Here is a 65,000-nt window from a genome sequence, read left to right on the forward strand (position 1 = left end):
ATCTACATGGCTCAAAAGCGTCATGGTTTGTAAAATTCGAACCTGAACTTTCCTTGTGACTCATTTCGCACAGCTAATTCAGAATTCGAACTTTTTCGCACGACCATTATTCAGATGAAGGTCCCTCTGTGTAGGTAAAAGGAGACCCTTTTAAGACCTATCCCCATGCCTCCATTTTCTGTGATTAACGGTTTCTTCACCTGAATTTTCTAGCCTTATGCGTAGACTTCCCATCACAGCTGGGTAACACCTCTTTTTCACTTCCTTCAGCGACTTTTTCTTAAGCTTCCACATTTGTTTTCTTACCTATAAAAGGTTAATTTTCTCTTTTTTTTCTATGCGTTTCCTCAAGTACTTTAATTACATATTTATATATCGTTATCTTCCCTTTGCTTGTGAAACTGCAAAACTAACCTAGTATTCGGTATAGCTTTAACAAAGGTAATTCTATTGCTTATTACGTCGTAATATGCCATATTTTCGAAGCATCTCTACTCCTAAAACACTTGGAAATGGCAGCTTCTAACCTATCATTGTTCGGACCACAATTTATGTGTTTCCTTTGCTAAATTGTAGCAGTGTTATTTTTGAACAATAAGTCTATAGCCTGTACCTGTAGTAAGGCTGAATAAGGACCCAATTTGCTACTATCATGCCTAAAATTCTTCTGTTTCTACCAAAGTTTCATTGGTCCAGCTAGATTATTTTTCTGTGCGTATTACCTTTTATTTTATTATTTTGATTCGAGGTACAAATACTTAACCATTTAGTGACACATGGAACAACTGCATTACATGTATTAATAACATCAATAAAACTACTAATAATACACTTAATTCTACTTGCTAAATACTGAATACTGTTTTTTTCATTCTACAATTCTTGATTGAGCTTTTTTTTCCATTTTCTCTACTGTACCCAAATCTTTGAGGGGACACTAATCTATTTCTAATAGCCAAAGTTTGAGCAAAGCTACTCGAAGTTTTGCTAATTCGAGCGCCGCTAAAAGATAAGTCTATTTACTTTCCCCTTTTGACAAATCCATTTCTGTTTTAATATACAATTTTTATTTTGTCATCTCGACCCAGTTTTTCCAACTTCCACCAGTTGTGGTAACGTGTGTTTATTGTAATTAATGTGATGTTGTGGCATATGCCTTTATTCTCCCTTTATAGGGGATATACACTTTGGCCCTAAGGTATTTAAACTTTGGTAGCGTGCCTTAGGCTATGACCGGACTAATGAAGCGTACCAGCTTGGTATATTCGAGGGACTAAATGTAGATTGTAGAGAGGTTGGCTATAACACAATACTTTTATTCAGTTAACATATAATAATACCAGATATATATATTCTACTGGGACTGGCTGTCCCAAGTAGACCACAAGTCTCAGAAAACTACAATAATATATAATAAGATACTTAGACGCTTACAATTATCCGACAAAATTCCAAGGTATTTCTAAAACAACGGACCAGAGGTCAGTCTGGCATAAATTTAGTATCCGTCTATCCCTTCCCGTAAAATATATCTTTTATACATTTTTATCAACTACATATTCCTGCACCCAACCGACGCAATAGCTAGGAAGTGGTGATTTGTCAATTTCCCGTTAAGCAGAAACTTGGCAGGATATCTTCCTTTTCTTAATGAAAAGTGGTATTTCTTAACTTTTGTATTTGCGTCTTAATATTTGTACTAATTTCCAAATTGACTTGATTAGAAGGCTTCACCACAATTGTATGGAAAAGATACCTTATTAAATCATTAGGGAAACATTACACGAAGACTTATATGATTCCTTGACAATGTGAAATTTGGAAACAGCATTAAAACGTTGTGTTAGAACTTGGCATTTTAAATGCTACCAAGCATTACCTTACCCGTGATCAAATTTGAGCTGTCACAGTGCAAAATCAAAACACAATCCAACTATTTCCAAATAGATTTTCCTTTAAAACAGTAAGTAATGCCGGTGTATTGTGTTATTATAATATTCAAAATTATAAAATATAAAGATAGTCATGTATATTCTCAGAAGAAGTAATTTTAAACTCTTGCATTGAAATTGTCCACAGCACTATTGGGAATATTTTATTATCCTTTTTTAAATTTTAGTTCAATTTTGTTGAAAAAAATAAATTTTGTAATTTATCTACTTGGTGTCATACTGGCTAAGCATCTATATCATAATGGTTTATGTAAGTTCTGTAAGTATGATTGCACGTGGACTCTGAACTATGGGACTAAATGCAGTTGACTTAACTAAAGGCAAGCCAAACGTAGTTCTGACAAGGTTTGAAAGTCAATAGCTAACCTCTTTCTCAGTATGGCAAAACGTTTAAAAACTAAAAACATAGCCCATGTCTATAAAACCTGAATATATGCTAATTAGGATTCAATTCCACCCTGTCTCATGGGTCAAAGAACAACTGGATTTTTTTGCCATCATTGCTCGCTGATGCTTCAGAATATATATAAGAAATATATCTATAAAAAATTTACCTTTATTATCCTTCTCAATTGCCTTATAATTTTATACCAATTCTTAAAAAAATTTGTAGATATTCGACAAACCTTTTTAATACCCCTAAGACCGCCTCTGTCAAAACTCCAAAATCCATAAAATAAAGTCCTCATAACATTCGTAGGTCACTACGCACTGACTTTACTCAGTCTCAGGAGCTACAAAAAGTTGACTAGAGTTCAGGAATAAAAACAATCAGAGTAAATGTGGCTACGGAGATTGCAGTGTTTCAAATATTCTGTCGTTCAACTATAGCTTGAAAAAAGCTCAAGGTCCAAACGCAATCATTTTAAAATTTCTTCTGTTTCGTGGATTATTTTTAACCGACCAATCACAAAACATTTTAAAGAATTAAGTTCCTAAACACAAGCTCTGACACAGCAATGCCAAAATTAAACTACCAATTAACTTTCCTAAACTATCTAAAGCATAACTTACTTCTGGCACTGAATGTATTTTTGAAAAAAATATTAGAAATAAAAAACCTTTATTTCTTTAAAAAAAATTTCATTTTTATGAATGGATCGTAGCGAATGGTTAGGCGTTGCCTGAAAAAATTTAAATGTGTTCTAAAATCAAGCAGACAAACAAAAATTTAGATCTCAATTTTGTCTAATACATTGTCAAAATTTGTTCATCTCTAGCTAATCTTACCCAGAACCAATACTTTGATAAATTCGATAATTTCTTCTACTTAAATAGTATTCTGAGCTTTACCCTGATTTAGATATCTGACCAAATCAAATTCTATAGGGTAATTGACATTTTTGTCGGATTTACTCACACCCTCTGTCATTTTATCCATAGAAATTAGCACAACACGATAAATTACTTCAATACAGAAATAAAAGTCTGAAACATATTTTACACTTACTGGACTAAAGATAAACTAATAAAAGCCTCTTCTTAGTAATCTTCATTGATTGTATAACATTCGATATTGGCTCAGTTGGCGATTAAATTTATTCATTGGTAGTATTTTCTATTCGTTTTCAGTTTGAACTAGTATATTCTTTATTTTTGCTTGTCTATAGTTTTAAAGTTGCTCTTTAATTTTTGCTCAATGTTTTTTTTTAGAATGTTTCTTAAATTAATTTATATTCGTTTTAATTGAAAAAGTTTTATTTGTGGTTAATCTTATGGATATTTTTAAATTATTTTCAATGTTTCAACTTATGAATGAAAATGGTGAATTGTAGTTTAAATTCTGGACAAAAATTGAATTTTCAGTAAAAATTTTCGACCAGCAGTAGCTTCGTGAAATAAATTTTTATAGTTCGACTATAGTTTGACAAAAGGAGGAGGAGTGGGATTATTATTCGTATGGATTGAAAACCAGGGTAATTTTTAGTGTTTTGTATGGCTGAAGTTATACTTCACCTCATCCTGTCGATACCTTTGAATATACATGACCCTTAACCAATACTTTTGTTAAACGAATTATTTTATGTCACATTTTGTTGAAAATGTTTGTTTGCTTCTATAAATGCAGGCCAGATTCATTTTTTAAAAAGGGTTCTTTTATGTTTACTTCAAAAAATGACGTCACGAATCAAAATAACCAGGTTTGTTTTCTGAATTTTCAAGTTAATTGTAGTTCCCTTAGTCTTGGAGTTTTACTTCAGCTGTTTTACGTGGCCTGAAAATTCAAAACAAGTCAGAATAAGAAGATAGAATATTTTGAGTCAAAAATGGATATGATCACATTTTTTCCTTCGTTTCTCCTTAGTCTAGTTAACTTACCCTGAAAGTTTCATATCAATTAAAAGAAAACATTGTTTGGTCCATATTGGGGTCTCAAGAACAGATAATACGTGTTTTTTTTGGAAAAATAAATTTTCCTGCAAGGTTCGTCTGTACCAGTATACATGCCCAGGAATTATTAGTAACAGTATACAGAGAATTATAAGTCGATAGGACACGAAAAAAATTAGGGCCTATTTCGGGAATTACGAATCAGCTTAACGATTTTTTTCTTGTATTTTGTCTTTATTGAGGCTCCATTGTCTCTGTCTACATATCCCTTAGGTCTAAGTTATTCTGAGAAAGCGGGGATGTTGACCCAGCTTAAGACGTCACATATCGATGTCAGTAATATCCAAAACAATTTTTGTATTGAGGCCCACCTGGCCATGTCTATGAGCCTTTTAAGCTTTAAATGACTATCAGAGACAAAAGAAGCTTTTAGTTCATTGAGGGGCATCACAAACCATTGTGGCCAAAATTAGCTTCATATTTATTTTCTGGATAGCGTTCCACCTAACCCTGCCATTTTCAAGACGAATTGGGGGGGGGAGTCCCCAAGTTGTTCCTGAGATAGCCATGATGTATTATTTTGATATCTGGGTACGCGTGGCTCATTTCGACTGGGATCATTAAAACACAAAGAATAGACTTAAGTCAAGCTGGGGTCATAATGCCAAAAACTTTAAACAGATTGCCAACCAAAAACTTTAAATTTGGCATCTTTAAAACACAAAGAATAGACTTAAGTCAAGCAGGGGTCATAATGCCAAAAAACTTTAAACAGATTGCCGACCAAAAACTAAAAGTCCTTCCCATGGGCTCCCTGTCCAACAAAAGATTCAAGTTTCACTTAACCTTCCACAGTAATTCCTGAGAGGTTTTACCTCTAAAGCCGTTCAAGAAATATTACAGATAAGCAGCTTGGTCACGTGGCAACACATAGTTATTTGGGTTTACTTTGAAACTTAACCGTGAGTAAATCATAGTTTCGATATGGGTTTATAGTGCACAAATTATTGAGGTGGATTTGAGAAACAATTTCTAGCCCGAATTCTTCAAGCCAGAATTCGTGATTTTCTTGGTCCCCCTACACTCTCCGAAGGTTTCAACATAATACCTCATTTCATTCCAGTGTTATTACAGATTATCTAGTACTGGTGCTTTATAGCGTGATTTGGTTCACCTCACTACTTAGACGAGAAACATCCTCTATAAACAACTATAAATTTAGATAAGCTACGGCTCTTGCCCCACTGACTGCAGGGGTCATGTCAGTCCCGGAGGTAGGTTTTTTAACCTTTCGCTATTTTGAGCAAATAAATATATCATAATTTTGATCAGATGTCTTGGAGGGCTTCATAATATTAGGTACCTAATATGGGCATTGAGAAAAAGGGCGCGTTGACCTTAATCACTTTGAGCTCTTTAAAAGGGCACAAGAAGTTGAAATTTTCTATTGGTTGAGCTCTATAAACATCATGTTTGTATTAAGTGCGTGGTGAAAGGCTCTTTACGTATATAGCGCAACTTGTCATCATAGTACTGACTAGACTGTATAACATACTTTTTATTATGACCGTGCAAATGAAAGGCCCATCCTTTCAAGTGATCTTACTCATTGGATGATCCCAGAGAATCCTATAATAAAATTTCTTCCAAAAATTTCCCCCTCTCTCTCCCACCATGTTCCAAGCCCTGAACTTTGTCGTTTTTCTTGCACCTTTCCGTGCTGCAAATCATACCAAACTATTGATCGCAGTCAAAGAGGGTAATTAGTTCTCAGTACAGCATAAAAATAATAAATAAACTAAAGCTGCTAGACTGTTTAAGCTTACTTGTATTGGTACTTAGCCCAGATACTTTGGCCGATCAGACCTTTCAACTTCAACGAGTGCAGAACTGGAAATTCTTAGTCTCTTATTTGAGTTGAGTGACTATAGGCAAAAAGTTGTCTCATTATTTCTATATTTAGCAGCCTGGTCCTTTAATACAGCAAGACTAGGAAAATAAAAATAACACTGAATGATGCAAATTTAAAAGCCTAGAACTAACGAATAGGGAAACAAAGTGTCTGGTTCATTCCACAATTGAATTTAGAATGTAAGGAACGAATTGAAATAACTCTTTCTTAATGGAATTAACCCAATGTTTCAGCTATGCTTGTTTGGGTCAACAAAATCAACAGTAGCAATGGGTAATGATGAAAGTTATTTGAAACGCACCAGAGAAAGTTCATCCGTAGCAAGGACGGTATGATGTGTGAAAATGTGTGACCACTGCCTACAGCAATTGCAGAAAAAACGAATATTGCGCAAAAAGTTTGAAATCTGATTCTTGCTTGGAATTTATATCAGTAATCCTTGTGTAATAACAGAAGACATGCCTAAATACTACTGTGACTATTGCGATACCTACTTAACCCATGACTCGGTAAGACATAGCTGATGCATTTGTTTTCATTGGAGTCTTGATTACATTAACGAATTAGGCTACAAGAACTTTAGTAGGCTAGCCTATCCTTCTAGGCTATACCTTTGCAATTTGAAGAAGAACTATGTTTTTTTGTGGTAGGTGGCATACCAATATAAGTGTTATTGACAAGGTTTCTTAGAACACCAGGGTAACAGTAGAGCTTTTCTTCCCATCTGAAGTAGGCCTATATGGAGGGTAAAATGCTGGTAAATTTTTACCAAATCATATTATTGACTTAAGTGAATATACCGCTTGATGGTTTTTTGGTAAAGTTCTATGAAATCATATTATTGAGTTAGGACTAAAGTGAATACACCATTCATTGCCTTTTTTTATGCTGATTATGAATATAATAGCCTAAGCATTTCAGTCAATATCTACCAAATCATATTATTGAGTTGGACCAGTAGTAACCATCGATGCCTTTTATGATGATTATGAATATAATAAGCATTTATATCTGAAATGAATTTCCCCCCCCCCCTATATATATGCCAATTCAGGGTTAGGTTAGGTATAGCCTATATAGGGGGGGGGGGGTTAAAATTAATTTCTGATAGAAATGCTTATTATATTCGTAATCAGCATAAAAAAAAGGTCATTGAAGGGTGTATTAACTTTTTTCCTAACTCAATAATATGATTTGGTAGATATTGACCAGCATTTCTATTGAAATGAATTCAGCTAGTAAAGTTCTATTAAACATATTATTATTAATAGAATACACCATTTGATACCTTTTATGCTGATTATGAATATAATAAGCATTTCTATTTGAAATGAATTTAAGCTCCCCCTTGTATATGCCAATTCAGGGTTAGGTTAGGTATAGCCTATATAGAGGGGGGGGCTGAAATTCATTTCCGAATTAGAAATGCCTATTATATTTAGTAAGTCTTCAGAAACAACAGCATCAAATGGTGTATTCACTTTAGTCCTAACTCAATAATATGATTTTGTAGAACTTTACTTTCAGCCCCCCCCCCCCTATATATGCCAATTAAGGGTTAGGTTAGGTATATCCGATATAGGGGGGGGGGGCGGTAAATCATTTCCCAAAGAAACGCTTATTATATTTATAATCAGCATAAAAAAGGCATCAAATAGTGTATTCACTTTATTACTAACTCAATAATATGATTTTGTAGAACTTTACCAGTTTTTTTTATGCTCTTTACAATATAATAATCATTTTTGTCAGAAATGAATTTTAGCCCCCACCCCCCTAATGTGTAAATATAGCCTATACCCTGAATTGGTATAAATAGGGGTGGGGGTAAAATTCATTTCCAACAAAAATGATTATTATATTTGGAGAGAGCATAAAAAAAGGCATTCAGTGGTATGTTTACTTTATTTGTAAGTCAATAATATGATTTGGTAAAAATTTAGACCTACCAAAATGCCTAGTAGGCTAGTTGCACACCTAAACAGCTAAACTAGCCTACTGTAGAATATCTGGTAAATTTTGTGGCAATTTGATTAATTACATAGCCTAGGACAAATTGAACATGGTACTCAATGCCTTTTCTATACTCTTTCATTTAGACAGAGTTATTTTCACAACCAAAGAATCCAGTAAACCCATTTTGATAGAGAATAGCCTATAGCCTAATCTTTAAATTTACTGATTATTGAAATAGTAAGAAGTAGACCTAGGCTGCCTTTAGAATCAGTATTTCATCTTAAAGCCAGATATAACATTTATCTCTGTCACAAAATTAGTTAAATTTACAGTTTCCAGATATTTTTTTGGTAAAATTCTACTTTAGCTACTTTTAGCTATCTTGGAAAGCAGTTAGGTTATGAAAATGAAACTTTCAGGGATGGGTCTACAGACAAAAGTGTGTCATGGAAAGGTATTTTGAACTACCTACCTCCACTCCTTCTCTCTCTAGAGGGTCCTGAAATTTGCCTACATGACAGGTCTATATCCTATTGAAATTTTGACAAAAAAATATTTACCTTAATTTTTAGTCATAGTTTCTTTTATTCTGGCTCTAGTTCTGAAAATATATGTCTTGTTATTTGAGTATAATTTTAAGCCATATCAATGTTTTTTTTCAAAATTTAGGAAATGTATTTTCAAATCTTTAAAACCTTATAAGTTGGGATTGAACAAAGTTGTGAAGCTGAAAACAATTTTGTTGTACTATATTCAAGCAGAAGATATATTTTGCAAGGTTTCATTTTTATAAAACACAGATTCTTAAAGGCCAGGACCCTCTAGAGAGAGAAGGAGGGGGGGTAGGTACTTCAAAATACCTTCCTGGGACATACTTTATACTGTAGAACCCTCCTTGAATATTCTATTGCCACTACCTCAGTTTTCTCCAAGATAGCCAAAAGTAGCTAAAGTAGAATTTTACCTTTTTTTTTTCTAGGATGAAAGCAAATGCATAATTTGATGCCTTTTCTTATGCTCTTTCACAGTTCAATGATGATTTCTGGGAAAATCTCATATTGGGTCCTTAATGGGGCCCCAAAAGGTAAAAAAGTCCATAGTAACCAAAAGTTTACCCACACATTTCTGACAAAAACTGTCTGATGAGAAAAAATTGCCATTTGCAGATGGTTTTGTAATGGTAATTATTATATTTATTAGCCTTAATAGTAAAATGTTATTTTGAAAAATAGATAGCTGTAATTTTGAAAATGAGCCTGAAAACTCTCAAAAATGACATCATAGCAAAACTGGCATTGTTTTTAGAGGTTTCTAGCTCTTTTTAAAAATTCCTGCAATTTTATTCTCAAAATAACATTTTAGTGTTAAGACTAAAAAAAGTAACAAATACCTTTCCTGAATCAACTACAAATGGCAATTTTTTTCTCACTAATCTGTTTTTTTAGAACCATATTTTTAAACTTTTGGTTACTGTAAGATCTTTTTAGGTCTTTAAGGGATAACAATATTGTTTACCCTAAAACCAATTACGGAATTATGAAATAGTATCTTTGGTAGTATGAACCAACTGTTGATTAGAAATTGTTTTAAGGACAAAAGAAATATTGGAAATCCACATGATTATCAAACTTATGTATACATCTTGAGGTTATATCTGGCCCTATTAAGGGTGACTAGAATGCAATTGCAGTGGTAGTGAATATTACATTTAGAAAGAACATTGACTAGGGAATTGAATAGTATTTTTCTTTTTTCTCTCTGATTTCTGTCCTATGAAGTAAATTTACTGGACTCCCTGGAGACACCCCTAAGCTATTAATTTTTTTTCATATTGACTTTGTTTAGTAGTATTTACCAAATCGATAATGAGAAATAAGCACAGAAAATAATGCAAGCCCAAAACATCAGAAAATGTTGCATATTGCCTGGGGCCATAACAAGACATTAGAGGGAGCAGGCTGGGCCTCTTCAGTACTAAATAATATAAGGTAAAAACCCTTACTTCAATTGACGTGGGAAATTTCTATTAGTTTGAATTTCTTAGCTTCTTCCAGTTTAACTGCATCCTGGTGACTCTTGCCCTAAGGCTTGGATAATGCCTAAGCCCAGGCTGTTCACAAAAGCTTACTGATTCTGATGGTTTATATGTTGTTGTTTTTAACTCATTTCTCATAAACTGTTGATTCTGAAAGGTTATTTTCCAATTATACTTATTTATATAATAAAAAAAAATCCCAACAATATCAGCAGTTTCATTTATACCTTGTATCTATGTCCAAGTGTTTGGGAGGGGCCAGGCTATATCTGCTAAATATTTATGTCTTGGGCCACATAATCAAACAAGTTTTTCTACTGCATATTTCCTCCAGATGACTTGATTAATATTTTGATTTAAATTTTTTTGCTTTATCTCTTTTTTATTAAAGTGGAAATGATGCTATAGCCTTAAATCTGATCCTCAACTTTTATTTTTGGTAACTTATGTTTGTCTGACTTAGTTACTCATTGTAGAGCCCAAGATATCATTTGGACTATTACCAAAGAGTGCAAGCTTTATTATGATACAGAAAGCTGAACAGTGAAAGCTTTATTATGATACAGAAATTATACTAAATTTAAATGGGTGGATTAAAAGGAAAATATGTTAAAAGAAATTAGTGCTGTCATAAAATACTGAAACTAAATTGACTGTCACAAGGTTTTATATATTAAAATATTTTCCCCTTCAAGTTTGACTCATTTGAGAAGCATCTTGGTTTCTCTTTAATTAAAACAAAATATGTAGAAAAATTGTGCTTCTTATTATCAAAAAGAAGAATGCAAATTTAACTACATTGATAAACCAGCTTTAAAAAAAGAGTAATCAATATTTTGGGAATTCCACCTTTTGCCAAACAGATCATGGTAACAAACTGCAAGTAAGAAGCAACTCAGCCCAATAATAACCAAATGATAAAAAATGGGATTTTCATAACAAAAGATAGATAAAAACAATTGGCTTTTTAAGATGTTTAATGTTAACTGTTAAAAGCTACACGCCTGAGAAAATTTGCCTGATTTTTGAAAAGGGGGAAACAACCCAAAAAGTCAACAGATCTTAGTGAAAATCATATCATCCAGAAAAACATATAAGAGAACCCTACTGTCAAGGTTCGAAATTCCTACCAGCAATAATGTTGAATTCATCTATAATGTTTTTGCCAGAAGAAAGAGCACAGGTGGATGTTTATTTTTTGTTTGTTATTTTGTTTTTCCAAGGGGTGGGTGTATGGAGCCAATGGCCCTAGAAGATCAGGAGAGGGCACACTTTGATGGAAATCAAAGGCTCTAGTGCCCTTTTTAAGTGACTGAAACAAATGAAGGGCAACTAGCTCCTCTCCCACTCCCCCTTTTCCCCTAAAGACATGTGATCAACATTTTGGAGATAACAATTTGATTCAGCATAATTGAAAGTTCTAATAACTATGCCTTTGGGGATAACATGGGGAGTGCCCATGCTTCATAAAACACCATGGGTTTCGGCTATTCTACTTCTAGCATCTTCACTGCACCCACCATTTTTACTAGTAATACTACTGAGGTGAGTGAAGCTACCCACTTGATTGATCTTTCTTTTACCCAACATCACCCCTTCGCCTTGAGCCACTTGATATTCCTTGTCTTTCTGACTTAATCTTCTTGACAATTATTATCAAACCTATTCTTGTACCCTGAACAACCTTTATAAGTTCATTCATTTTGCTAACGTTTTCATCTAGGATGCTTAAACCATCAGCATAATATAAATCTGGGAGGGTTTTGCTTCCCCATTTGATTCCATGTTCTCCCATTGCCTTTGCTATACTCCTTAGAACAAAGTCCATAAAATGATCCATATGAATGAGAGTAGAATGCAACCATGTTTAACTCCTGATTTAATATGAAACCAGGTACTAACCTCATTTCCTACCTTAACTGCATCAATGTTTTTCTTGTACATTACACTAATCACTTTAATGTATTTATCTGGTATATTATACAAGGATAAGACCTTTGATAAGGCTCTTCTATCAGCTGAATAAAATGCTTGCTCACAATCTATAAAACTTATGACTTAAGGCATTTGATTACTCAGACACTTTTCAATTTAAGAGGGAAAATTTGGTAGATGCATCCTCTAACCTTCCTAAACTACACTGTTTCTCTCTTAAAACTTTATCTACAGCATCTCTAAGTCTAAAGAGTATTATCATACTAAGTAATCTGCTACCTCCAGAAACCTGGTTAATGTCTCTATAATTACCAAACTCAATCGTCTTCACCTTTCATATGGAGGGTTTAATTAGAGATTTTCTAAAATTATTAGCTACCTCCCCTTTTTCTGAAATCATATCCATAATCTTCAGTAACTTATTTCTAACCTCAAAACTACCATATTTCAAAAAGTCATTTACCACACTATCAGCACCTGGGTCCTTAAGTTTCAGATTTTAATTTTTTTTGTTCTGGAAAACCTACATAGTTTTGAATTGTATTTTGAACCTAATGCAATCTTAGATTGTATCAAATATTTGTGGTAACAAAGTGTAAGTAAAGAGTAATGTGGCTAGATAGTAACCAAAACTCTAAGAAACAGAGTCTTGATAACAGTAGATACATCAAAAGAATTGAATTTTGATGCTTGTTCAAAATATGAATTTCATCAAGTTTAATGTTACCCATCAAAAGTTACAAGCCTGAGAAAATTTGCCCAATTTTTGAAAAAGAAGGAAACCCCCCAAAACATCAATTGATCTTAATGAAAATCATGCCATCAGATTCATCATACTAGAGAACCCTGATGTAGAGGTTTTAAGATTCTATGTACAAAAATATGGACTTCTGCATTTTTTGCTAGATGAAAGGTCATAGATGTGTGTTTGTTTGTTTTTCCCAGGGATGATCATAGAAGATTGAGACAGGGCTAAGTTGATCAGAAATCTAGAAGTTCTAGTGCTGTTTTTAAGTGACCAAAAATATTGGAGGGCAGCTAATCCCCCTCCAATGCCCCTTTCCTCAAACCTGTCTCATCGAAATTTTGAGATAGCCATTTTGTTCAGCATAGTCAAAAGGTCCCCCCACAACCCCAGGGGGAAGGGCTGCAAGCTATGGACCGTGCATATTGTTTGCATATAGCATTGGCTTTTGGGAAGTTTACAGATATATTTTGGGGGGTTCTGTGGGGGAGGGATCTTTTTGAGAGGGAAAATTTTCTGGGGTTGGACTTTTTAGAGGGAATTTTACAACAGGGGGAATTTTGCCAGAATTTGTATACAAAATTTACTCATTTTCCACAGGAGAAAAATTCCTCTAGGGAATTATCACCAGGAAAAAACAAATAAAAAGAAAACAAACTTAATCAATAAAACAAATTACTTAAACTAAAATCATGAAATAAATTTTGAAAGTCTAAGCATCCTCATCTCACACAAGTTCAACCAAGACTGTTTATGCTGCTAGAACACTATCCAGGAGTTTGACTCAATGATGAAGGGAAAGGGTTTAGCAGTGAGAAAGCAATTTATGAGATAAAAAAAATAATTGGACAATAATATTGCCAGTGAAAATGAAAAACTATAGGCCTAATCGATCAAATTCCAGAGCAATGGTTCCATGTAGATTAATTTGCTGGAATACTAAATTCATGTTTTGCTTTTTGGAATGTAAATGATCTTTGCTGTGTCTTTGGTTCTATGATGAGTATGGATGCAACTAAGATTTCCTGAGTTTTCCTAATATAGTCTTAGTATCATTATCCGCTTACTTCACATGATTCAAAAAATTAGAGTTAGTAGTTAAGGCTATATACTACTACCACTACTACTATCAACAATTCACCACAGCACAAAGTTGCCTGAGGCCAACATAGCTATTTATGCTCCTCCTCCATCCCAATGAAAAGTATATAGGGCACTTAATATATTGAAAAATTGAATCTTGCAGATGAAATAAATGGATGATGTAAATTAAGTAAAAAATTATCCAGAAAATGGATCTTATGAAGAATTTTTGTCAAGTTTATGTGTCTATATGGAACAAAAACAGAAAACTTCTGAAAAAAGTAACTTGAAGCAAAACAGAATGAGCTGTAAAAAGAAATCCTCTGAAGGTTAGTCTAATTAGCTCCCTAAGGAAATTGGGCCTTTTTTTATCGAAGAAGCCATTTTCCAAAGAGTAAGACCGCAGATTTTTTGAACAAAAGGTTTCAATTCTTCTCTATACTAGTAAGTATGAATTAGTGAATGTTTACATTTTTCTTGGTTGTATATTCAAGTAGGATACAATTTTACAGATCTATTGTACAACTCTTTGGTCTAGCTTTCTTTTTTTTTCTTTGAAATAGAGGCTATTGTGTGTTAGCTCTTTTCTGTTCTCAACAAAATGTATGGATGTGCAAAAATCCCAAAGTGTAAGAAATTTAAGTTTCCAAACAAATATCTTGCTTCGAAAGTTAATTAGAAAAAATTTATACATATATATGAAATATTTTGTTGCAGCCATCTGTCAGGAAGACTCACTGCAGTGGAAGGAAACACAAAGAAAATGTAAAATTTTTCTATCAGAAGTGGATGGAAGACCAAGCTCAACAGCTTATTGATGCCACAAGTAAGTTTTAGGTATCTGTTGAGAATAAGCTAGTAATCTACCCACCAAGACTGTCATTTCTAATGTTCAAATAAATGCTACTAAATTATTTATTTGTTATTGACAGAAAAATGGCCAAATTTTGTGGGCTGGGTCAAGAGCATTCTGTTTCGAAGTTAAGCTCCCCGTACTAAATTTACTAAGAGCACTACATCTTATTTGAACATTATTGGCATTTCAAAGTAAACCAAGGTTTAGCAGTGTTGACAGTTTTTTCACATGATCTGGAATAGACTGATTTTCCAGATAAAGTAAAATCCCAGTTCTGTTAGTGCCTCAACAGTATATCAAATTACCCAAATGTTTTAAGCTTGGTCATTTATCTTCAATAAGCTTGATATATAGTATATATATATATATATATATATATATATATATATATATATATATATATATATATATATATATATATATATATAAATATATACATATATAATATATATATATATATATATATATATATATATATATATATATACATATATATACATATAGAAATATAGACATACATAGATATATATATATATATATACATAGATATATATAGAGATATATATATACATATATACACATATACATATATACGGATAGATATATATATATATATATATATATACGGATACACATATACACACATAGATATGCATATATACATATAGAGACATATAGATAGACATAGATATATAGATATATATATATACACATGTATATATATATATATATGTATATACACACATGTATGTACATATATATATAGATACAGATAGATATATATATATATATACAGATGCACATATAGATATATATACATATAGAGATATATATATATACATATATATATGTATATGCATGTATCTGCATGTATATAGAGATATGTATATATACTACATTCAAATGGTAGTACCAGGAGACAGTGGAGTGATTATGTCAAAATTTTGAGGGGGGGGGGCAAAATTGGAGCCAATTTTCCCAATTCAAGTGGATCTGAAAAATTAGCCATATAGTACCATAAAGGCAAAGGTTTACTAAAGAAAACTGATCTTTTTCTGTGGATGCTCAAAATAAGTAGGCCTAACTTAGTTGTGACAAGATTTAGTTGTGATAGGTTGTGACAAGGGGGGCAAACTATGTCCATGCCAGGGGACCAAGCATTGCTTGGTGAAAAGAAAGACAGTTTGTTAAATTTCTTTTGCACAACAACTTCTCTTTCATTTTATTTGGCAAATCTTTTATCTTTCTTTTGCTAACAAATTATTCTATACTAGCGACAATCAAGTCAAATTTTAATCCAAATTTCAAAAAGCACATTACAATTTAATTTATTGTCAATAGTATAGAACAATTTGTTGGTATAAATATGTGTTTTTTTTGTTTTGTTTTTTATTGAAAGTTTGTTTTGTCCCCTTCCCTCCTTGAAGAAATAGTTGAAAACTGGAGTCTTTAGTAACATGCTTGTTTTGCCACATCTTAAAAGCCTAAAATACACTCCTAGTTTGAAGAGGACCTCATTAATATTAATAGACAGAACCCATAGGCATTCTCTTCTTTTCCCTGTAAATTGTATCTCTTTTAACTAGTTTCTTTTTTGTTACTTTTCTCAGTATGTAGTGATTTATACACTCGCTTTTTTATAAGTTGTTTCTTATAACCATTCTTTTTGTTTTATCTGCTGCCTATAAAGCTGGAAAAATATCTTTGAAACCTGGTGCTGCAATACCACCACCCACTGGACTTGCTGGACGTAAGTTTAAACCTTCTTGGTTTTCTGTATATCATTGCACTAATTTATAATTCAATAGTGAGGCCTAAAATAACTACTGAAAAGAGCTACTGTACTGCTAGGCATTTTTCTAGATTTGATAAATCTGTTGATTCTGTGTTTAACTTAATTGGTGAATTAGTGTTCAAAAAGTAGACTGTACTTCTTTTTGAATATCACCAAATTTAAATAAAAGAATTCATCAAGAAAAAAACCGCTGTCGTGCAAGAGAAGTAGCCTATAGCATTGGGAGAAGAATTAAACTGACCACTTACTTCTTTCCCCTACTGGGTTTACTGGTCTAACCCCCTCCTCTCCACTTTTCAGACATTGCAACATAGGTAATGAAACAACTGACCATTACCTATTTGAAGGTAATATGTGGACGCGTGCACAGCTTATCTTTGAGAGTAAATCGTTAAAGTGCTTTGAACACCACAAAATTCCAACATCAGTCAATAGCCTGGCTGACTTATACTGCACAATGAGTACTAAATTCGAAATACATACCTTGATCATTTAGTTCGTGGGATCGAAAGAGCTACTGCAAGACAAATAATCCAAGCCAAGCCATCTCAAGACAAACGACTAGCAACCACCCTTAATAGTCCAACGCATATACTACTACTACTACTAATAACTCACCACATCACCCATCTGCCTGAGGCCAACACAGCTACGCACGCTCCTCCTTCATCCCAATATATTCAAAGCCTCCCTTTTTACACCCTCCCACGAAGTTCCCATTTCCTTTAAATCTTTCTTTATGACGTCTTCCCAACCCAGACGGGGACGACCTGCTTTCCTTTTAGCCCTAGACGGTTGGCCAAAAAGAACAATCTTCGGCAATCTGTCACCCTTCATCCGCACAACGTGCCCTAGCCACCTCAACCTTTCTTTCATTATAGCCATAGAGAGCGGTATTGAACCACATTTTTTCCTATTGTTTGAAATACAGTCAGTAAGCCGGGTACCCAGAAAAATCCTTAAGCAATTTCTCTGGGAAACATATAGCAAATCTTCGTCCGCTCTTAGGAGCGTCCATGCTTCAGAGCCATATTTGACCACTGTCATCACTGTAGCTTCTAATATTCTAATCTTGGTGTGCATAATTATCTTCCTATTCTTCCAGACTTTTTTATAACTGTGAAAAAAGACCATGAGCCTTGGCTATTCTACTTTTAACATCTTCACTGCTCCCAACATCTTTACTAATAATACTACCAAGGTAAGTGAAGCTGTCCATCCGATCAATCTTTTCATCACCCAACGTCACCTTTTCATCTTCACTTATTCCTAGCCTTAGTAACTTAGTCTTCTTAACATTAATTTTCAAACCTAGTCTAACACCCTGAACACGCAAAGCCTCTGAAAGTCGACTAATTTTGCTCAAAATTTCATCTAGAATACTTAAATCATCACCATAATCTAAGACCAGGAGACTTCTGCCTTCCCATTGGATTGCGTGGTCTCCCATTGTCTTTCCTGTGCTCCTTAAAACAAAGTCCATCAAAATAATCCATATAAAGGGGGATAGAACACAACCCTGCCTAACTCCTGATTCAATATAAAACCAGCTTCTAACCACACTGTCAATCTTAACCGCAGCAGTGTTATTCATGTACATAGCACTAAGCACTTTAATATATTTGTCTGGCATGCCATACAAAGATGAAACCTTTATTAAAGCTCTTCTATCAACAGAATCGAATGCTTGCTCATAATCTATAAAACTGAGGACCAAATGTGTTTGAAAACGCAGGCACTTCTCAATTATTAGCCTAAGAGTGAAAATTTGGTCGACACATCCTCTACCTTTTCTAAAACTGCACTGTTCTTCTCTTAAAACATTGTGTACGGCATCTCTCAGTCTAAAAAGTATCATATTACTAAGTAATTTACTACCTACAGAGACCAGACTAATGCCTTGGCCACACTCACTTTTATCACCTTTCTTATAAAGTGGCTTAATTAAGGTTTTCCTAAAATCGTTAGGTACTTCCCCTTTTTCAAAAATCATATTCATAATCTTTAGTAACTTATTTCTAACTTCAGAGCCATCGTATTTAAGAAACTCCTTGACCATACAATCAGCACCTGGAGCTTTATTATTTTTTAATCCTTTTAACTCTGTTGCTAATACTTCTTCATAAAAAAATCTTCCTACACATCCAAGATATCACAAACTTTTTCATTTCCCTGTATGTCTTTTCGCGCAACTATATCTCAGTTTAGAAAATTCTCAAACTGTCCGGCCCATTCCTCTTTAGTTTTTTCCTTATTACTAAGTGTGGCCCTATTTCTGTCTTTATCTGGGCCAGGTCGAGATTGACTAATCTCTCTCATTTTGCTGAAATATCAGTACAATATTTTACCATTATACCGTCTAGCTGCATCTTCCAGATCCTCGGCAATTTAATCCTTGGTCTCCACTTTGCACCTCCTTAGTCCATATTTTAATGCTTTCTCCGCTTTCTTTACATTCCTTTTGTTTTTGTATGATCTATCACTCAGATAATTCTTGTACAAGTCCTTTCTCCTTTCTATTAAACATAAAGCTTTGTCACTGATATGCTTAGGTGCAGTTCTAGCTTTTCTCCCTAATACACCTTCAGCGACATCACAAATTATTTTTCTAAAATTATTCCAACCATCTTCCACATTATCAAATTTTAAACTTTCAAGTTTAGTATTCAACTGTTCCTGGAAAGTTTCTCTCAAATTCTCATCCTGGAGTCTACCAACATCATAACTTCCTAGGAGGTAGTTACCCTTCCGATATTTCAGCTTTAAATTAACCTTTGACACTACTAGATGCTGATCTTTACTTGTAATATCAATAACGGCACTCCTATATACCCTAGTACCTTGTATTGATCCTGCCAGTCTTCGGTTTACTATAACATAATCAATAAGGTTTACTGTCTTACCATCACGTGAATACCATGTTAACTTATAAGCCATTTTATGACCAAACACCGTATTGATTATAACTAGATTGTTATACCTACAAAATTGCAAAAGTCTGTATCCATTACTGTTTTCTTTTCCTACACCAAATTTACCTACGCTAGGATACCATCATCCCTATTTCTACCGACCTGGGCGTTAAAATCTCCCAGTAACAACATCATATTTTTACCTGGGACCCTGTCTATATGCTCCTGTAACTGTAAGTAAAATTCATCTGAGTCACAAGTATCTGCGTCAGTTGGTTCTACAGGGGTGTATACTACTATAACTGATACCCTGAACTTTTTAGTCATAAAATGAACAATTAGTATTCTAGTATTAATACCTTCCCAGCCTAAACAAGACTTAGCAGCTTCCTTATTCATCATGAGACCTACTCCCTGTCTCTGTAACCCATCCTTCCTGCCTGAGTAAACAAATTCTATATCACCTAATTTCATGCTTCCTACCCCTGGGATATGAGTTTCTGAAACTCCTAATAAATCCAGTTCGAATCGTCTGAATTCGTCAGTCAAAATGTAGATACGATAGTCATTTTTTAAGGTCGTAACATTCATGTTCTTTAAATCATTGAAATTATTTTTGCCTCAGGAAAAGCAATGATCCCGGATACCAGTGCAGGACGGGGATCAAATATCTTCTCAAGTCTACACCGAAGTGCTTAAGTCGGCTTAGAACCGGACAGCAAGAAGTCCCTGGGACCTCCATGAATGGAGGCTTTGTGCAATCCTGGGCCCATGCTGGTCACAACATGGTTTTCAGCACTTGGCGATGCTCTTCTATCAACAAGAGTCGAAATCCTGCACAGACAATCTCAAGCCTATTACCTCCGACTCATTATATATTCATGCCTACAAATATTATGCTACTACGGGGAGGCAGCCCATAATAGATAAATTAGCTAGGAAGAAGTTTTTCAGCCCGAAGACGCCCGTCAAAACATACCAAGCCCAGAAAGATTGTTCATTAGTCAGAAACCCATGCGAATGCTGTGTCATTTACTAGGCTATAATTTCCTCGAGGGGTGCCACTCCTCAAGTGGGAATAGAGTTGACCGCAAGGTCCCCAGTCTTGCCGGTATCCCGAAAGGGTCCAGGCAGCCCTTTGCAGAGGCCGTTGTCCATAGATCTGATTCTTACGCCCCGCCGCAGTTGTCCTCCTATAGACAATTCTCCCGCGAGGGTGTTCTGCATCACCATGCAATTTAACCCATTACTGGTAGAAGCTTTGTAACTCATGGGACTTGTGGACAGACCAGTGGGCCCTTTTGAGTGTACATTTGAGGGGCCTTCTTCCTCCTCCGCCTGAATTTATGACCCCGGACGAGGGTGCCCCAGTTTCTATTATGGACCCCAGGGACAAGGTCCCCCCTTGGTCCTTCCCTCCTATGGTGGTAACCTACATATATCTAGGGCATTCCCCTGTCACCGCCCGGGAACACGCTGAAAGGCATTGGGGAGCTCAGGAACATTAGACTGAAATTAATTAAAAATATTGAGTTTCCTTTGAACATGGAGAATGATATATTTTTCTGTATGACTTTTAAAACATCAAATTATTATAGAGAAGTATGAATAAAGTTATGCCGAAGACTTTTTGATTTTTTTATGTAATATAACTCAACACTAGCTTGTAAAACTAATGTCTAGCCGAATTTATTGATTTAATTCAACATTAGCTTGTAAAACTAATGTAAAAATTAAGATAAAATTAATATCTAGCCTGTTTTATTGATTTACTTAAGCATTAGCCGGTAAAACTAACGTCTAGCCTAATTTATTCATTTAATTCAACATTTGCTAGCAAAACTAACGTCTAGCCTAGTCTATCGCTGAACTTCAAGATTAGCTTGTAAAACTAATGTCTAGCCTAATTTATTGATTCACTTCAACATTAGCTTGCAAAACTAATGTAAAACCAATATCTAGCTTAATTTATTGATTTACTTGAACATTAGCTTGTAAAACTAATGTAAAACTAATGTCTAGCCTAATTTATTGATTCACTTCAACATTAGCTTGCAAAATTAATGTCTAGCCTAATTTATTGATTTACTTCAATATTAGCTTGCAAAACTAATGTCTAACCTAATTTATTGATTTACTTCAATATTAGCCGGCTAAACTAACGTCTAGCCTAATTTTTTCATTTAATTCAACATTTGCTTCCAAAACTAACGTCTAGCCCAGTTTATGGATTTACTTCAAGATAAGCGTGCAAAACTAATATCTAGCCTAGTTTATTGATTTAATTTAACATTAGCTTGTGAAACTAATGTCTAGCCTAATTTACTGATTCACTTCAACATTAGCATGCAAAACTGATGTAAAACTAATATCTAGCCTAATTTATTGATTTATTTCAACATTAGCTTGTGAAACTAATGTCTAGCCTAATTAATTGATTTACTTCAACATTAGCTTGTAAAACCAATATCTAGCCTAATTTATTGATTCACTTCAACATTAGCTTGCAAAACTGATGTAAAACCAATATCTAGCTTAATTTATTGATTCACTTCAACTTTAGCTTGCAAAACTAATGTAAAACTAATATCTAGCCTGATTTATTGATTTACTTCAACATTAGCTTGCAAAACTAATGTAAAACTGATGTCTAGCCTTATTTATTGATTCATTTCAACATTTTCTTGCAAAACTAATGTAAAATTAATGTCTAGCCTAATTTATTGATTCACTTCAACATTAGCTTGCAAAACTGATGTAAAACTAATGTCTAGCCTAATTTATTGATTTACTTCAACATTAGCTTGTAAAACTAATGTAAAAAACTAAAGTAAAATTAATGTCTAGCCTAATTTATTGATTCACTTCAACATTAGCTTGCAAAACTAATGTAAAACTCATGTCTAGCCTAATTTATTGATTTACTTCAATATTAGCTTGTAAAACTGAAGTAAAATTAATGTCTAGCCTAATTTGTTGATTTACTTCAACATTAGCTTGAAAAACTAATGTAAAACTAATGTCTAGCCTAATTTATTGATTTACTTCAACATTAGCTTGTAAAACTAATGTAAAACTAATGTCTAGCCTAATTTGTTGATTTACTTCAACATTAGCTTGCAAAACTAATGTAAAACTAATGTCTAGCCTAATTTGTTGATTTACTTCAACATTAGCTTGCAAAACTAATGTAAAACTAATGTCTAGCCTAATTTGTTGATTTACTTCAACATTAGCTTGCAAAACTGATGTAAAACTAATGTCTAGCCTAATTTGTTGATTTACTTCAACATTAGCTTGCAAAACTAATGTAAAACTAATGTCTAGCCTAATTTGTTGATTTACTTCAACATTAGCTTGCAAAACTAATGTAAAACTAATGTCTATCGTGATTTATTGATTTACTTCAACACTAGCTTGTAAAACTAATGTAAAACTTATGTCTAGCCTAATTTATTGAATTATTTCAACATTAGCTTGTCAAACTAATGTCTAGCCTAATTTGTTGATTCACTTTAAAATTAGTTTGCAAAACTAATGTAAAACTAATATCTAGCCTAACTTATTAATTTACTACAACATTAGCTTGTAAAACTAATGTCTAGACTAATTTGTTGATTTACTTCAACATTAGCTTGCAAAACTAATGTAAAACTAATGTCTAGCCTAATTTGTTGATTTACTTCAACATTAGCTTGCAAAACTAATGTAAAACTAATGTCTAGCCTAATTTGTTGATTTACTTCAACATTAGCTTGCAAAACTAATGTAAAACTAATGTCTAGCCTAATTTGTTGATTTACTTCAACATTAGCTTGCAAAACTGATGTAAAACTAATGTCTAGCCTAATTTGTTGATTTACTTCAACATTAGCTTGCAAAACTAATGTAAAACTAATGTCTAGCCTAATTTGTTGATTTACTTCAACATTAGCTTGCAAAACTAATGTAAAACTAATGTCTATCGTGATTTATTGATTTACTTCAACACTAGCTTGTAAAACTAATGTAAAACTAATATCTAGCCTAATTTATTGATTTATTTGAATATTAGCTGGTCAAATGAATATCTAGCCTAATTTATTGATTTGCTACAACATTAGCTTGCAAAACTAATGCCTAGCCTTAATTACTGATTTATTTGAACATCTGCGTACAAAGCCAATATAAAATGAATGTCTAGCCTAATTTATTGATTCAATTGAGTATTAACTTACAAAACTAATGCAAAATGACTATCATTTCTAATGTATTGATTTACTTCAGTATTGGATGGTAAAATTAATGTCCATCCTTATCTATTGATTCATTTCAACATTAACTGGCAAAACTAATGTAAAACGAATGTCTATCCTTATTCACCTATTTACTTCAACATTGGTTTATATAGCCAATATAAAACTAATATCTAGCTTAGTTTATCAATCCACTTCAGTATAAAGTTACAAAACTAATGTAAAACTACTATCATGCATAATGTATTGATTTACTTCAGTATTGGATGGTAAAATTAATGTTTAGCCTAATTTGTTGATTTACTTAAACATTAGCTGGCAAAACTAATGTCTAGCCTAATTTATTGATTTACTTCAACATTAGCTTGCAAAACTAATGTCTAGCCTAATTTATTGATTTACTTCAACATTAGCTTGCAAAACTAATGTAAAACTAATGTCTAGCCTAATTTGTTGATTTACTTCAACATTAGCTTGCAAAGCTAATGTAAAACTAATTTCTAGCCTAATCTATTGATTCATTCCAGCATTAGCTTGCAAAACTAATATAAAACGAATTCCTAGCCTAAATTATTGATTTTCTTCAATATTAACTTGTATAACTAATATAAAACTAATGTCTAGCCTAATTTATTGATTTACTTCAACATTAGCTTGTAAAACTAATATAAAAGTAATATTTAGCCTAATTTATTGATTCACTTGAACATTAGCTTGCAAAACTAATGTAAAATGACTGTCAAGCCTTATTTATTGATTTACGTCAATATCAGCTTCTAAAACTAATGTCTAGCCTTACTTATCGATTTATTTGAATATTAACTTGCATAACTAATGTAAAACTAATGCCTATCGTGATTTATTGATTTACTCCAACATTAGCTTGCAAAGCTAAAATAAAATTCATGCCTAGCATTAACTATTTATTCACTCGAGTATCAAGTTACATATCTGCTATAAAACGACTATCAATACTTATGTATAGATTCAATTCAACATTATATGCCAAAATTAATGTCCAGACAAATTAGGCGATTCAATTCAATATTTGCATATATAACTGATATAAAACTGATGTCTAGTCTAATTTATTGATTCCCTTCAATATTAACTTGTATAACTAATGTAAAACTAATGTCTAGCCTAATTTCTTGATTTACTTCAACATTAGCTTGCAAAACTAATGTAAAACTAATGTCTAGCCTAATTTGTTGATTTACTTCAACATTAGCTTGCAAAACTGATGTAAAACTAATGTCTAGCCTAATTTGTTGATTTACTTCAACATTAGCTTGCAAAACTAATGTAAAACTAATGTCTAGCCTAATTTGTTGATTTACTTCAACATTAGCTTGCAAAACTAATGTAAAACTAATGTCTATCGTGATTTATTGATTTACTTCAACACTAGCTTGTAAAACTAATGTAAAACTCATGTCTAGCCTAATTTATTGATTCACTTCAACATTAGCTTGCAAAACTAAGTAAAACTTATGTCTCGCCTGATTTATTGATTTACTTCAACATTAGCTTGCAAAACTGATGTAAAACTTATGTCTCGCCTGATTTATTGATTTACTTCAACATTAGCTTGCAAAACTGATGTAAAACTAATGTCTAGCCTAATTTGTTGATTTACTTCAACATTAGCTTGCAAAACTAATGTAAAACTAATGTCTAGCCTAATTTGTTGATTTACTTCAACATTAGCTTGCAAAACTAATGTGAAACTAATGTCTAGCCTAATTTGTTGATTTACTTCAACATTAGCTTGCAAAACTAAGTTAAAACTAATGTCTAGCCTAATTTGTTGATTTACTTCAACATTAGCTTGCAAAACTGATGTAAAACTAATGTCTAGCCTAATTTGTTGATTTACTTCAACATTAGCTTGCAAAACTGATGTAAAACTAATGTCTAGCCTAATTTGTTGATTTACTTCAACATTAGCTTGCAAAACTGATGTAAAACTAATGTCTAGCCTAATTTGTTGATTTACTTCAACATTAGCTTGCAAAACTAATGTAAAATTCATGTCTAGCCTAATTTATTGATTCACTTCAACATTAGCTTGCAAAACTACTGTAAAACTAATATCTAGCCTAATTTATTGATTCACTTCAACATTAGCTTGCAAAACTAATGTGTAGCCTAATTTATTGATTTACTTCAACATTAGCTTGTAAAACTAATGTCTAGCCTAATTTATTGATTTACTTCAACATTAGCTTGTAAAACTAATGTCTCGTCTGATTTATTGATTTACTTCAACATTAGCTTGCAAAACTAATGTTAAAAAAAACAACCAATGTAATCTTTTTTTAATATACATTTACTATTATTATATTAGAGTCTATTTAATCTACTAATCTAATCTACATCTAATCTAATCTAATCACACTAATCTAATCTAATCTAACTGATGTAAAACTAATGTCTCGCCTGATTTATTGATTTACTTCAACATTAGCTTGCAAAACTAATGTAAAACTAATGTCTATCGTGATTTATTGATTTACTTCAACACTAGCTTGTAAAACTAATGTAAAACTCATGTCTAGCCTAATTTATTGATTTACTTCAACATTAGCTTGTAAAACTAATGTCTAGCCTAATTTGTTGATTTACTTCAACATTAGCTTGCAAAACTAATGTAAAACTAATGTCTAGCCTTATTTATTGATTCATTTCAACATTTTCTTGCAAAACTAATGTAAAATTAATGTCTAGCCTAATTTATTGATTCACTTCAACATTAGCTTGCAAAACTGATGTAAAACTAATGTCTAGCCTAATTTATTGATTTACTTCAACATTAGCTTGTAAAACTAATGTAAAAAACTAAAGTAAAATTAATGTCTAGCCTAATTTATTTATTCACTTCAACATTAGCTTGCAAAACTAAGTAAAACTTATGTCTCGCCTGATTTATTGATTTACTTCAACATTAGCTTGCAAAACTGATGTAAAACTAATGTCTAGCCTAATTTGTTGATTTACTTCAACATTAGCTTGCAAAACTAATGTAAAACTAATGTCTAGCCTAATTTGTTGATTTACTTCAACATTAGCTTGCAAAACTAATGTAAAACTAATGTCTAGCCTAATTTTTTGATTTACTTCAACATTAGCTTGCAAAACTAATGTAAAACTAATGTCTAGCCTAATTTGTTGATTTACTTCAACATTAGCTTGCAAAACTGATGTAAAACTAATGTCTAGCCTAATTTGTTGATTTACTTCAACATTAGCTTGCAAAACTGATGTAAAACTAATGTCTAGCCTAATTTGTTGATTCACTTCAACATTAGCTTGCAAAACTAATGTAAAATTAATGTCTAGCCTAATTTATTGATTTACTTCAACATTAGCTTGTAAAACTAAATTAAAATTAATATCTAGCATAATTTATTGATTTACTTCAGCATTAGCTTGTAAAATTAATTTCTAGCCAAATGTATTGATTTATTTAAGTATTAACTTGTAAAACTAACGTCTAGCCTAATTTTTTGTTTTACTTCAACATTAGCTTGTAAAACTCACGTCTAGCCTAATTTATGGATTTACTTCAACATAAGCTTGTAAAACTAATGTAAAAAAAAACAACCAATGTAATCTTTTTTTAATATACATTTACTATTATTATATTAGAGTCTATTTAATCTACTAATCTAATCTACATCTAATCTAATCTAATCACACTAATCTAATCTAATCTAACTGATGTAAAACTAATGTCTCGCCTGATTTATTGATTTACTTCAACATTAGCTTGCAAAACTAATGTAAAACTAATGTCTATCGTGATTTATTGATTCACTTCGACATTAGCTTGTAAAACTAATTTAAAACTAATATCTAGCCTAATTTATTAATTAACTTCAACATTAGCTTGTAAAACTAATTTGTAGCCTAATTTATTGACTTACTTCAACATTAGCTTGTAAAACTAGTGTGTAGCCTAATTTATTGATTTACTTCAACATTAGCCTGTAAAAATTATGTCTAGCCTAATTTATTGAATTATTTCAACATTAGCTTGTCAAACTAATGTCTAGCCTAATTTGTTGATTCACTTTAAAATTAGTTTGCAAAACTAATGTAAAACTAATGTCTATCGTGATTTATTGATTTACTTCAACACTAGCTTGTAAAACTAATGTAAAACTCATATCTAGCCTAATTTATTGATTCACTTCAACATTAGCTTGCAAAACTAACATCTAGCCTAATTTATTGATTTACTTCAGCATTAGCCTGTAAAACTAATTTCTAGCCAAATGTATTGATTTATTTCAGCATTAGCTTGTAAAACTAACGTCTAGCCTAATTTATTGTTTTACTTCAACATTAGCTTGTAAAACTAACGTCTAGCCTAATTTATTGATTTACTTCAACATTAGCTTGTAAAACTAATGTTAAAAAAAACAACCAATGTAATCTTTTTTTAATATACATTTACTATTATTATATTAGAGTCTATTTAATCTACTAATCTAATCTACATCTAATCTAATCTAATCACACTAATCTAATCTAATCTAACTGATGTAAAACTAATGTCTCGCCTGATTTATTGATTTACTTCAACATTAGCTTGTAAAACTGATGTAAAACTAATGTCTAGCCTGTTTTATTGATTCACTTCAACACCAGCTTGTAAAACTAATATAAAACTAATGTCAAGCCTTCTTTATTGATTCACTTCAGTATCAGCTTGTAAAACTAATGTCTAGCCTAATTTATTGATTAACTTCAACATTAGCTTATAAAAATAATGTTAAAAAAACAACCAATGTAATCTTTTTTTAATATACATTTACTATTATTATATTAGAGTCTATTTAATCTACTAATCTAATCTGCTTAATTAAATTAGTCTGAAAGATGGTTTACAACTAATTTGAAGTAGATTAACGCCCAAAAATGGCACGAATATTCCGTGAATGCCCTACGAATGGCATACCACAGTTGTTAATTTCCACCCAGTATACCTAGAGGAAACACTCCAATCTAAACACCCCGAGAGTAGCTCCTGTGACCTCATAGAGATTCAAAAGAAAAAGGGCTGGGTACTTGTATGATAAACCCCCTACCACCCAAGTTTTCATTGATGGATTATAGAACCGTTTTTTTCGTTTGTTTCTTTCAGCTTAGCCTGCGACAAGACAAAGAGAAGTGACGGAATAGGTGGGAAATATATAATTTGGGCTATATATTTGCACATTAGGGGGGGGGGGTAAAGTATTTGGAAAGTGAGAAGCTAGAAAACAATTCTTACTACATATAATGCATAATAATTGTACCTAATACATTAGGCATGCAGATCCGCTATATTTTACCCCCCCCCCTAATTTGGAAATATATTTGTCAATTTATATGCAAATATATTATATTCTTAGCTTACTTTGGTATATGCCATTAGGATTGAGCGTCAGAGAGACATATTTGAAGTATATTAGGTAGGGGGTAAATCATACAAGTACCATGGGCTGAATAGTTTTGACTGAAAAACCCACTTCACGCCAAACAGAAGAAGCTCCCTGTATGACCATTTCGTCAAGAAGTCCGGTAGAAACTCCTGGCTGAAAAACAGATATGTGGAAGGCCTGTCAGAAGTTAGGTTGCATCAATATTTTAGAGACTCATCCCTCAAAAAGGTTTGCTAGAGGGAAGTCAATCCCCAACTCTTTGGTACATTTCTAGTTGTCAGTGTTTTGACATAATCAACTTCGATTGATCAGGATTGATCTTAACCTTCCTTTGTTAATTCACATATGTGTTACATTTGAGAATCATTATTAACGCTCTGCCATATGATATTAGCTTATTTTGTTATTGTTTTTTTTATTTTTTATTTTTTTATTTCTTGGTTTTTTCTTTCTTTTCTTCTTTTATTTTTCTTACTTTAATATTTTTTATGATACTTTTTCCTATCCACAGTTTCACCATTCCCAAAGTCTGAGAGCATTCCCTTTTATGAGCCACTTCTTCGGGCAAGAGTTTATAAACGTATAAAAGTTCAAATTTATAAACGTGAAAGGTCAAACCTGTTTTTCCACGGATTTTGGGTGTTATCGATTAAAAAAAAGATTTATATTATTTAAGAAAGCTTTTGAATGTGCTTTCGTAGACTAAATTTAAAAAGTAAAAATGCCAAAAAGCTTGTTCTGTTTTTTTATGTAACAACTTTCAAATAGTATTTTTTTTTAATTGTTGCAGTTTCAAGGAAAATGCTTCAAAAAACTAATTAAAGAGCGTTAGGGAAAAAAGATTCTTATTGTATGTTTGATTTCGACATAAACAGTTCAATTAGAGGTACATATTCTGGCTTTTGAGCAAAAAAAGGAAAGGAATTTGTGTTTTAGCTTTAAAAAAAGGACTAATCATAATCAATAAATATTTAAAAAAAGGTAGCTAGTGCAGTTTTGTAATAGTATTTAAGTGGAGTTTAGTAGTACCCTTATTATTTGGGTAATTAGTGTTTTTGGATAACTCATTCTTAGCTATTTTAGCAATTGGTAGTGTTTTTTAATAGATTTTTGTTGTTTCAAACAAATTAAAAAAAAATCTGTGAGCTAAAGCAATGAGCACTAAAAATAATCTGACTGCAGTTTTTAGCTCAGCGCGTAAAACAGCACTAAAAAAAAATTAATCGCTAAAGTTTATTTTGAAAACAATTTCAGAGCACTCACATTTGGTGTCCCCAAGTCGACTGAGCCTAGCATAGCTGCGCATGTTCCTCCACCTCAATCTTCTCAAAGCTTCAGTCTTTAATTCCGTCTTAAATGTTGTATTTTCAAATAAAGATAAAGCCTGGATCACACCTTGTTGGAAAAGGCAGGTCCGGTTTGTCAGCTCTAAAATGTGTCGCGTATTGGGACTGTTGGATGCACCGCTTTTCTTTTGGTGCATATGACAGAAGTATCTGTTTTCGTTAGAAAATATATTATTGTGGCTTCAGGGTAATCCCTTTTTTCTAACATTTTATTCTTGATGCTTTCAAGTTAGCCCTTTTTTCTTTTTGATTCTGTTTGTTTTTTGTATTTTCTTAGTGTTAAATACACATAACTTATTTGTATATCCTCCCATGCTAGTGTTCTCTTTGAAAAAAAAAAAAAAACAATGGAAGAGAAGACTTAATAATTCCTCCTGGGTAGTTACCGAATAATGTTCTATTTTGCTTATTTTTCAAGCAGCATGCCTTTCTTTTTGTAGCAATCCCACCTCCAGCCCCAGCACCTCTTCCTGGACCCAATCCTGCAATGGTAAGACCAATGGGGCCGAATGGTATGGTCCCAGGACCAGTAATGGGACAAGTAGGTGGACCAATGGCACGTCCTATGGCACCAATGGCTCCTATGGCAGGAGTTCCAATGATGGGACCAGGTGGTCATATGCCTATGATGGGTAAGTAACATTGACACCAACACTGTGGGCATGATACCACATCACTGGGATGGGTAGGTTACCATAGACTGGTGATTTGTTTCAAAGAATTTGCTAGAAAGCCTTGAAAAGGGGTTGTTTTGATGCCAATGGATTAATTTTAGGACACATTTTCCATCACTTATTCTAACTTATTCTAATTCCATCACTTATCATAGTGTTCCTGAGAAAGTCCCTAGACGGTCATCAAGAAAGAGTAAGACAAGACCAATTGAGCAATGATAGAAAAAATATGAGAGACAAATGGTATGTATTGTACAGGACTTCCTGAAGAAATGCAATTTATTTCCAAGGTCGGAGAAGGGTTAAAACGGTTTAGGAACCCGCTTCCCTGGATGTAATTAACTGGTTCCTCTAATTAAGAATTGTACTATAATTTCGATGATTTACCAAGTTTGGTCAAGCAATAGACTAGGCCTGTAGATTGGAATTCTCTTCTTATATGACTGATGGTATTTGCTGCTTCATGGACAGTGTTTATGTTGTTTGCAGTATGCCTCCTAGTGTTCCTCTGTAAAGCTAAATTGTCGAGAAAACTAGAAAACAAGCTGTCTTATTGATCAGGATTCTTAGGTGATCCAGTTTGGCCAATTCCTGCCTTAGTAGGAGCAAGTCAATAAAAAAAACGAGTCAATATAAAGATGAAAGATGTGGAGTTCATTTAGATATCAGCGAGTCCTTCTGAACTCTCTGCTCAGAAATGAGTTGCCGAGAAAGTTTGGAGACAGACGGACGAGCTGAATCTCTGTCTCTACCGGTTCTTTTTCATAAGTTGTTGTGTCCAAAACGCCAGCTTTTGTGAAAAGCATCATATCGAACTTAGGTCGGGCTGAAAATATCTCCTGAACTGAACACCTAGTTGTCACTTAGTGCAGTTGATTGACTTAGCTATAACTTTAGTATGTTGAGTGTGGCAAAACAACTGCACTCCTTTGATCATCAGCACAACTGTACTTGATGAAACATGATTGTATCGCTACCTATAGCCGCTGGTTGTTCAGAAGCCTCAACGACAACTTTCAAGACGAACTGCTCATTGCTGTGAAGTTGGAGCTATCCGCTCTAAGCCTTATGAAGGCTTCGATCGAAGGAGTCACGCAGCGGCTCTTTTCGGGCACAGTAATTTTCTGTCGTGGTCAAAGTGCTGTTCGATTGAATATTCGTGTCTTTTATGATGGGAGGACTAATATTACACATCTTAAAGATTCAAAAAGATTGAGGGACTTTTCTGGGGATTGTGAGATTTCGTATTTTTACCAGGGCTGCTTCGAGCGTCAACATGTTACTAGAGAGGCCCTTTCTCTAGGTACTGAAATCTCACTATCGCTTTTAAGGTCTTGATCATATAATTCCGAGCTACTATCACCATCATTACTCCTGCCGTTAATCCAGTTTCTTCGACGTCATCATCTCGGATAATAAGATCAGGAAAGTATTCTCGTTCGGCTCTATCTACGTTGTCGTCAAATTGTGAAGTGAATCCCGAATCGTTTAGGTGGAAACTCTTCAAATCTCCCTGGTCTTTGTATTGTCATAGATTAAGGGCATTAGCAACCCCATTGGGGGCGAGAAATACGGGGAGTATGAATGGCACCGTCGTAAATTCTGTTCGTTATTGAGATTTTACAGTAAAGTTTAGCACTCCAAAAAACTTTGGAAAAATCTAACAAAATGGCGAAATTATAAGATTTATAATTTAATAAGTTTATCGGATTTGATCCTAATATATATCCGCGTGTGAAATATATAACTGCGAAAAATAAAATTTAGCGTTGATTTTAGGATTGAATGGTATTTTTTCACCTATTTCAACTAACAAAAAATAAGAAACAACTTTTCACTTTAAGGGTTCTTTTAATGTACATTAATTTTCATAGTGGCAAATCTTTTCTTCAGAACGCGCACAGACAGCGCTATTCGCTAAATAGCAGCCTCTGCTAGAATCGTTGCTAGACTGCGCTGTGATGCTATTCGCAATCAAAACTCATAACATGAGGGAAAACGAGTCGAAGAAGAACAGAAACAGTCAAAATGGCAATGGTAAAACCGAACAGTAACGGTACAGAAAAACGGCCTCCTCTTTCCAGTTTTTTTTTTCCCCGCCCTCACTTCCCTCCCAAAAACATAAACGAAAACGCTAGAAAAAAACAAACAGAAAGAAATACTTGAAAGAATGCAAGTACATCTCTTATTTTGAAAGAATAGTTTTGTGTTGTATTAGCTTTGTATGAATTTAAAATTAATTAATTTGTTTTTAACCTTGTCAAACTAAAACTACTTGTGCTACTCCCACAGATCCTGTTTTATTTTCTTATTTCTCTCTTACTTCCATTCCTACGTCTTCTTTTTTATGAATTGGAAGCAGTATAAATGCCAAACCATTTTTATCTTCATAAAATATTAGGCCTGTTTTGTCCAACTCAAGCTGCTGAAATTTCGCTTCTCTAGGACAAAAAAAGAAAAGTTGTTCAAATCCTTCAGTTTTCTGGCGGTTTTACTATCATTAAATATCTTTCTTTTGTGGTCAGAGAAGTAAAGAGTCTCCTCTTCTTTCTCTTTTCTTCTTCGTCATCTTGCTCCTTTATTTCTCGTCATTATTTCTTTCTTTCGGCCGCGTATCTTTTGCTTGGATAAGAAAAATGTTTTTGGGACTAATCTTTGAAGTATCTTTGTATTGATAACTAGGTATTTAAAAATTTAGTTTTTCATTAGCGGATTGTGTTCAAAAATTGGTTCCATCCGGGATCGAACCGGAGACCTTCTGCGTGTAAAGCAGACGTGATAACCACTACACTATGGAACCTTGTTAATATGAAGAATATAAGGGTTTGCTAGACAAAAATATGGAAAAATTTAATATTTCAAAATACAAACATGACACATCACCCCATATGTGTTGAGCCGACTTTAGTTTGGTATTTTAAGCAAACTTGAGTAACTATATTGGGCCAGCGCATATCAGTCCACAATTGCCTATAGAAATTGCCACATAAATACTGCTCTTGATCCTAGATCCTTCATGAAAACGTAGTCCACCCTTAGGTAAATTCGGTCCTGGTTGAAATACTAACCCGTTCCCATTGTTTATTCTGAAAAAAAAAAAAAAAATCAACGACTAAAGATAAAATATTTGGTGATGGTATATCACCCAATTTGGACAAATTTCACAAATTATCATGAATTTGGGATTTTCTACGATCTTTCTTTTGGTGGTTGTACAGCTGTTAGGATTTTTCCTATGCGTAAATTCCCTCTGTTGTTGCCACAGTTGAATCGGAAAAAGGGGCAAGCGAAATATTTTCTTGTTTAAAATCAAGCCCAACCAAGCGTTAGGTAACACCCAATATATCTGCAGCTGAACGTGGAGCAATGCAACGATCAACGGGGTCGTACAACCATTATGTTCAGTCGGGCTATTCAACAAGCACAGGCTTGTGGGAGAATAATTAAGTATTAGAAGTGATATTTTTAAATAAGAAAAAAGTAAGGATTCTATTGATATAAGAATAGTCAACTAAAGGAATAAATATATAACAGAATAGCATAGCTGAAATGGTCTTTCTAAAAACATGTTTATGTAGGTAAGTCAATTAACTAATAATTTGAAGTTTATGTAGATTATGGCAGTGTTAGTCTTTTGCTACAGCAATAAGCAAAGTTGCACTTTATAGCTCCATCATGATATATTCTATCGCTCATTTTATGCTGATTTTTTAAACACGCTTCTTGGCGCCCGCTATGTGTAGAACTACCCTACTGCATATGGAGTAGGTCTTTTAAAACAGTTCGTGATAACGAACTGTAATTAAGGAGCGACCCGACTCCATACTAACTGAAACTCTAAAAAACGGAATTTTGATACCAATAGATACATCAAAAGCATTGGATTTTTATGCTAATATCATATGTATAAGCTTCATCAAGTTTAGTCTTATCCATCAAAAGTTACGAGTCTGAAAAATTGCCTCATTTTCGAAAAAAGGGGGAAACGCCCACTAAAAGTGGTAGAATCTTAATGAAAATTAAACCATCAGAATGAAAATTGAACCATCAGATTCAGTGTAACTGTGGATGTTTCAAGCTCCTATCTACAAAAATATGGAATTTTGTATTTTTGCCGGAAGAAAGATCACGGATGCGAGTTTTTTTTTTCAGGGGTGATCGTATCGATCCAATAGTCCTAGAATATCGTGAGAGGGCTTATTCTAACTGAAATTAAAAGTAATTTTTAAGTAATTACTGGTGCCCATTTTAAGTGACCAACAAAATTGGAGGGCAACTTGGCCCCTTCCCACGCTCATTTTTTTCCCAAAGTCACCCAATTAAAATTTTGAAATATCCATTTTGTTTAGCATAGTAGAAAATCTAATGATGATGACTTAGTCCCCCACAATTACCGGAAATGCTTTCAAAAGAGCTATCTATTCTTATTAACGGCCTTTGGGATTCAGGAATTTGTGATTCGAACACAATTCGAACTTTAGCTTAAAAATCGAGGTATTGAATAGGGGGCGAACCCCTTCATATACGTAATAATTTCTGTTCGTTTTAAGTTTTATTATTGCTCCTTACTTTCAGTTGAAAAAAACTTGTTTTTTTTTTATTTAATTCACTAAAATTCGAGTTGCCGGGTTTTCCTAATTTCTTAAGACATATAAAGTTGTGTAAGTTTCCACTTAACCAAATTAAAGAGTCAAATTTAATTTTTAGTGTTCTTGGTATTTGAAGTGTTGTGGAGTGTTACTGTTTTTACAACCTATTCGCTTATGCCTTGACATCTTAACATGTATTTATTTTTGCTAGGTATGAGACCCATGATGAACCCCATGATGATGGGACAATTCCAGCAAAGACAGTGAACGAAATAACTAGACTTTTTTACAGCTATTATCCATTTTGTAAACTATACAATAAAATAGTCTTTTTTTCATGACGTGCCGAAAGTGTCTTCTTTGCGAATACTTTTAGGTCTATAGAAATGTTGCTGTCTTTCGTGAAACATTTTCTTTGGACTGAAAAAGAAAATGGACATTATTGGAAGTTGCCGGAACAGTTTATTTGCCAGATTTTGAGGGGGAATAGTTGATTCGAATTCAGGGAAGTATTTAAGCTAATCAGTCAATAATGTTACTTATAACTACTAGACAGATTCCATGAGAAAGCAGTCTTATGCCCTCACCCCCTACCAACCCAAACAAATATTCTTGGTTGAGAACCAGAGTACTGAACTCTCCGATTTCTATATAGTGAACATGCGACAACATCCTTGTTAAGCTTCTGTGTCCTGTCGCATTTTAAACATTATGTTCCAGACTCTTAAGATATCGAAAAAAAATTAAATGTTATTAAGTTTTCTTTAAGAAAAGTTTGCATATTTTTTTGAAAAAAAAACAAAAACAGGAGATTGAAATTATTTTTACTCCGACTGTTGAAGCATCTTCTAAATGTTCTGTTTATAAACCGAACAGAGCCAAAATTTTGACATTATTCTCTGTAATGGTAAGTTGAATAAGTAAAAATGGTAGCAAATGTCGAAAACTGAAAAAAAAAATAAAAAAGGAAAAATAAGTGAGTGAACTTGAAAAATTCATTTTACTGGCTATTTCAAGTTCCAAGGGTCCAGTTAGTTTTAGTAAACATAAAACATTTTCAAAAAGAAACATAAAGAAATAAGATACTACTTAAACTGTTTGATTGAACTTGATTTTAAATTAAAAAAAAAGTAAGGCTGAGCTTAAATATGACTACCTTAAGTATAATTATATATATAACTTAAATATGACTATAGCTTGAATATAACTTAAATATAAATATAACCAGAGCTGAAAGATAACTATATTATAATTATGATGGCCCCAAAACCGATTTCTAATACTACTTGATATTTATTGTGTGTTAAATTGGTTATTGTTATTATCAACCAGTTCGTGGTAACGAACTGTAAGTAAGGAATGATTTTTTTTTTTTTTTTTTTTTTTTTTTTTTTTTTTTGCCTGAAGAAAGACCACGGATGCGTGTTTATTTGTGTGTTTTTGTTGTTGTTTTTATCCAGGGGTGTTCGTATTGACCCAGTGGTCCTAGAGTATCGGGGGAGAGGGCTCAATCGAACGGAGATTAAAATATATAGTGCCATTTTTAAGCGACCAAAAAGATTGGAGGGCAAACAGGCCACCTCAAATGCCCATTTCCCCCCAAAATTGTCTGATCAAGATTTTGATATAGCCATTTTGTTCAACATAGTTGAAAGGCCTAACGACTATGCATTTGGAGATAGCATGACCCCCACACGGTCCCTAGGGAAAATTCTTAAAGTAATAAACTTTGCCCATTGTTTACGTATAGTATTTGTTATTGGGAAGTATGCACACATTTTTCGGGTGGGGGAGGGATGAATTTTCTGCTGGGCCGATGGTCCACAGGGAAAATTTTCCACGGAGAGGGAAGTTTCCAGGGGGTGAACTTTTCAGTGGAAATCTAACTCTGGGGGAATTTGCCAGGGTTACTATACAAAATTCTTTTTATATGTCATGATTTCTCTTTGCCGACTCAATTTTACGCGTTGAGACGTTAAGGATAATTGTCCGGGGTAAATTTTTACCAGCATTGAATTGTCTAGTGGATATTTCCATGGGGAAGAGGGATTTTTTCGTGGAGGTGGAGCCAGATTTCCTTGCATTATTTAAAAAACGGTCATAAATTAAAGGGAAAAAAATAAGTTTTTTCATCTGAAAGTAAGGAACAACATTAAAACTTAAAACAAACAGAAAATATTATGTATATGAGGGAGGTTGCACCCTCCTCAACACCTCGCTCCTCACACTAAAGTTTGAATTTGTCCCAATTCTTTAAGAATGACTTCTAAAACACAAGGGTCGTTTAACTAAGACAATAAGAAGCTTTTTTTTTAAGTACTAAAGACTAGTGTGAAGAACGAGGTGTTGAGGAGGGGGCAATCCCCCGCATTTACGAAATAATTTATGTTCGTTTTAACTTTTAATGTTACTCCTTACTTTCAGTTGAAAAAAACTTGTTTTTTTTTATGGTATTCAGATACTTTGTCAGTTTAGTGTAGTTTAATTAAAGAAAAACACAAAATTATTTGAATTAACAATAAAGAACAAGTACAACTTCAAAAATCCAAAAAACATGTATTTTAGTTCAGCTGCATCTCCCAACCTTCCACTGCCCTTGTTATGCATATCCTGTAATGATTCACCCGCTACTAAAAAAAGAAAAAAGATACAAAAAAACTAAAGATTAAAAAACAAGTATGTGATTCGACTCTTAAATATCATATATAAATTCATGCATAAATGGAAAGAATCGGGTGTAGAAAACGGGGTAATTGAATTCTCTTAATTTTAGCTTTTTTTCACATTATCAGTGTATTTTTTGTTTTGCTCTTTTGCTATTTCTGTTTTAGGATGAAAATAAAAACAGATATTTGCTTTTCCTGCTTAATAAAGGGCGTTCTTATTTTCCCCCCAAATATAGAGGGGGAAATGGCCCGTCCTGCTCCAAGGGATGACACCCCTAGTCAATAACCTTCAAAATGTGCCCATAGTTCCATACAGGCGATTATAACCGCAAAAAAAAGTAAAAGACGAACACGGCTCATAGTAACCAAAAAAACTTGAAAATCCCCAAGAGAGGCGTCGGATCGAAGCAAAAAATACAGTATTAGATTCGCCTTGGCTGAAAACTATCCAGGAAACTTACAGTCCCTTGGCTTGAAAAACAAGGAAAGTCTCTTTTTTTGCATGGGAAGCATTTTTTTCCCGCAGGGGCACGAAACATCGTAGAGTTGTTTAAGGGCTCATTTTAAAGGAAATTGCTACATATACTTGCTTTAGTAATTAACAAAAAATACTCTTTAAAATAAGATCAATTTTTGACAAAATTTCTAAAATAGAACCGTCAAGAAAAATGTATTTTGAAGAAATAAATGACCAAGGTTCTATCAAGGCTGGGAATCTGGAACAATGAAATACTCATGACTTGAGCTTTGAAAATTTGAGTGCATCAGTACCTGTCAATCAGGGATACCACCAGTTCAAGAAAAAAAAATCCATGGCAAGCGTAAGAAACAATCCATGGTAGCCTACCGCCAGGGTTGCCACCAGCGGAAGAAAATAATCCGTGACAAGCACTGTTGCCAAGAGTGCGAAAATATTTGCTGCTCGCGATGCGAGATGTGATAGTTCGTCGAAATCGCTGGAATATTTCAACGTATCTCGCAATCCAGCAAAATGTAGAATATTCCGACATTAGGGAGAAACCGTGAGATCACATCTGTGTGAACCAAAAGTAAAGCTAGGTTCTGACCAAAAGTAAATGACCGTAAAAGAAGTAGGAAACTGCCGTAAGCGCAATGCTGGTCTCAAACCAGGCTAGACCCTCGCGTCTGTTTTCTTCCGGCTGATTTCTTCGTACGAAAAGATTGGCGATTCGGCCGGAAGAAAACTTTTGCATGAAGAAACGTTGAAGGGTCTAGCCTGATTAGATGTGGTCGAATTTCCTTTATTCCAACTTTTCTTGACTTTCGAATGTATTCACTTTTGGTTCTGACAAAGCGGGATTCCGATTCGTGCCCCGACTCGACTGTTTTGCAACATGGAGATAAACGGCGTTCTGTTGCTAGGTGACGGGACTCTAAAACTGTTGTGATTTCCCTCTCTTCTGATAGAAGTACTACGGTACACAAGAAGGAAAAGCTGGCTGACCCTGTGCCTTGAACAGAACTTAATCGATGCGCAATATTTTGAAAATACATAACCTTGTCAATCCATATCATAATTTTGGAACAAATTTGGCAGAACATAGAGTCAAGATTTTCCATGACTTCGTGAAGAAACTTGACTCCCTTTTTGAAGGGCTCACGAGCCGGCCGTCAGCGGCAGAATTAATGCAGCTATCGGCAAATTCTCCCTAAAGCTTGACCGGACGACTAAGACTAAAAGTATCTGGAACAACTAGCTGTCTAGCTATAGAGTGTACCATAACAATGAGGCTTCTAGGATGCTTCAGTCTGTGTCAAAAGTAAGGAAAGGGGAGAACTAGGCGCGGTGATTCGAGCTTCTAGTTCAGCTGTTTGCATGAGTCTAAGGTTCTATATTAATTGAACCTCCAACTGCTGTCCACACTGACCTCCATAAGCCGTTGAAAAGGACTATCCGCAGAACGGTCAAAATACCCGCGTTTTGAAACATATCAGTCGTCAACTCTCCAAAACTTCAGTTACTCGCTTAATTTCATTGTCAACCGAAAAACTTCCATATTATATGAAAAATTTGTCTTCACATGTGAAAATATTGCAAAGTACAACTTCTGTTTGACTCTGAGATTTCAGCAGATTACGAAAGCCGACAATTAAAAAAAAATATTATTTCAAAATAAGAGTATAAAGAAAAAACGAAAACAAAAGAAAATTACGCGAACTTTGGGATTAAAGTACGAAAAATCTTTCGTTTTGAGTTTACGGTAAATTTGATAAGCAATAATGAGAGAAAACACGTCTCTGGGATTTTTGGGGACTGGAATTTAGGACTGGTCCTAAATTTATACCAAATAAATAATTGAAAGCTTGTTCCAGCTCTCAAGCTGTTTTCTGTTTTCTCTTAGTCGGCTCAAAGCACCCCTTCTCCATAAAAAACCTAGAAAAAGCAGAATCCAGAGAACGACACTTAGCCAGCATAGCTCTCCTGTACAGCCATTTCCAACTTAACTTGGTGGGGGGAAAAGCAGGGGCAGATTATAGTTTTCGGGCTTGGTTAACACTGATCAAAGCAAATCACATGCCAGAAGTTTTGAATTTCCGACACTTCTTCAGCATGTCAGCTGGAGCGCCATTCGTGGCCACAGAAGAAAGAGTAGTGGGACAGCTGGTCCGCTAACCCATTTTGGCTCGCCGTATAGATTGGCTTTCTGAGCGACACCAATTCGGTTCCATGTGAAAAAAAAAATCCATGTTTTCTATTTAAAAATCCATGGAAATACATGGCGTTTCGAAAATCCAAGGAAATACATGGCGTTTCGAAAATCCATGGCAGGGGTTGAAAAATCCATGTTTTCATGGATAAATTCATGCTGGTGGCAACCCTGCTGTCAATATTTATACTAAACAAGCTATGGGGTGTATTGACCGAACAGCCTGCTCAAGAAGACAATTCAGGGATAACCTTTTTGAATTCAGCTTCCGGCCCAATTCATCAAGATACAGGGGCGAATCCGGGCCTTTTTTTTAGGGTTTGGGGGCAAAATAGGTTGATCCGATAAACTCGCGTTAGGAGCAAATTTAGTTAACGCAAACATGCGTTAATTAAGTAAATTACACTTCTTTAGATGACGTCAGGGGGGAGCCCCCCTGAGTCCGCCACTGTCAAGATAGCTTTCAAATCGAACGTATTTATGAAAGGAGTACAAAAAGTCCACTTACTGAGAATTTCAGATGCGTATTAGACTCTTATTTATCCAAGCAAAACAGAAATATGCATATAACGGGTTGAAAGGTTTCTGAACTAGTTTATTGTGAACAACTGGCTCCAAGTGGCCTCCAGAAACAGCAGTATAGCCGCAATAATTCAGGAAGTAAGTTTTATCGATCCATGACTCAAAAATTGATCACCGATGGCAGAGCGACTAACACTAGTAACATATTAGCTATAGGACCCTGAAAAATTTACATTATAACTTTCAGATGTATAAAAGTGTCGAGTTACCCGGAAAAAATGGATTTCCAAGTACTTTTCCATAACCTTCCGAGATCTGGCAAAACTTAACAAGGCTTACAAAAGCATACGAGATCCAATATAGTCAGCCAGGAATGGATTCTATGCCATTTATAAACAGTGTCATGATGACAGAAATATAAGTGTTTCAGTCAGGTTTTTTGACATGGCCTGTCCAAACAAATCAAATGTGCCATCAACTGTCAACTCACAGTCTCAAAGGGCAAAACAGAAGAAACTAAAGATTAGCATAAAAGATGATTACAAAGATGAGATGCCTGTTAACAAACAGGATAATACAAAATTAGTTCCGTGTAAAAAAAGCTAGATTATCGCAGTCGAATTCCGGCTCTAAGAACAGATTGAAGAAGCAGAAATCTTCGAAGAAGCAGGAATCTGTGAAAGAGCAGAAAAACTTCTCAACACCTCTAGATGGAAGAAAAGGGAAGCAGGTAGAAGCCTCTAAGCATGAGGTAGACATCCTCTAGGGCCAAACGAAAAGGAGGTAATCCCTTACTGGGATGAGAGAAGTCCTTAAGAAGGATTTAACGAAAATTAGAACTTCTTGGGAGGGTATAAAGAGGCCTGGTAGAGTTTTCTCAAAGTTTAAAAAGCCAAGTTTTCTAGGTTCAGCAGCTGGAAGAGTACTTTGGAAAATGTCACTGCCAAGAAGACTACACAGTACCATCGCATGGGTACACTCTTTAAGGTGACCAGTACGCTTTCTTAAGATTCAAACCCATTCTCTATATAAATCCATCTGTATAAAATAATTTTGTATTATTTTGCCCCAAAACATAAAAACTAAATTTTACCCACTATCATATATTTTTATATTTTCATTATATTTATAAATGGAAAGAAGCTATTTAATAAAGATCCAGTACTTTCCTATTAATAGGAGGAAAAAGAATGTCAGAAATCACAATATTTATGTATTTAACAAAAAAATTTAATAATGAACATAAACAAATAATTATAAAAAAAATCGTTTTCAAGATGGCCTAAAAAGTAAAAAATTCTCGAGAATCTATGAATATAAGGAAAAACGAAGAGCAAGAGGGACTGGGATTTGCATAACATAGATGTCATACTGATTTAAGTTGTAAATGCATAAATGAAAGAAGGTCGTTGAGCTGAGGAAAGCGAGTTAAAAATATCTAATTATCAAGTTTTGTTTGTCTATTTCAAACAAACAAAAAAAGAAAAAAAAATGCAGAAAACGGGCTAGCAGGTTTTAGTTCACTTTCAAAAATGTCTGCTAAGCAAAAGAGTAATGAGACACATATTTACTCCCTTGCATGCACTCCCTCGTTGTAAGGTATCTTTCCTGTAAGCTTATGAATTTAAAAAAAGGCGTCTTATATAAGATCCAAACCTAAATTACTACAACCTAAGGCAAGTATTCTTACCACTGAGCTATCACGTCTTATCGAATAGTATATTTTTATAATTTTTGCTCTGCCAAATAACCCGTTTATGTTGTTTTATTTATGCAAGGCGGAGTAAACCAGTGGAGAGAATTTTTATCAGGCTAGGGTTTGATCAGGCTAGGAATAGGCCTACTGGGCCCTGGCCTTGGGGTGCTCAATGCCAGGGGTGTGCTACAAATTATCACTCAATGATTTTTTTTCTTAACAAAAAGTGGACTAATGTGTTTTATCGTCAAGCTTCGACGAATTTTACTATTTGTCAAAGTGCCATGCGCACTCCGCCGCCGCTCTGCCTATTCACAAAAAGTGATTTTAATACAACACAGGAATTCAATGGCCACTTATAAACTGTCAGGTGTCTCCCAAGAATGGCAGCTGAGAGTTTGGAATCGCCCCTCTCTTTCTCGCAAAAACGGAACGGCAAACACGCTTGGGCCTAGAAGTGTCAGAGCTTTGAATCCAGCCCTGATTATGATGTTGTGTTATTGCACTATCATTGGAAGTTCCTATACTGGTCCAATTTGGAAATAATTTTACATTCGAAAGTTGCTCACAAATTAATTTGACAAGCAAGACGTTGAGGAAAACGAGTTGACAACAAAGCGAAAACCAAGTTAAAAAACAAAATAAACAGCTGCATATATGATAATTGCGGCAACTCAAAAGGCATCTATGAAAAGTCGCTGCTTAGCGGTAAAAGCAGGATGATTAAAATTCTAATTTTGGTTTTTATTCTATTTGCTTGAAAGTTCCATTCTTCTAACTAAACCAATCTACTAGCAAACAGCAAAAAATTCTACCTCATTTTTATCAGAAGTCCCAAAGCTACAACTGATAAAGTAATATTAGCCTGCTTCGAGTAGGGTTCGGATACCTTAACCATGGTCAAAGATTTCATTTCTATAAAGTCTATAGTTCTTTTATTAGTAGCCTATTTAAATTTAGTAGCCTAGAAACGTTTCTATGAAACTAACAATGCTTTATTTACAGCCATATATTCTCACTAAAAGGCGCATACTTTTCCAAAAGATGACTCAAACCAAGATAATACATCTTATTTGATCACGGCACCCTGGTATACAAAATGTGACTTAAATCTCATTGTCAAAATTTCTTTTTGTAAAGAAAAAAGATAATATTCCACTGTGAAAGAGAACGGACAAAAATGACATCATTAAAAATCTAAAGCTAAATAGCAGGACGACTTTTATCTGTCATTTTTTATTAAAGCCAACAAAAATGACGTCATCAAGCACAGCAAAAGTTCTTAAGTTAGCGGGGTAAAGCAAAGAGGATATAAAGCAGGAAACAGGTCAGCAGATTTTAGTTCATTTTCAGAAGCGTTTCATTAAGCAAACAAAAAATTGATAAGACAAATATGAATACAAGTTGTTTAAATCAGATATTTAGTTTTGTCGATGCAGATTACGAAAACTTTGTCTTTAACACGGATTGGCTGCTAGAGAGCACAAAAACAGTAGCTGCAAGGAAAGAAGACATTCTGCGCGATATTTTAGAATTAGATAAGGCATACAATCAATCTCAGTGTTCAAACATTCACATAGAAACTAAACTACAAGGCCAGACAACAACAGGGAGAATAGAAAAGGGTTGTTTTATGACTGAAAAATACAGCAATTATTCATATCAGAATTCTGAAGAGATTTCATCTGTAGCTTTGTTACCGGAATGTGATTTCCAATTTCCTATGAAAGCTTGCCAAGACTCAAACACGGTTGAGATTTTTCCCTGTCAATCCTCAACGCAGGCTAATATCAACAACCCTGCCAGTGTCAGCGCAAAAGAGAATACTAATGTTGAACTACAAAACCAGGCACATTCATGGAGAGCAGAAATAGAAAACTCCTCGAATGACAATTGTAACTTTGATTCACATCGAAAAACCGAAGATGCTTTGTGTCTGGTCTCAGCACCGATGTATGACATCAACTTTTCGGTAGAAGCTTGCCAGGATGCACCAAAGGGAAATGAATATAAAAACGAGATAGAAACTGCCAAGAGATCTGTAAACTGCCTCCGAGTCATTGCAAAAACAGTCAAAAGAAGAGATAAGACCTCTCCCAAGAAAAGAAATGATAAGAAGAAACTTTTACATTGTCCCCAAGAACGTGGGAAAAGTCACAAAGAAAGAAACTTGGAAGCCGTTCGAGCTTACAGGAAAAGGAAAAGAATCGAGGATCAAGAACTTGAAGCAAAGTTAGAATTGTTGAAAAAGAAGAAGGCGATGCTCGAAGAAGAGTTGAGAAAAGCTAAAGATCTCTTTGATCTCTTTAGCTAAAATTGTTTAAAGAGATTTCTTTTGAAAATTACAGACTCATTTTAGAGACTCAGAGAAAACATCTCCTTAAATAAAAGATAGATTTTTATGGTATAGATATAAAATTTGGTTGGGGAAGCAACACTTTGGCTTTGTTCTTTTTTTTTCTTTGCCTCAATTGCAGTTTACTGGAAATGTGGTGATGATCTTACCTCTGTGGTTTTGAACAAAATGGACCTCTGGCTGTATTTGAGCATGCCATTAACAAGGAGATAGAAAACATATATGATGGTCTGATAGGGCAAAGTCTGATATGATGGTCATATAGGAACCATTGAAGCGTATCAAATTGAATGAACTTTATGTATATATATAATGGGTTACCAGACGGGTATCTGAGGCAACACGCATTTTTCTGGCCCATACATGGATGTATAAGGAATTATACAAGAATATAAGGTAACTTGATTAGTAATTGGATTCATATATAAGGAGTGATTTTGCTTGTATTCAAAGGTTTATTGAACTTTTCTGTAGAATGGTTAACATCCAAGCTTTCGGCTATTAACATTCAATGATAGGTTTGATGATGGTATATGTGAATTAATTACTATCAACTATGCAAGGAATATGCGTAGATACGTAGTAGATTTGATGCCTACAAGAGACATTGATATAAAGTATTTAAAGGTTTATTGGACTTTTCTGTAAAATGGCCAACAGCAAAGATTCCGGCTATTAGCATTCGACGGTAGGTTTAATGATAGCATATGGGATAAACAACTATATTTGCGAAAACAGGTATAGTAATTGCGAATTGGACTGTACGAACGATCTTAATTTAATAATAGGGAAAAAAACAGAGCTAGATAACATTTGCGAATTGGATTGTATGAAGATGCTAAAAAAGGATTGAACTGATTACCACTTAAGGTAATTCCGAAGGGGTTGTTAACTCAGGCAATTTGTTATAAATTTGGAATAAGATCAATCTATGAAAATCGTTATCGATGATAAAATGACATTGTGAGTTGACCTAGCTTTATCTCTCTGTTGTGTTCTGTATAATACACAAGTACCATTTGAACAGTGTTGTCAATATAAAATATGGTCTAACTTTATAGTATACTAAAAAGTTGATACTAAGAGAGATATAGACGGCAAGAAAAGAATTTTAATAATGAAATTCAGAACAACCCTTAGAAATCCTTGCAAATCAAGTAGTGAGGAGTATATGAGTATGAACCGTCAAGGGTCATAAGCATCAATGACCCTAACCACCAGGGACCTCAAACTCTGAAGGTCCCCTGTACCCGACCTCCAAGGGACCCCCCCCGCCCTCAACTTTTTGACCCCCCTACCCCCTTACCCATTTTTTTTGTTACTTTTTTTAACATGGTATTTTTTTCAACTTTTTTTATATCTCTTTGAATGACATGAAACATACTTAAAACATAAAAAAACACATTTAATATTTTCCAAATTCAAAATGAGAATTATATAAAAATGTTAGTCGTGACTTTTACTATTAGAAAAATATTGTTTGTAGTAGTACTTTTTTTTGTATTGGACTAATTTTTTTTTAACTTCGAAATTATTCAATTTTTTTTACGTATATTAAAATGACATGAAATATGCTTACGGCTATAACAATTCTACTCTATGCTTGCTCAGAGACACGATGTTGCTTTCCCACTGGCACTCTATGGCCGGTTATCGACACTACCTAGTTTATTGCATGTATTAAATCAGTATTTTTTACGAAGTGGAACGATAAACACATAACTAATATCATCTAGCATAACAGCTAGATACAACAAAATCAGAGACTTCAAACGATCTAGCGGAAATGAGGAACAAACGCAGGGAGTCTACAGTGAAAATTGACTCATTGGAGGCAGAAATAAAGCGTTATAACCTCGTGTTTTACAATTTTACTGTGACTGGTCCATCCCAGTCGAGTTTGAAGGATGAGCTTTGCGAGTTTCTTAGCTCGTGCCTCCTGAACCTACATCTTTCTCGGAGGGACATAAAGGATGCTTTCCGCCTGAAATCAGACCCTGTAATAGTTAAGTGGCACGACTTGGAAATACGAAATGCGGTTCTCAGGAAAAGTTTTGTATTGAAACAGAACGGCGTAGGGGTTGCTCCGGACTACAGTACGTATCAACGCGAGGCTAGAAAAAACTTAAAGCCAGTGCTGTCCCAAGCCCTAGTAAAAGGTCAAAATGCGCGGTTCAAAGGCGATAGGCTTATCATTGAAGGTAAAACGTACACATACGACCGTGAATGTCAAAAAGTAAAATAAATGACGGTAAGCCACCCAATTCGGGCCCCTAATCCAGCGCAAAGTAACTCAGAGATCAGGGGTATAAGTGCCGATAATGTGAATGAAAATAACCAGAGCTCAGTTCAGAATTGCCCTTCAGATCAGTCGGACTGTTCTGGTAATGAAAGTGACACGAATACGATAGTTGAAAGAAACAGTAACTTGCCGAGAACAATAGGAACAGGGAAAGGTCGTAAAAGTAGCGAGATTAGCCCCGTCGATAATAGTTACAGTCGCACCGCTAGAAATGTACGCCAAAGAAATGAAAAGCTATTGACAAGCCGGGTTACTGAAGGGAATCGGCCACCAATTTACAGACAAAACACACTCCCGTTCAGGCAGCTACAAAAAAAAATCAGCCTTGGCAGTACAGGGGTATTAATTGGCCAAGGGGCGACGATTATTACCGGTTAGCTTTCCCCTCGAGTGATTACGGAGCCCAATAGCATCGACAAGGCCATACACAAACCCTGAAGTTTGTATCTTGGAATGTACAGGGTATAAAAAATAAGTTAAGTTCTGTGGAAAGTGATTTTCAAATTTTGACTTTGTAGCATTAATAGAAACCTAGTATTGCCCTAGGAAAAGTCCAAAAGTAAGAGGTTTCAATGCGGTAATTGTCTCGTGAGAATTAACTATGAACAATCGTTATTTTGGAAGCCTTACAGTGTTGATAAAAGATGAGTCTTTCAAAATTTATACGAAGCTGCAAAGTAAATCAGAAAATGTTATTTGGATTAGATTAGAATGTTTGGATGGACTGTGTGTTGTAATAGGATCGATTTATATTCCGCCTCAAAATAGCTCGTACCGAAATGAAGATACGTGGAATTAGTTGGTAAAAGAATTAGATGAAAAAAGAGCTAATTTTGAAAATGATAGATGGATATTAATGGGTGATTTTAATGCTTATACTAGGGATGAAATTGAATTAGAAGATGTGTTAATTCCAGGTATTCCGTCAGCAGTCCCAGCCGTCAACAGAAATCCCAGAGCTACCAGGGATGGAAAAAGAAGAATAAATCAATGGGGTAGAAGGTTGCTGACACTATGTGCAGAATCGGGTTTGATGATTGGAAATGGAAGATTTGGAAAGGATAAAAATCGGGGTGAGTTTACCTGCGTATCTGGGGCTAAAGCAAGTTTAATTGATAAACTTGTTTGATAAACTAACCAAAATATGTTTTGGTGGATATTCGCTGGGATCCGAATTACCTTAATGTGGATGTGCTCAAGCTAGTAGGATCGGACCATCTACCGGTATTTTTAGAAATTAGGTCAAGGAGTGTTCCCCATAGGAGGGATATTTCAAGTGAAAGTCGTATTTACAATAAAAATGATAGACGTCAGATACCTAGGGAATTGTCTACAGAGGAAAATGTTAAATTAAGTGAAGCGTTTTCAGAGGATGATGTAGCTATAAGGCTAAGTGATTTAGAGTAGATAAATAACCATGATAGTCTAATAGAAGAGGTCACAGAGATTTTACATGAAATAGCAGGCCCAGTTCTAGGAAATAAAGGAGGTTGTAAGGATACAGAATTTTTTGATGAGGAATGTAGAATAAAAAAATTAGAATTGATTAAAGAAATGGAGATTTTGAGGGAAGAGGAAAAAGAGGAAAATAGGCTTTAACTAGTAACAAGGTTTAAAAATGTTCGCCCGGAGTATAAACGCCTTTTAAAACAGAAGAAGAGACTGGCTATTCAAAAAGGTAAGGAGGAGCTGATCCAGTTCTATGAAAAGAGCGATATGCGGTCTTTCTGGAGAAAGATAAAAAAAAGGGGCTCCATAGCTCAGCCAAAAGTACCTGACCCGAAAACATGGCCTACATACTACAACGACGCGGTTCAGGAAGACTATTCGTTTGACTGCTGGTTCAGTGACGAATTATCGAATACAGAGAATGAGACCAGTCTCCAACTGAAAGAAGACGATTATGATCTGATAAAACCCGCATCGGAAGAAGAAATTGAAGAATGCATAAGCGCCATGGAAGGTGGATCAGCACCTGGTAGCGATGGAATCCCAATAAAGATCTTGAAACAATTCCAACTTTTATTTATGCCCATCTTCTTGGCTATCTTCAACTCAGTTCTGGCTTCTGGAGAATGGCCATCGCCGTGGAAAACATCCTTGATTTTGCCGCTATTCAAAAAGGGAGACCCAGCGGATCACAGTAATTATCGACCGATATCTTTAGTACCTAGTCTCATATAGCAAAATATTTAGAAAGAATACTAGATGCTAGATTAGCTCATTGGTTAGAAAAATATAGGATTTTGAAGAAGAAGCAAGCAGGATTTCGAGATGGATATAATGCTATTGATAGGGTTTTAGTCCTACATGCGCTTGTAGAGAAATATGCAAAAGGGAAGAATAGGTTGTGCGTTGCATTTTTAGATCTAGAAAAGGCCTTCGAAAGTATTGATAGGATTTTCCTGTACTTAGAACTGTTAAAGGTAGGCTTACCAAGACTTTTCGTTAGGATACTAGCTGATATGTATAGAAAGACATTTGATATAGTTAAAGTTTTAGGGAAGGGATTATCGTCACCGTTTGAAATTAGAAAAGGAGTAAAACAGAGTAGTAGTATTTCGCCTAGGTTGTTCTCGTTGTATATAAATGATAATATTGACCATTTTAAAAAGGTATGGGCCCCTACGGTGTCACTAGGGAACCTCACGTTATCTCTGTTGCTTTTTGTTGATGATGCGGTGTCGATAGGCAAGTCACCAGAGAAGCTCCAAATATTATTGAGTATATTAGAAGAATATTTGGATAGAAAGAAACCACGTGTTGAGTATCAAAAAGACTGAGATTGTGGTTTTTAGAGGAATTCGTGTGAATAATGATGATCAAAAAGTAGAATTTTATTATAAAGGTGAGAAAGTAGAAGAGAGCGACAATTTTAAATATTTGGGAGTAACACTTTCAGCAAAAGGAGGATGGATAGAGCATGTAAAAGAGATGATTAAGAGAGGGAAAGTAGTTTCAGGTGCCATTTTACGTAATTCAAGGTTTTCAATTATAAAAGATCTAAAAATGCATAAACATGCTTTTAATTCTAAAGTTTTACCTACTATCCATTACGGAGCTGAACTCTGGCGGCATGACCTGGCAGCCCAATTGGAATCAATTCAGCTGCAACACTTTAAAAGATTAATTGGCCTTCATGTAACGACCCACAATCAGGCAATAAAAGGTGACCTAGGTATATTTTCGCTGAGAATGAGTAGATTAGCACAGATGATCCGGTACTGGCTAAAAGTTCTAAGTCCGCCAGAAGATAGGTTAGCAAAAGCACCTTATGTGGAGATGCTACTGTCGAAACGTAAAAGATCGTGGCCGTATCAAATAAAAAATGTTTTAGATGGATTAGGATTATCCTATATTTGGAATGAAGGGCTAGGACCCTCAGATCAGGGTGAACCGTTTTTGGCTATGATTATAGAAAGAATAAAAGACCAGGAACTCCAAATGTGGACCAAGGCAGTCAAAACATCTGAAATATTGAAGTTTTCTTTCCATGTAAAAGAGATATTTGGATTTGAATATTGTTTTAAACTAGGATTACCGGGGGAGACATTGAGGACTTGGTATTGGATCCGAGCGAATTGCCTGCCACTAAAAAATAGAAAAAGAGTATTTCAAAGAAAAAGGGTGGCCCCAGATGCAGATGCGGACTACTTTTGCCCGACATGTAACCTAGGTATTGATGATGTGGCCCATATTCTCACCGAGGGCCAGCAAATTTCTCTTTTAAGGGAAAAGTATTTTGAGAGTGGTAACTTAGAGTGCCAGGGGATCCTGAAAACGTCTGTAAAAAGGACAATCAGGCAGTTATGTAAATATGTAAATGAAGCGTTGACGTCAATGAGTGAAACTTGATATTTATGTTATTTTTCTTGTGGAATCTCTAAAAAGTGAAGATGAAGCATTTTAAGAAAGTGTGTTCACATGATAGTGTTATTGTAGCATTTAATGCTGACAAGGAGAAGTATTTAAACTATGAAATAAGTACAAGTGGTAAAACTATCGGAAATGTATGCGTGCATTGTCATGACAGTAAGGAATTAAATTTCTTTGGAGCATCTAAAAAATTCAACTCTTATGATGATAGATATGCGAGATTGAGGTTTCCGTAGATGTTTGCACTCAAAGAGAATGCCAACATAAAAATAATAGTTGATGAAGAGGGGCATCTTCTTGCTAGTGCTTGTGGTAACATGTTACCCAGTGTTAAACCATATCATCAGCTTTCGGGTATTAGCATTCAAATGAAAGCAAAGATGAAAAGAAAAGCCTACTCTTCTACTAATATCATAAACTATATCGTGTCTACGTGTCAAAACTGTTACCTGTGTAAAAATAATGTTGTAATAAACAGTGAAATTGCCCAAAAAATAAAAAGAGCATTGATAGAAAATATCACTAAGGAATATAAAGATGAATCGATGAAAAACAAAGAACCAGCAAAGGTTACTACCATTGATCAAACAGTCAATAAACCAAATAATACCAAAGACAAAACACATATTGAACCTGTCGGTGACACACCAGTAAAAGTTGTGTGCGACTCAAAATAGAATAATGATTATTCTACTGATTATGAGCTAAGAGAACACAATAGCTACAATATCAAGAGAGAACATGGTGAACCCTTTTATGGAACAGATTCAAAATGTTTAAAGTTAATCATTGATATTAATAATGTATCATAATATATTTTTGTATTAATATTCTACATGACATTATTTCATTAAAAACCTATTACGCATTACATTGTTACGTGTTCATTATTTTTAGAGTATGCTAGCATATCAAACGTTTAGAATGTCTATTAAACCATCGGAGATGTAAGAAAAAGAATTTGCATACATCTTTTATCAGACACATGAGATAACATTGACAAAATCTAAGTATCAGAGTGAATAAATTTTTCTTATCAACATCTTTGTCAGATATGCTTGATCAAATTGAGAAAATATAAGTATCAGAGGGAATAAATTCTTTATCAATGTCTTTTGACAGATACGTTTGATAACACTGACATAATTTAAGTATTAAAATGAACAAATTCCTTATTAACATCCTTTATCGATATCATTTGTCAGATACGTCGGATAACATTGACAAACTCTATGTATTATAATGAATAAATTCTTTATCATCATCCGTTGTTGGATGTCATTATGAAAAAATTGTAAGTAAGTAAGTAACAAGCTCTTTCTTGAATTCACCTCTTGGATACACAATACAGGAATTTCACTCAAGAAATTATGAAAAAATTGTAATTTCCAGGCTTCGTTTCCATGCAATAGATAGCGAGAGTTCTATGACTCTTCCTTAGATTTTTTGAAATGTGGTCTGAAACCCTGGCGCTACCGGTTGAGCAACCGGTAGCGCTTGCTTTTATTAGCGACTGCAAAAGCAAGCGCTACCGGTTAAATCAGGATATTTTCAGGCTAGAGCGAGAAATATTATGTACTCTTTCTTATGCTGATTTTCATCAAATTAAGGCTATTGCTGAAAATTCTTTTCAGCATGATTTTAGGATTTCTAGACAAAGACTTTCTGAGAAATTACACCGTTTAAAGTTGGAAAAACTCTCTAATAATCCACCTTTTGTCCCAAATGCGTATCTTGGTCCTGCTGTGATAAATCTCAGCTCCATGCCCCTTACAACAGAACAAAATCAGGTTCTGTCGAAAGGATTGAAATTTTCTATAACCCCTTCGAAAATACCTTATAGTGAAATTATCGCGATCACAGAGGGGGGCTTTTCATGACTCTCGTGCGGATATTGGTGAGATTGCTGAGGTTAGAGCACAATTTGTTGAAACTTTGTTGGATTCGCCTTCTGTTAATAATCGAAATTTAAAAAAATTTAGTAAAAATGAACACTTGGTCTTACACGCACTACATAAAGATCATTCCAGGATTATTACGAAAGCCGATAAAGGCAATACTGTTGTTGTAATAGATTCAGATGATTACGACATAAAAGTCAGAGAAATTTTAAACGATTCTAACACATATGAACAATTAGCTACCGACCCCACAGAAAAATTTGTCCAGGAAGTCCGAAAAGAGCTTTCTTATCTAAAAGGAAAAGGTGAAATTACAGATCAACTGTACAAAAGGTTTTACCCACGCGGATGCACGTCCCCTAACTTTTATGGTCTTCCTAAAATTGATAAGCCCGGTAATCCACTTCGACCCATTGTTTCTTCTCTTAATTCTCCTACAGCAAAAATAGGGAAATTCTCATCAGTTATGTTTCGCCCACTAATTCAGGCTCAAAAATGCTATATTAAAAATTCCGCTGATTTTGTTTCCAATGTAAAGCAAGTTTCGGTTAAACCAAATACAAGAATTGGCAGTTTTGATTCAGATTCAATGTATACCAATTGTGATCCTCAAAAGGTCAGACTTGATTTTGAAGCAAAAACTTACTTAAAACCCAAGTATTTCACAAAAATATACTCTTTTGAATCAAACACATCTTTTACTTAAAGCGCTTTGTAACAAAATTTCTTTTTACTTCCATTATAGAGGTATTTTTTATAGACAGAAATATGGGCTCTCCATGGGTGCCTCCCTTTCTCCAATATAAGCTGATATCTTCCTGGAAGACCTTGAAGAAAGGGCTATTTTGCAAAGTTCTTGTAAACCTGAATTTTGGGTTCGTTTTAAAGATGATATTTTTTATTTATGGGAGCATGGTGACGAGTCTCTGGGTTCTTTTTTCCACATGCTCAACTCCGTGGATCCAAAACTGAAAATTACTCAGGAATCAGAGATAGAGAGGCGTCTTCCTTTCTTAGATGTTCTGGTGCACCGAAATGATTCTTGTTTCGAGTTTAGTGTCTACAGAAAACCCACACATAATGAATGTTACTTAAGTTATTCCTCTAGTCATTCTCCTGCTGTGAAAAGAGGATTTGTCAATTCTCTAGTTGATAGAGCATTGAAAGTTTGTTCAACACGTTTCTTGGATTTAGAGCTCAACCACCTTAGAGATATTTTATTTGGGAATGGTTATCCAATTAGTTTAATAAATTCTGCAATTGCGAAACGCATTAAAAGATTATCAGATAGTTCAACAGAAAACACAAATCAAAGGGAAAATTCAGTTTATCTTGGTCTCCCATACGTTAAAGGGGCTACAGACCACATTTCAAAAAATCTAAGGAAAAATAACATTTACACTTATTATAGACCCAGAAAAACTATCAGGTCCCAAATTTATCAATGTAAAGACCCTATCCCGATTGGTGAAAACTCCGGTTTTTACAGAACTTTTTGTTCGTTTAGCGTTTGGTACATCAAAAGAACTAATCAGCGACTAACGGATACTTACACTCAGTACTCTATTTTAATTAATAATGTACTTAAAAATCGGAAAAAAACCAGAGAATGTTAACTCTGCCCTTGCACAGCAAATTTTTGAAAAACCAGACCATACTATTTTGTTTGATCAAGCTAGTCTTATTTCGCATGACAAAGGTATTGTCCAGCACTACAGAGAAGCTGTTGAAATTTATAAATACCAACATTTAGCTCTAGCTTTAAACAGAGATTCCGGTGATTTAAGAATAAACGAGTCATATTTCGGTTTTCTCAAAAGAGAAGCTGATACTTTAGTAATCCCTGAAATAAACCTTGAACCACTTTCCCAGTCATCTAATCAAACACGAGAACAACCCCTTAGGTCTCAAAGGCTGTCTGCAAGAAATGCATTAATTAAAATCCGAAACCAAATGACATAGTTCTCCAACTTATTTAATTGCTGGTTCGTTTTGTTTTTTGAGTGAATGAATTGTTTCCTTTTCTTTGTCAGTTGTTCGCTAGTATTCGTCGATGGCTGTTCATATTTCTTTGGATTTTGTGCAAATCGTGGATATTTGCGAATAACTCGCTTTTGTGGTTGTTAGGTATTTGGTTTTAATTCTTTTAATTTTTGGCTTTTATTGAATTTTATTCATCTTTTAAGTTTTTGGTTTTTTCTTTGGTTTTTTGGTTCTTTTCACATTGACTTTCCGCGTTTGTTTTTTGTTGTTTTTTCTTCTTTTTTTTCTTTTCGGCACTTTCCTTGGATACATCGTTTCGTTTCGCGCTGAAGAAGAGAGTCGTTTGTCCTCTCGAAATATTCGCTTTGTTTTTTCAGTATTTTAATTTGGCCTAGAAAAACCCCATTTTTGCTCGGTTTTCTTTCTTTATGAAATTCCTTATTAACATTCTTTATCGATATTGTTTGTCAGATACGTCGGATAACATTGACAAAGTCTATGTATTAGAATGAATAAATTCGTTATCATCATCCGCTGTTGGATATGTCATTATGAAACAATTGTAAGTAACAAACTCTTTCTTGAATTCTCCTCTTGGATACATAATACAGGAATTTCACTCAAGAAATTATGAAATAATTGTAATTTCTAGGCTTCATTTCCATGCAATAGATAGCGAGAGTTCTACGACTCCTCCGCACAATGAATTCTACGGGCTTTATTACTCCTCCCCACAATGAATTCAGATGGTTTTAGGACTCATCCCCCTAGCCATAATTCCATTCAACCTTGAGCAAGGGCATAAAAGTTTGATGAAGTACATATCTGCTTAAATAATGCATTAATAGCTTCCAAGATGATAGGACTATATGATACAGAATTTATCGGTTTGAAAAAATCATCTTGTGGTGTTATATTTGAATGTGCATTTTTGTTATTGTCTATGGTACACAAAGAAATTGACTGTTATCATTGGAAAGCGAACTATAATATGTTTGAGTGTGATAAAAGCTTGTGGAGTACCACATTACATCATATAAACAGACTGGGATTCTATGATAGAGTGATTACACCACTTAATAAAACCGGTGAGGAACTGAGAAATGTTCAGGAGGAAGTCAGTGAAATTTGCAGCTATATCGGGGTTAAAACACTCTACATAAAGGGTAATGTACCTACAGATAAAGTTTTAATTCAAAAGTATGACCCTAGGATTCCACTTTTCAATCTAGAAGAATTTAAGTGTCCTAAATTTTAAGGGGCTCATTACCGTCCTGAAGACGAGGTTAGGTTCTTTGCGCAGTGGATACCTAAGGACATACTTGATCACCATAAGTGCATAAGACACGGTAAAAACTATTCTATATCATGGCATCATCGTTTCCGGATGTGTAACAGTGAACTTTAAGTACTATTTTTATGTACAGAGAGTGAGAGAGACAAAAACGCATGGGAATATATAGATTCAGACAAAAAAACTAACAACGACATGTATTGAGACAAGAAAACACCTGCCCAGAGACACCTGCAAAGAGAGGAAGAGAGACAAAAACACATACCCATGCTTAGATTCAGACTACAACCCGACAATGATAAGCATTGGGACAAGCAAACACTCGCCTAGACACATAGGTAAAGAGTTGTAAGTAAGTAACAATCTCTTGGCACTTGGAGAAGCAAACATCCGCCCAGACACGTAAGCAAAGAGAGTGAGAGAGAGTCAAAAACACATAAATATATAGATTCTGACATACAAACCGACAGATACAGGCACTGCGAGAAGCAAACATCCACCAAGACACATAACCAAAGAGAGTTGGAGAGATAAAAGCACATGCAAATATATAGATTCAGACATACAAACCAACAATGATAGGCATTGAAATAGGCAAACACCCACCCACACTTATAAGCAGAGGAAGTGAGGGAGACAAAAGCAAATATAGCGCCACTCTAAGTGAACCTAAATTAACCCAACTTTTTGCATATCTCTCTCACTATGACTGTGTGTCTGATTGGGTGTGCTGCCATCTATAACCGGTCTAACCTAAATTCAACGTAACGATGCATAAAGTCAAAATGAATAGAACTTGCGCAGGTGTTTTCTTGTTCCCAGTGCCTGTCTTTGTCTGTTTGTATATCTCAATATATATATTTGTATGTGTCTGGGCGGGTGTTTGCTACACCAAGTGCCTGTCATTGTCAGTTTGTAGTCTGAATCTAAGTATTTATATGTGTTTTTTGTCTCTCTCCCTCTGTTTGCATGCGTCTCTGGGCATGTGTTTTCTTTCCCCTGTGCCTGTCTTTGTCGGTTTGTATATCTGAATCTATATATTTTTATGTGTTTTTGTTTCTTTCACTCTCTTTACCTATGTGTCTGGGCGGGTGTTTGCTAGTCCCATTACCTGTCATTGTCGGTTTGTAGTCTGAATCTAAGCATTGCTATGTGTTTTTTCTTTCTCCCTCTCATTGCATGTGTCTCTGGGCAGGTTTTTGCTCGTCCCAATGCCTGTCATTGTTGGTGTGTTTGTCTGAATCTGTGTATTCCCATACCTTTTTGACTCTCTCAATCTCGTGATTGTCTCTCACTCACTCTGTTTATGTTTCCGGGCTGGTCTTCTCCTATTTAAATGTCTGTCATTGTTAGGTTGTGGGTTTGAATCTATATATTTACATGCGTTTTTATCTCTCCCACTCTCTTTTTCAATGCGTCTGGGCGGGTGTTTGCATCTCCCAATGCCTACCTTTACTGGTTTGTATGTCAGAATCTATAAGTTTATGTGTTTTTTACTCTCTCACTCTCTTTGCTTATGTGTCTGGGCGGGTGTTTACCCATCTCAATGCCTGTCATTGTAGGTTTCTATGTCAGAATCCATATATTTATATGTGTTTTTGTCTCTCTTACTTCCTCTGCTTATGTGTCTGGGCGGGTATTTCCCTATCTAAATGCCTGTCATTGTTGGTTTGTATGTCTGAATCTATATATTTGTATGTGTTTTTATTTCTCCCACTCTCTTTGCCAATGTGTCTGGGCGGCTGTTTGCTTCTCCCAGTGCCTGTCTCTGTCGGTTTGTATGACAGAATCTATATAGTTATGTGTTTTTGACTCACTCACTCTCTTTGCTTATGTGTCTGGGCAGATGTTTGCTTCTCCCCGTGCCAAGAGATTGTTACTTACTTACTTACAATTTATTCATAATTCAATGAATGAACAGAACTATTCTAAAGACCAAAGACGGGTTAAGCTTAAAGATATTTATTGCCTAAACATATTAAAAGATTTTTGAAAAAAAAAACATATATTTACATAAAAATAGTACTTAAAGGTCACTGTTACACATCCGGAAACGATGATGCCATGATATAGAATAGTTTTTACCGTGTCCTATGCACTTATGGTGATCAGATATGTCCTTAGGTATGCACTGCGCAAAGGACCTAACCTCGTCTTCAGGACGGTGATGAGCCCCTTCAAATTTAGGACACTTAAATTCTTCTAGATTGAAAAGTGGAATCCTAGGGTCATACTTTTGAATTGAAACTTTATCTGTAGCTACATTACCCTTTATGTAGAGTGCTTTAGCCCCAAAAAAGCTGCAAATTTCACTGACTTCCTGCTGAACATTTCTCAGTTCCTGACCGTTTTTATTAAGTGGTGTCATCACTCTATCATAGAATCCCAGTCTGTTTATATGATTTAATGTAATACTCCGCAAGCTTTTATGATACTCAAACATATTATAGTTCACTATCCAATGATAACAGTCAATTTCTTCGAGTTCCATTGAAAATAATGAAATGAACATTCAAATATAACACCACAAGATGATTTTTTCAAACCGATAAATTCTGTATCATACAGTCCTATCATCTTGGAAGCTATTAATGCAGTATTTAAGTACAGATGTACTTTGTCAAACTTTTATACCATTGCTCAAGGTTGAATGGAGTTTTGGCTAGGAGGATGAGTCCTAAAACCATCTGAATTCAATGTTAGGAGGAGTCATAAAACCTGTAGAATTCAATGTGGGGAGGAGTCATAGAACTCTCGCTATCTATTGCATGCAAATGAAGCCTAGAAATTACAATTTTTTCATAATTTCTTGAATGAAATTTCTGTGTTGTGTATCCAAAAAGTGAATTCAAGGCAGAGCTTGTTACTTACTTACATTTTACAATTTTTTCATAATGACATATCCAACAACGCATGAGGATGAGGAACTTATTCGTTCTAATAAAAAGAGTTTGTCAAGGTTATTCAATGTATCCGACAAATGATATCGATGAAGAATGTTAATGAAGAATTTGTTCATTTTGATACTTAAATTATTTCAGTGTTATCAAACGTATCTGTCAAAAGACATTGATAAAAGAAATTATTCCCTCTGATACTTATATTTTCTCAATTTGATCAAGCATATCTGACAAAGATGTTGATAAGAAAAGTTTATTCACTCTGATACTTAGATTTTGTCAATGTTATCTCATGTGTCTGATAATAGATGTATGCAAATTCTTTTTCCTACATCTCCGATGTTTTAATAGACATTCTAAACGTTTGATATGCTAGCATACTCTAAAAATAATGAACACGTAACAATGTAATGCGTAATATATTTTTAATGAAATAATGTCATGTAGAATATTAATACAAAAAATATATTATGATACATTATTAATAGCAATGATTAACTTTGGACATTTTGAATCTTTTCCATAAAATGGTTCACCATGTTCTCTCTTGATATTGTAGCTATTGTCTTCCTTAGCTCATAATCAGTAGAATAATCATAATTCCATTTTGAGTCGCTCACAAATTTTACTGGTGTGTCACCGACAGGTTCAATATGTGTTTCGTCTTTGGTATTATTTGGTTCATTGACTGTTTGATCAATGGTAGTAACGTTTGCTGGTACTTTGTTTTTCATCGATTCATCTTTATATTCCTTATTGATATTTTCTATCAATGCCCTTTTTATTTTTCGTGCAATTTCACTGTCTATTACAATATTATTTTTACACATGTAACAGTTTCGACACGTAGACAAGATATGTTTTATGATATTAGTAGAAGAGTAGGCCTTTCTTTTCATCTTTGCTTTCATTTGAATGCTTATACCCAAAAGCTAACGATATGGTTTAACACTGGGTAACATGTTACCACAAGCACTAGCAAGAAGATGCCCCTATTCATCAACTATTATTTTTATGTTGGCATTCTCTTTGAGTGCAATCATCTCCGGAGATCCCAATCTCGCATATCCACCTTCATAAGAGTTGAATTTTTTGGATGCTCCAAAGAAATTTAATTCCTTACTGTCATGACAATGCACGCATACGTTTACGATAGTGTTACCACTTGTACTTATTTCATAGTTTAAATACTTCTCCTTTTCAGCATTCAATGCTACAATAACACTATCATGGGAGCACACTTTCTTAAAATGCTTCATCTTCATTTTTTAGAGATAATAGTTATGTGTTTATCGTTCCACTGCTTAAAAAATACTGATTTAATACATGCAATAAAGTAGGTAGTGTCGATAACCGGCCATAGAGTGCCAGTGCGAAAGCCACATTGTGTCTCTGAGCATGCATAGAATACAATTGTTATAGCCGTAAGCATATTTCATGTCATTTTAAGATACGTAAAAAAAGTTGAAGAATTTCGACGTCCAAAAAAAATTTAGTCCAATATAAAAAAAAGTGCTACTGCAAACAATATTTTTCTAACAGTAAAAGTCACGACTAACATTTTTATATTATTCTGATTTTGAATTTGTAAAATATTAAATGTGATTTTTTTAGTTTTAAGTATGTTTCATGTCATTCAAAGAGATGTAAAAAAAAGTTGAAAAAATACCACGTTAAAATAAAGTAACGAAAAAAAGGAGGGGGGGGGGGGGTAGGGGGACCAAAAAAGTAGAGGGGGAGGGGTCCCTTGGAGGTTGGAGATCGTGGACCTTTAGAGGCTGAGGACCCTGGTGGTTAGGGTCATTGGTGCTTATGATCCTTGACGGTTCATGCTAGCTTACACCTCTCTGCTTGATAGTAATTAATTCACATATACCATCATTAAACCTACCATTGAATGCTAATAGCCGAAAGCTTGGATGTTAACCATTCTACAGAAAAGTCCAATAAACCTTTGAATACAAGAAAAATCACTCCTTATATATGAATCCAATTACTAAACAAGTTACCAGATTTTCTTGTATAATTCCTTATACATCCATGTTTGGGCCAGAAAAATGCGTGTTGCCTCAGAAACTCGTCTGGTAACCCATTACATATATATATATATAAAGTTTATTCAATTTGATACGCTTCAATGGTTCCTATATGTCTAAGCAAAGTATTTTCTATATGTCTAATATGTCTTAGCAAAGTATTTCCTATATATCCAATATGTCTAAACAAAGTATTTCCTATATGTCTAAGCAAAGTATTTCCTCTATGTCTCTGCAAAGTATTTCCTATACGTCTCTGCAAAGTATTTCCTATATGTGTAAGCAAAGAATTTCCTATATGTGTAAGCAAAATGGAACATGGATGTCTACTACAATTGGCCCCAAAAATGGGTGTTGCCTCAGAAACCCGTCTGGTTGCATTACGCAATCTCTTCACTGCTTCCAAATATAACGTTTTTGATCACTTTATAGACCCATAATATAGAGGGATTGGTCGCTTTATACCATCTAGTTCTGTACCTTTATATAATACACTACTTCCCCTGGCTTTCCCACTGCCAGCTTTTTAGCAGAAAGTAAGCAGGTTGTACATTATTAGCACCAGAACAAGGCAAGGATTTTTAATATGTATGATTAAAGAACAAAAGTGAAACAGTGGCTTCTGTCCCACCGTCTCTTCATTGTTTTCTACGTACCACCTTAAATTAGGTATTTTTTCCAAGACCACACTGACTTTCTATGATAAAGAAATAAACAGTTAAATGGGGTTAATTCACTGTGTCCATAAATTGACTTATCCCCATTTAAAGGTTTATTTTCTCTTCAACGTTGTTCTTTCTTGTGCAGAGAGGCAGAAATGTTGCGCACTGTTTTAAGCAGAATCAAGGACTTTTCTGCAACACCTATTCTTAGATACTGTTTTTAATCATTCTAATAAATTGCTTACAAGAACTGAGAACCGATATTTTTGCAGTGCCCACAATGACTGAAGCAGATTTCCTTAGGAAGGCATGCATCGACTTAACCAGCATAGATCTTCTCTAACTAATCTAGGTCTACTTTCGGCAGAATGGATTTTGACTTAGGATAATAAATGAAAACGAAAAGTAGCGATACAATTTTAGCTTTAATCCTTTCACATCGCATGGAATTATTTCCAATACCTAATTTACTCTTTTCTAATGAAGTAGCCAGATGCTAGCTGTCAGTAGTCCTTGTGATTTTTCATCTATATCTCCTCATGTTAAATTGCCCATATTCTATGGTTGAGTCAAATATATAATTTTTTCAACAAATTAAAACGTTTGGAACGAAGTCATAACATAGTGGCATCTGTTTATACTTGAACTACCATTTAGACAAGATTTAGGTATTATGTAGAATTAACAAAATTTAAATTAATATATTTACAATAGTTAACTTCTTGTAATAATTAACTTATATTGATTAACTTAATTGCAGTATTAACTTTAATAGAAATATGTCTAGCTTTAAAAGAGACTGGTGCTTGACTAGTGGACCAAAATAAACTTTAAATAAAATAAACTTGACTATAAAGTATGAAGACAGGACCCACAGTTTGAAAACATCTGAATAGCAATGTTTTCACTGGGCGCTCAATCAATCCTCCCTTTGCCTTAAGTCTATGGCTAGAGAAGAAAGTACGTGCCGTGCATTAGTAACCCCAGAAAGACTTATTGACATCAAGCCTCAGCACTAACCCTAAGCTTGAGAAACTAACACATATATTACTGATTAAGATATTGAAGAGAAATAATATGCACTAGTGTTTTTATAACTCCAGTTCAACTATGGCTGCGGTGAAGTGAGCCATGTGAAATGCTAACTACCAGTTGGACATCTCAGAATAAGAGCTGAAAGATGAAAGATCTATATCCATTATTAGTACCTCTTGATTTAAGAAGAAGAAGAAGATGGTGAGCCCACCGTAATCCCCAAATTTTAGTATACTATACGGTTGATATATTGAAAAATCATATATTCTTCTTGGTTATGGATACTTATTGTTTTTGTGTAGTTTCAGCTATTAGTTATTGTACATTAATTTGTAAATCGTATTCAATTGATTGAGTTTAAAACTGAAAAAAAACAAAACAGCAATGATTTCAGACTACTAATAATTGTAGGCGTAAAATATAACATAAAATACGTAACTAAGAACTTAAATTATAATGATAGGTTTTTGAAGATGCTACATAAATGCAAAACATATACATAGTGCAGATAGTACACATTATAATACGCCACTACCTGACCCTACCGAAAAGATCAAAGTGAAATTTCTAAACAATCATTGAGTAAAAACTTCAACTAAGCATTGAAAATCAAATTTAAATGTTAATTCCCCCACTATATGAGAACCAAAATGCCTTGAGCGAGCATAAATTAGTGACGAAGCCAATGCTTTGGGTGATTGGGTGCCGTGCTCTCCTAACCAAGGTAGGTTAGATATAATATGTTAGTTATCACTCCAAAAAAAGTACAAGAAACCATTGAGAACCTGAAACATTGGTATAGGAATTAAAGATTAATGCACCGGTGACATTACAGTTTTACCAAGCAGAACTAGGAAAATTCATACCAAGCTAAAAGCTAATATATTAAATTTTAAAATTCAGTGTAAATTATAAGTTTGTTTTGGTCTAATCGAAAATTGTCTGAAATTTTATATTTATTATTATTGTTATTATTATTTTGATTTAAAATATTTTTTACTGATTATGCAATTTATATATATGACATTTGCAGCCTGTATGCGGTTGTACGCCTGCGGCTGTCAGGCTGTACAACCTTATTATGGCTAAAAGTTGTCTCATGACGTCATGCAGAATTTTTTTTACACTTGTGCTTGTACCTTTCGGTTGTAGCCTACAGCCCAAGCTTGATCAAATAGTATTTTTTTGGGGAGGGGGGGGGGAATCTTTTGCTCAATTTTGAATGATATTGTTGATTTATTAGCTATCCTAGGATTAAAATAAACCTTTATCAAACAAAAGACTGCAACTTAAAAATTAATCAAAAATGCCATA

At 34.2% G+C, this 65,000-nt stretch overlaps 1 protein-coding gene and 1 non-coding gene across 2 annotated transcripts; one reads left to right on the forward strand and one right to left on the reverse strand.

The window, feature by feature from the left end:
- The first annotated feature begins 6,576 nt into the window (after positions 1–6,576).
- On the forward strand, positions 6,577–36,124 carry LOC148956178 (U1 small nuclear ribonucleoprotein C-like). Its single transcript, XM_089094352.1, has 5 exons — positions 6,577–6,704; positions 14,667–14,775; positions 16,481–16,555; positions 30,966–31,157; positions 36,000–36,124. The coding sequence occupies exons 1-5, from the start codon at positions 6,654–6,656 to the stop codon at positions 36,053–36,055; spliced, it is 483 nt and encodes a 160-aa protein (XP_088950478.1). The 5' UTR covers positions 6,577–6,653; the 3' UTR covers positions 36,056–36,124.
- On the reverse strand, positions 33,927–33,999 carry TRNAV-UAC (transfer RNA valine (anticodon UAC)). Its single transcript has one exon. It is a non-coding gene; the product is annotated as a tRNA-Val (tRNA).
- Positions 36,125–65,000: the final 28,876 nt, after the last annotated feature.

Source organism: Artemia sp. Qi Xiang Cuo, chromosome 1, assembly GCF_049724085.1.
Source record: "Artemia sp. Qi Xiang Cuo chromosome 1, ASM4972408v1, whole genome shotgun sequence".
In the NCBI taxonomy this organism is placed as follows: Eukaryota; Metazoa; Arthropoda; class Branchiopoda; order Anostraca; family Artemiidae; genus Artemia; species Artemia sp. Qi Xiang Cuo.

Excerpts from the sequence above, each read along its gene's own strand:
- LOC148956178 (XM_089094352.1), top strand. The coding sequence starts at position 6,654 with ATGCCTAAATACTACTGTGACTATTGCGATACCTACTTAACCCATGAC. Across the intron at positions 6,705-14,666 it reads CCTACTTAACCCATGACTCG|CCATCTGTCAGGAAGACTCA; the intron begins GTAAGACATAGC and ends ATTTTGTTGCAG. Across the intron at positions 16,556-30,965 it reads ACCCACTGGACTTGCTGGAC|CAATCCCACCTCCAGCCCCA; the intron begins GTAAGTTTAAAC and ends TTCTTTTTGTAG.